General features: G+C 32.3%; 7 protein-coding genes, 1 long non-coding RNA gene and 2 other non-coding genes across 13 annotated transcripts in view; 2 read left to right on the top strand and 8 right to left on the bottom strand.

The window, feature by feature from the left end:
• Positions 1-1,404, bottom strand: part of LOC123881752 (probable aquaporin NIP-type) — a 1,550-nt gene extending 146 nt beyond the window's left edge. Inside the window, exons 1-5 of the mRNA XM_045930489.1 lie at positions 1,285-1,404; positions 860-1,081; positions 550-747; positions 150-211; positions 1-62 (exon numbers count right to left, since the gene is read on the bottom strand). The exon at positions 1-62 is cut by the window's left edge and continues 146 nt beyond it. Of these exons, the coding sequence (XP_045786445.1) occupies positions 1-62; positions 150-211; positions 550-747; positions 860-1,081; positions 1,285-1,404 (664 nt within the window). The remainder of the gene's footprint in view (positions 63-149; positions 212-549; positions 748-859; positions 1,082-1,284) is intronic.
• Positions 1,405-7,276: 5,872 nt separating this feature from the next.
• On the bottom strand, positions 7,277-10,384 carry LOC123924642. 3 transcript variants are annotated; one of them, XR_006814793.1, is made up of 3 exons: positions 10,050-10,384; positions 9,575-9,656; positions 7,277-9,457 (listed from the first exon to the last, which is right to left on the bottom strand). It is a non-coding gene; the product is annotated as an uncharacterized LOC123924642 (long non-coding RNA). The 3 variants fall into 3 exon arrangements; XR_006814794.1 differs by lacking the exon at positions 10,050-10,384 and adding an exon at positions 9,736-10,043; XR_006814795.1 differs by lacking the exon at positions 10,050-10,384 and adding an exon at positions 9,767-10,043.
• A 25,542-nt stretch (positions 10,385-35,926) lies between these two features.
• LOC123923338 (putative transcription factor bHLH086) lies at positions 35,927-38,776 on the bottom strand. Of its 2 annotated transcripts, none has more exons than XM_045976024.1 (5): positions 38,141-38,776; positions 37,529-37,636; positions 37,371-37,436; positions 37,142-37,207; positions 35,927-36,793 (listed from the first exon to the last, which is right to left on the bottom strand). In XM_045976024.1, the coding sequence occupies exons 1-5, from the start codon at positions 38,726-38,728 to the stop codon at positions 36,692-36,694; spliced, it is 930 nt and encodes a 309-aa protein (XP_045831980.1). In that variant the 5' UTR covers positions 38,729-38,776; the 3' UTR covers positions 35,927-36,691. The 2 variants fall into 2 exon arrangements, 1 of the variants encoding a protein (XP_045831980.1); XR_006814348.1 differs by having other exon boundaries at positions 36,751-36,793; positions 37,142-37,223.
• A 5,333-nt stretch (positions 38,777-44,109) lies between these two features.
• LOC123881871 (pentatricopeptide repeat-containing protein At1g12620-like) lies at positions 44,110-46,817 on the bottom strand. The gene is made up of 2 exons (XM_045930623.1): positions 45,072-46,817; positions 44,110-44,844 (listed from the first exon to the last, which is right to left on the bottom strand). Exon 1 carries the CDS (start codon positions 46,731-46,733, stop codon positions 45,084-45,086), a length of 1,650 nt encoding a protein of 549 aa, XP_045786579.1. The 5' UTR covers positions 46,734-46,817; the 3' UTR covers positions 44,110-44,844; positions 45,072-45,083.
• A 2,257-nt stretch (positions 46,818-49,074) lies between these two features.
• Positions 49,075-52,805, bottom strand: LOC123923699 (double-stranded RNA-binding protein 8-like). The gene is made up of 5 exons (XM_045976416.1): positions 52,407-52,805; positions 51,580-51,827; positions 50,495-50,705; positions 49,972-50,401; positions 49,075-49,445 (listed from the first exon to the last, which is right to left on the bottom strand). The coding sequence occupies exons 1-5, from the start codon at positions 52,486-52,488 to the stop codon at positions 49,397-49,399; spliced, it is 1,020 nt and encodes a 339-aa protein (XP_045832372.1). The 5' UTR covers positions 52,489-52,805; the 3' UTR covers positions 49,075-49,396.
• Positions 52,806-53,757: 952 nt separating this feature from the next.
• Positions 53,758-53,831, top strand: TRNAN-GUU. Its single transcript has one exon. It is a non-coding gene; the product is annotated as a tRNA-Asn (tRNA).
• Positions 53,832-53,903: 72 nt separating this feature from the next.
• Positions 53,904-53,985, bottom strand: TRNAS-AGA. The gene has a single exon. It is a non-coding gene; the product is annotated as a tRNA-Ser (tRNA).
• Positions 53,986-55,283: 1,298 nt separating this feature from the next.
• On the bottom strand, positions 55,284-56,007 carry LOC123924312 (polcalcin Nic t 1). Its single transcript, XM_045977156.1, has one exon. It carries the CDS (start codon positions 55,765-55,767, stop codon positions 55,513-55,515), a length of 255 nt encoding a protein of 84 aa, XP_045833112.1. The 5' UTR covers positions 55,768-56,007; the 3' UTR covers positions 55,284-55,512.
• A 1,318-nt stretch (positions 56,008-57,325) lies between these two features.
• On the bottom strand, positions 57,326-62,305 carry LOC123924311 (probable fructokinase-6, chloroplastic). Its single transcript, XM_045977155.1, has 7 exons — positions 61,883-62,305; positions 60,316-60,530; positions 59,169-59,381; positions 58,846-59,043; positions 58,575-58,712; positions 58,044-58,160; positions 57,326-57,609 (listed from the first exon to the last, which is right to left on the bottom strand). The coding sequence occupies exons 1-7, from the start codon at positions 62,022-62,024 to the stop codon at positions 57,475-57,477; spliced, it is 1,158 nt and encodes a 385-aa protein (XP_045833111.1). The 5' UTR covers positions 62,025-62,305; the 3' UTR covers positions 57,326-57,474.
• A 6,812-nt stretch (positions 62,306-69,117) lies between these two features.
• Positions 69,118-69,993, top strand: LOC123923980 (calcium-binding protein CML24-like). The gene has a single exon (XM_045976735.1). It carries the CDS (start codon positions 69,179-69,181, stop codon positions 69,596-69,598), a length of 420 nt encoding a protein of 139 aa, XP_045832691.1. The 5' UTR covers positions 69,118-69,178; the 3' UTR covers positions 69,599-69,993.
• Positions 69,994-71,942: the final 1,949 nt, after the last annotated feature.

Raw genomic sequence — 71,942 nt, 5'->3', positions numbered from 1 at the left:
CATGTACCACAAGTGCAGGACCAATACTTCTTGCTGGGTTCATAGAACCTCCAGATACAGGCCTGCAAAAAAATTAAATTTATTTTATTTATAATTTATAATTAGGCATAAAATTAAAATTTTAATTCCATTAACCAATAATTAATTACCCAGCAATGAACATATTTAACATTATAGTCATTCCAACTGCAACACCTGCCAAGTCATTCACCTGCAATCAAGTTAAGCAAATTCCTATTAGAATTTTATATTAAAAAATGTTTAGTTAAAATCGAATTTGAATCCTCATCAATTCTTTCATCCTCCATTCAAATCTTAACCGTTGGATTAATCTAACCGCTAAGATTGCTAACTTTTAACCGCAAAAGAATCCTGCACATTACATTTACTCGCGTGCACGAAGGCAGACACACCCGCGTGCACACATCACACACTTGTGATTGAATATTAAAATTAATGATATGAAGTGGCAAAATAAAATGTAACTATAAAATTATTTTACACTAATAGCGTATACCCCTTAATGTCTAGATATATATGAGTGCATACCGCTCTTTCGTCTGTGGAAACCGCTGAAATGACAAACATCAAGAGAAAACTGGTGATGATTTCAGCAACTAAAGATTGACCATTTGATCCTACAGGCACCGTTCCAAAATAAGTTTTGGTCGAGATATCAAACATCATAGATAATGTGCCACTTGCAAGTGTCGCCCCGAGCAACTGAGCGAAAATGTACAACGGAGCCTATATATAAGAAAACATCCAAGGTAGTGAGTGAGAATGTTTCATGTAAAACACACTAAAATTTTACACCGTAGATGTATACAAATTAAATCTTTCACGAAAATGAAACTACCTCTTTAATTGAGATTCGGCGAAAGAGGGTCCAAGTAATGGTAACAACTGGATTGAAATGGCCGCCGGAGATATGACCAACAGAGTAACACATGACCATTACAATTAGTCCCCATGTTATACAAACCCCTGGAAATGTGACAGAACCATAGATCTTGTTCACTGCTACAGCACCACACCCAGCAAATACTACAAAATATGTTCCAATGATTTCTGCAATCACCTAGTGACAACAAGAGAAAATAAATTAATCATTACAACATGTGTCACATTTTATTTTACTCATAAATTCTTCTTTTTTTTACCATCAGTATCCGTTTCACTAGACCGTCTAATCTAATTTAGGGATTGATGTGTAAAGGGATTGATGTGTAATGTGATTAATAATTGAAGTTTATGAGAAAAGTGACCATATGTGACAATTACCTTTTGTATTAATGTTATAGTTTGATTTGATGAACAACAAAGTTGCATGATGTTAGGGTTGCCTTCTTCCACACTTGAAGTTTCATCATCTTGGATGATTTCACGTTTGTTGTTAGCCATTGATGCTAATTTCTCAAGTTACTAGCAGTTCCAAGAATTTGGTGAATTGTAATATTAGGAAGTTATAAAATGTAGAGTGGTAGATTTTGGTTAGGGTCAGTTTTTAAATAACTTCCAAGTCATTTTTATTTTTTTTATATGTACAAAATAAATAACGGATACATTGATTAAGTCAAGATACCTAGAAAAATCTCCTCCACGTAATAACAAATATCACCACCACATCAAGAAAAGGCTCCTTATTCCAAAAAAATAATAGAAAAATCTCTGTTTTATTTACAGAAAAAAAATGATGTTATTTTATTTTTGTCAAGAAATGTTTTTATATAATACGTGTAAGAATGTTTTACACATTTAACACACATGCATCTAAAATCCAGTGATGTGTTGTTAAAGAATGACAATTTCAAGTGTAATGGAAGTTTACTCCATTACTTTCTAAAATAATTTTGTACAAAAATGTGTTATAATTATTACATAAAAAATTAGAACAATAAAATATAATAATTTGAAATATGACTTTTTGTGTTTTTCTTGAAATAAGTTTTATAATTAGAAGATGTAAAAATAATTTTTATTGATTATTGATTTTGAGGAAAAGAAGAAAAAGTAAATTAAAGGCAATTTGAATTAATTTTCATGAGAATAAGTAAAAATAAAGGGTCTTGTTAACATGTGCATATAAGACACTGTTGGAGTAAGCCCTAAAAGCCAATCTATTTTGATAGAATCGTCTTTTGTATGATGACTTGATTTATATATTTAATATATATAATAAGGCATTTCTTTATTATGTTTGTTTCAAACTAATAAAGTCCCTAGAATAACTAGTCTAATAAATGGAACATTAAGTGTGACTTAATAGTGAGACTCCATTAAACATAAAGACATTATTCTTAAAGTATCCATAGTCAAGTTTTCCTGTGATGTGGGATAACAGTAAAAGCTAGAGACTATTATTTGAGTAGACTGATGACTTCATCTCACAAGTCATGGATATGAGATATCAAGTCTTCACATAAATATAAATATTAGGAGTAATATTTATATTGGATTGACCCGCCATGAGAATACTGCATAGTATGTTATGAAAAGTGTCATAAGTTATTCTCATAGTGATAATGGTGTATACCACCCTTCGACCTGAAACCACTATGGACCCTAGATGTGGAGTAGAGTACTTAGTTGCCGTTCAAACATTGTCCGTAATAGGATGACTATAAAGTCGGTTGATGGGTACTCTACAAATCATGCTGAGGGAGATGAGTGACCTAGATGGAATTTGCCCCTCCTACATAACAGGAGCAATATCTGTAGGCCTCTTGATGGAATATGACTGATAAAATGCGTGGCCACGCCGAACTAAGTCAATATGAGATATTGAGCTTATTCGTTGTTCAGTATATTCTGGGATCAAGAAATAAGATATTGAACCATACAAGGGTGACACGATCTATGCCTTGTGTTCAATATAGATATAAGGGCAAAGGGGTAATTATACACACGATCGTTATCACGGAAAGGTTTCGTCAGATCACATGACATTCTCGTCACTTGGGTAGCAGTGATGTGTTGCTAGACACCGCTCATTGTTTATAATATTAAATATGTGATTTAATATTATTGCCAACGTTACGAGAACCTATAGGGTCACACACAAAGGACAGATAGATGAGAGAAATAAATAAGTAAGACTTATTTATAAAATAATAAGTAGGACTTATTAGTAATTAAATAATTAAGTATGACTTATTATTTAATTTATGAAAAATAGAGAAATGCGGTCCACTGTAAGGTACGGTGCAGTGCTTGGCTTGATGACCACACAAGTGGTTCTATAAATAGAACCCTTGTGATGAAGTTTTAAGAGTTTAACCTAATTCACAAAGTGAAACCTAGCCGCCGCTCTCTAAACCCTATTCTCTCTGAATCTCTAGTGGAATTGGCTAGCACCGGTCATCGGAGAAGTTCTGTTCGTGTGGACTGAGTAGATGCATCGCTTCTTTGCTTTGCTCGTGATCATAAACAGTTTCTACCTCAAAGGTTCTGCACTTCAAGAGGTAAACACATAAATTTGTGGTTTTGTGTTCTTTGATTTGTGATTAATGGTTTAATCAAGATCCGTTCATCGGGATTGTTCCGCTAAGAGGATTAATTATTTTGAAAAACCCCTCTTAAATCCCTTCAGTGGTGTCAGAGCTTCGGTTCAGATTAAATCATTATATTCAAATTAATACCGATATTTATACAATAATATAAATGTGATTTATATGCCTTTGTATGCTATCGGTCTTGGCTGTGATGATTCCGTGATTTTCTATTATCGATCGATGTTTGTTTTCTTTTAAAATTATATCTGAATGTGGATCTTAAAGGAATAAAACATGCAACTTGTTTTGTTATATATTTAATATCAAGAGACTTTTCATATATGATATGATCATAGTCGACGTCATATTATGCTTGTTCATGCTAATTTGCCAATTTGCTTTGAATTTGATTCAAACAAATTTTATAACGAAACAGTATTATTTTATTTATTTATTTGATTGTTGATTCAATTAATTGATATTGAATAGTCATATAAACTGCATTCCGTACCTAAGTTATTATGAATATTGTTTTTGAATGCCCAGTACCTTAATTTAATTGGTTTCAATTTTGAATATGATTCAAAGGTAATATCGATTACGTAAATTTGAAACCAATCGCTCATAATTTGTTATGACAGGCTTTTAACGGTTAAGAGTTAATTTGGTACTTCTAAAGCGATCTTGAGTCAAAGAGTTTGATTCTGTTTTAAAAATAATTATTTAATTCAAAAGTATTTTGGTTAAATAAATTGTTATATATATATTTAATAATTGGAGAATTGTTATTTAAAAGAAACATTATGCAGATCATTATCACATGAGATGTGATTTTTGATTAAATATAATTGATTGATAATATATTAACTTTCCAAGAAAGAATAGTTCAAATTTGGAAGTGCCGTTTTTCTTTCCTTTTCGAAAAATTTGGAACTGCCATATATGTATCAATAAATTATATTAGGCATGTTTTGAAATAGCAAATCAAATTCAAAATTAATAGGTTTCATTGTTTTTAATGACCGGAATCCTATTTTGGTCTTGGAAACCAATTTTGACCAATTATAGTAATTTCTTTGAATTAATAGTTAATTCAAATAATTAAAGTGTTATTTAATAATTATTGTTAAATAATTTTGTGATGCGCTAATTATTTATTTAATTTTAATTAGTTATTAGAGGTGTATAGTTATGGCCATAGCGTGTTTGATTTTATTTTGTTTGGTTTAAATACGACCTGCGTGTCGTGGTTATTATTTTTTTAAATATGACCTGCGTGTCGTGACAATTTATTTACTTTATTTATTTATTTTAAATAATTGTAATTGCTCGTGATGACGGGAGACAAAGCCAAACAAAGGATGCCGATGGAGAAACTTGAGAAGTTTGCTCGAGGGTCAAAGAATTGTAATAAATTAGTTTATTTAATTCTTTCATTTTAGGAGGCCATAACTATACTACCTTAGTTTATTTTATGTATGTGATGCATGTGATGAATGTTTTAATTATATATGTCTTGAATATTTTATATAATTGTTAAACATATATTTACATGAGTGTCATGTAAGTTGAAACACGTTTTATATGAGATACAAAATACGGTGAGATTAAATTTAATTAAAATCCCTTAAAAGAAATATTAAGTTGAAAGCTTTCCAACATTTAGCACTCATCAAGACTAATATCGAATTATGTGGGTTCGCCAAAGCGAGGTGCATTTTCTATACTAGTAAGGTGCGATAGGATAATTGTAATATCCTTGGGTTAACTTAACTAAACTAAATATAATACGATTATAAAAGTTTAGAAGCAAGAGTTGGGAACAATCTATATGATGGATTAGAATAAGGAGTTATTCACCCAACTAAGTAATATTCGAGAATTGTATAGGATACAATTGGAAGGAGTTCCTACCTAAATAGCTATGTTTTGGGTGATCAGCCAAAGCTGACTCAAGACATGGTGAAATACGGATCTCGACCCACTAGAAAATCATCCAACAGGATTTTCTGAATTAAATGTGAAGGGTCATTTGGTTTGAGTAAAATAGTGGGAGCATATTTAATTAAAGACCTAGTTAAATATGTTTTAATCATGATACAAATATTCTTATTTTCGTAGTTAGATATATTTGGCATATATTTTATATTTTACTGTAAAATGTCCTTACGAAGGATAAATAGTTCAGAAAGGAGTTTCTGAATTGGTACATGTATTGAGAATTGTTCTCTCAAATACGAAAAAAAAAAAAAAAACTACTAATGATTTTGAAAGAGTTAAAGTTGAAGAAAGAAGTAAGACTTCTTCATAGACCTTGTTATAGAAAGTTAAATTATCCACTTTTTATCTTAGGTATATGATACCAGTTGTTAATTTCATATTTGTTGAAATATGAAGTTGTTTTAAAGAAGTGAAAATTTGACCATAGATAAAGTCAACCTACGTTTAGAATGAAATAGTTTCATTGATCGTAGAAGTTGAGTTTGACATGGAACCAAATAATTGTTATTATGTTTCATTTAATAATAGAAACATTGGACCTAAACCTTGTATTGACAAGAAAAAGGACTGCCTGTTTGAATAATAGACAAGTGTTGTTTCATTATCCAAATAATGTTTTCTATTCTATTGTTCTAATTGAGTAATGGAATTGAGTTCCATCAACTTGATAACCTTATCTATAACAATGATGAATAAGGATCAAATAAGATTTGAACCTTGTAAATTAGTGGCAATTAATATTGTTTAGTACTAATAGGTGAGACACACATTTCCATACTCCATGGATAGGAATTTTTGGACTCATTTGATTTATATCATTTGAAGGATGTGAGTTCCACTTTTGAAAATAGTTCGGTATGTCAATTACCAACTAAGGTAAAGTGACATTTGATCTATTTGAAATATATACATATGAGATGTATATGAACCACTAAACTAATTATTTGCTAGATATAATTTTATTTCTTTTACTTCATTTACGTTACTAATTAGCTTAGTAGATGTGAATATGTGTGGTTGGCACAAAGTATGATTCTTTGAATTTGTTCAAAGAATTTATGAAGTAAATGAATAATTTTGAAAAAGTATTAAGACCATACAAATAAGTCGTAATGGTAAATACTTAGATAAGGAGTATAGTAATAACTATTTATATTACATCATGTTTGACATGATTACAAATAAGATAGTTCGTTTATCTCCGACGACTCTTTCGAAAAATTATTTTAATTAGAGTTATTCTTTACCCACAAAAGTTCCAATAAAAGAAATCATAAAGACACCATATTTGATATAGAGGTAAAATTACCTAGTTTGACTTTATGGTAGTTTGGGATTCACTAGTGGAAAAAACACTTTTTAAATCGGTTCCTGGAGGCTTTTTAAATCGGTTCAACAACCGATTTAAAATCGATCGATTTAGTAAGTTTTTTTGTTTTAAATCAGTTGTCAATCCGATTTAAAAAAAGTTTTTAAATCGGGTAGCACGATTTATTTAGTTTTATTTAAATCGGTTAGACCAATTTAAAAAAATTCAAAAAATCTGTTACCTTTTTAAATCGGGTGTACCCGATTTAAAATATCAAATTTAAATCGGTTTAACCGACTCAGTAACTTATTTTAAGTCAGTTCAACCGATTTAAAAGCATATACTATTTCTTTCTTTTTTAATCCCAGATTCTCCTACAATATTGCGCGCCCGCACACACACACACACACACACATATATATATATATATATATATATATATATATATATATACACACCACCAAATTATAAATAAATCGAAACTTCATCACTACCTTCAATAAAAAATATCATAAAACCAAATATCATACCACCAAATTGTACTTAAATTAAGTTACAAAATATTCATGAAATACTATTCCGAAAGTACCATCGGATCTAAATATCTCCTACTAAAACTAAACAATCTTATGCTCCAAACAAAAGCACAAACAAGCCTAAGCAAAGCTACACAATCTTAGACTACTACCAAAACACGCCTAACCAAATTAAATCTAAACAATCTTAGGCTACTTCATATAAATTCAAGAATCAAATTTGCTAAACTTTCTTGAACATTCGAAACTTCGTCCTCGTGAAATGGTGTTGAATCTCCAAATACCTAAATAAATATTAAATAATATTAGAATATTGTATCATCATTAAAGAACACAATTAACTAGCCCATACATTGCACGTGTCAAAGTACAGACTATACCAAGTGAAAACACATAATTTAAAGAACAAGTGAAACCAAATGATTTCTATTCTATTACCAAACTGCAAGTAATACAAATTAAAAGCACATAGTTCTAATAACAAGTGAAAGCATGTGATTTTTATTCTAATACCATGTGAATGGTATGCACAAAATTAATCTATTAGCATGTGAACTAACAAACAGATTTTGGTGAATTATGCTTAGTAGATTGTGTATTAACCAAACTGATTTTGTTGGTTAAATCTATTAGCATCCTTAGTAGATTGGTGTATTAACCAATACAAATTATGCTGGTTTTTTCTAGTAAAGGTTTTAATTATGAACACATTAAAAACTAATCCATTAATTTCACATTGCAGTTCTGTTCACATAGATCTGTTTCAATTTCATAATTTTAATCAAATCGATAAAGCAGCATTAGTTGGTATAATTTGATAATAAACTTCTACATGCATCAACTCTATTCAAGGGATTCAAATCTAAATTAAATACCAAAGGTAATCAGTCCAGTTACTCCTGCAGAGGAAAATAATAAATAATAAAGTAATGGCTTTAACTCCACTCCTCTACCAACCAAATATCCCATGAAGTACATCAATTGAATCCTCAGTAAGTTTATGCTGTCACCTGCAACCTATTCTCATTTAAACAAAAGAAGAAAAGTTGTTGCATAAGCATGCCTATAATACACCACAAACCAAACAAAAGATAAACGATAAGAAAAATTAGGAAGTTTTCATAGGACCACTGTACCTTTCCACCACCCTTCATCAAAATCAAACACACAGTTCAACATTGTAGGGAAAAAAAGAGGTAAAAAGGACAATTACTAATTTAGAAGGTTTGGTCACATACTATAATATTTACAATTGATGCTTAAGAGTCAGGGATATGCAATTCCACATAATCAACAAAGTCACCTAAAATGTGTACACAAGAATGCAACGTGTACCATTTCTTCCAATTCAACTAAGTCACTTTCAAATTAGATCTTTATCTACTATTTGATTTAATCTTCCCTCTAGATGTAGCTTCTTAACGTTAATTTAAAGTGATTCAAGTTATCACATATGCTTAACTAAAACCTCTAACATTAAAATCAACACAAGAAAAAGAACATAACTTACTTACCCTATAGCCCATGGAGGTATAGAGGAATTGGAAGTACTAGCCAGCCAATTTTATAGCAGTTAATGGACATTGACAGATGAAAGGTTTTGCAGAATCCTTAGAAAAAGTGGACTAAAACAATTGTCCTATATACTCATGTACTTTCAAGTTCTTCATAAATCGTAAATAAACAATAGCATTATAACTGAGTAGTGTCTGATTGTGTGTCAATGACAAAGATGTCATAGAAGAGGTTGAAGGTATGGATCAAAAGCAAAGAATTGAAACCAACCTAAGGTATAAAATAACAAGAATTATGCACTGATTACCATTTAACATTAGAACATAAAAGATTCATTCTTAACCAATATTCCATATCTCAAATAAAAAATAGTAGTTTTCTGATGCTAGTTCAATCAAAATATGTGAGCAAAAGAATTATAATAAAAGTTAAAAACCAGTACTTTGAGCTAAAATACTACCACTCCGAAGTAATGAATCGGGAGGAATGAGAGAAACACCTGATACGAGGCTAGTAATCCGACTCATCTGCAGCTGCCGTACCCCAAAACCAGAAAATTCTACTACAGAACAGCAACCCACAAACCAAAACAAAACACAAACCTGCACCAGTTCAACAAACTTGAACTACAACATCAGCTAAACCCAAAATAGGTCTAAGCAAACCTTAAAACACTGTAAATTATCGAAAAATCCAGTTCCAATTCAGCAGAAAATTACCTTATCATACAACTTAAAGGATATAACTATTGTTAATGGTTAAAACCTCATTCATTTGTTGTCCCCTTTATTTGTTCAGTAGCTACAAAACAACATAAACAAAACAATAAGAATTGTCAAATAAGTATCCACCCGAATCAACAAAAATTGGATAAAATCACCTCTCAAGTTTCATTTTTTCTTCACACATACAATCTTAAGATTGAATCATTTGATTAGAGAGCAATCAACAATAAATCTGAACTAAGCATTAGACATATTTTCAAATTAGCATCAGTTTAACATGAATTAGAGGTTCTCTGAATGAACTTCAACTGTCAAATTAACAAGAAAGAAAGGGGAAATAAACCATAGATCCGAACACAACAGAAGCAATTATAGGTTTCAAGGATGAAAATCGACTTTAGATCTTAGGAAAAAACAAAAGAAAATAGCATAACACAATTTCGTAGGGTTCGAGGATAAAATAGCGAACCTGAAAAGTGAGATGCCACAACGGAAGAGAAGGCTGTAAGAAGATAACGGTGAGGGACGATATAGAGATTGTGTGTGGTGACTGGTTCTCACTTGTGATGTGAAAAACGAACGCCGGGGCTGTTGCAAAAAGGGAAAAAGGTCATGAATGGTAAGAGGCTATAGGGGAAAATAGAGTCTTGATGCCTAATCAAGGAGGAGAAGATGGAGGCTTATGGTGGCGGAGATGAAGAGGGAGGCGCTGTAGAGCATCGTGAGGAGGGAGTGTGAAGGAAAAGAGGCACGCTAGGGTTTCAAATTTCAATACAGTTTTTTTCTTTTATTATATTAAAAAAATATTATAAATTAATAACTAAAGTTTAAATCGTTTAGGCCGATTTAAATTGACTACATCAATTGAGAATTGGTCCCTTATTTACAAAACTGCCACCGCGTTTTGTGTTTAAATCGGCTTTTCTGTACCTGATTTAAAATCCCTGATTTAAAATGTGTATTTTCCACTAGTGATTGTAAGGTTTATAACATAAACATAATTCCAACTTGGATTAATGTGTATTTGTGGAGGGATTCTAAAGAAACTTAGAAATACTAATTCTACAACACTCTCTAGGACAAAAGTTGTTTTGTTACTAGAATTAAAATATTCCTTTAGAAGGAATGTGTCTCTAGAAGAAATAGTGGGAGTGATGTAGAACTTGAGTAAATTCGAGTACCACAAAACACATATTTTGAGAATGGAACATGAATCGGTTCAACAAGAGTTGTTGGATCAACAGTTCGAGTAGCACAAGACCTATATAAGTCGGATATGTCATATCACACAGTTGAGAGTCACGGTTTTACCATGACTCGACAATGTGGTATATGATGCTCATGGAAGATGCGAATGTGACTTATAAAGAGTCCATGTACACAAAACATATATGGATATTGTTTTGTCATCCAATTGAGTAAGACTCATAGGATAAATATGAGTCTTGTTGTAAAGACTCACATGGATGGTATTGTGAATACATTTAAGGTGTGATTGAATATGAAAGGTTTCATACAAATCATGATGCAATTATGATGAAACCTTTATTTCAATCATAGTGCTTAAACTCATTTGATTCCACTTGCAATTATTGTATGTTTTACAACGAGTTCTGGCAGATGGATAACGAGGTTGCATTCCTTAATTGGAATGACCTTACATATGTATTTGACATATGGATAGGGTTTCGTTAATCTAAAGGATGCTAGAAAAGTATATAAATTACAAAATTCATTTGTGAATTTGTTCAAATTTCTCAAAGTTGAATTATCAGTTTTATTGATCAAGTTTTATGAAAACGAAGATTAATAAAGGAAATCTTGTACACACAAGAAAGTCAGTGGGAGTATTTAAATTAATCTGGTATTGTATGTGGATGACGTACTGATCATCAAGACAATTTTCATACACTATACATGTAAGACATGATTAGGTAAATGTTTCTTGATGAAATACTTAGGCGAGACTTCCTAAAAGTTAGGAATCAAGATCTATAGAGATGGATTGTTGACATATCTCAACCTTAGCCTATGTACAAATTTGATGAAGTGTACAGACACCTCATGTGCTTAATTTTATTGAAATTATTGCATACGTCACATGATGTATTTTTTGTCTCAAAGAGAATATTCAACCTCATTGGATGAGAAAGGGATGCATGAGAAGTATCCAAATGCTTTGGCAATTGGACTGATCATGTATATCATGATATGTACTAGACCAGATGTACTATATGTTATTAGCATAAACAATATGTACCAATTATTTCTAGTGATTGTCATTAGATCACCATCAAGAATATCCATGGATATCTTAAAATCACTAAGGATGGCTTCTTGATCGGATCTGGAAATGATCATTGTAAATGAGTTACAATGATATTGATTGTCCAAAACCGAAGAACAGTATACCCAGATTGTAGTCTGGAATAAACTTTATGCTCGGATGTCAAATCTGTAAGCTTACAAGCTTCAGAAGATTGATATATCTATTACGAAGGTCAAATATATGATTTGAATCGTTTGTCTCATAAGATGAGGCAGAAAATTGTTTTCCTTACGTTGCAGATTCTCTTGACCTCATTAAAGATGGTAATGGTTTAATCTTGCAAGCAACGGAAAACCAGATCTCACCAACGATTCAAATACAAGTTTTGACACTTTACTTCCTTTTGATAGAAGATCAAAAGTGTAAATTGGAAGATGTATCGGGTACCAACATAGGAAAGAGTTCTTTATCCACTAATAGAAAATCTTGCATAGAAGATGCTTGATGATGACACTAGTCAATAGATGTTGAGTTAATATCTGATTGGTTTTAGTGCTAGTGGGAGATTGTTGGAGTAAGCCCTAAAAGCCAATCTATTTTGATAGAATCGTCTTTTGTATGATGACTTTGATTTATATATTTAATATATATAATAAGGCATTTCTTTATTATGTTTGTTTCAAACTAATAAAGTCCCTAGAATAACTAGTCTAATAAATGGAACATTAAGTGTGACTTAATAGTGAGACACCATTAAACATAAAGACATTATTCTTAAAGTATTCATAGTCAAGTTTTCCTGTGAAGTGGGATAACAGTAAAACATAGAGACTATTATTTGAGTAGACTGATGACTTCATCTCACAAGTCATGGATATGAGATATCAAGTCTTCACATAAATATAAATATTAGGAGTAATATTTATATTAGATTGACCCGCCATGAGAATACTGCATAGTATGTTATGAAAAGTGTCATAAGTTATTCTCATAGTGATAATGTTGTATACCACCCTTCGACCTGAAACCACTATGGACCCTAGATGTGGAGTAGAGTACTTAGTTGCCGTTCAAACATTGTCCGTAACAGGATGACTATAAAGTCGGTTGATGGGTACTCTACAAATCATGCTGAGGGAGATGAGTGACCTAGATGGAATTTGCCCCTCCTACATAACAGGAGCAATATCTGTAGGCCTCTTGATGGAATATGACTGATAAAATGCGTGGCCACGCCGAACTAAGTCAATATGAGATATTGAGCTTATTCGTTGTTCAGTATATTCTGGGATCAAGAAATAAGATATTGAACCATACAAGGGTGACACGATCTATGCCTTGTGTTCAATATAGATATAAGGGCAAAGGGGTAATTATACACACGATCGTTATCACGGAAAGGTTTCGTCAGATCACATGACATTCTCGTCACTTGGGTAGCAGTGATGTGTTGCTAGACACCGCTCATTGTTTATAATATTAATTATGTGATTTAATATTATTGCCAACGTTACGAGAACCTATAGGGTCACACACAAAGGACAGATAGATGAGAGAAATAAATAAGTAAGACTTATTTATAAAATAATAAGTAGGACTTATTAGTAATTAAATAATTAAGTATGACTTATTATTTAATTTATGAAAAATAGAGAAATGCGGTCCACTGTAAGGTACGGTGCAGTGCTTGGCTTGATGACCACACAAGTGGTTCTATAAATAGAACCCTTGTGATGAAGTTTTAAGAGTTTAACCTAATTCACAAAGTGAAACCTAGCCGCCGCTCTCTAAACCCTATTCTCTCTGAATCTCTGGTGGAATTGGCTAGCACCGGTCATCGGAGAAGTTCTGTTCGTGTGGACTGAGTAGATGCATCGCTTCTTTGCTTTGCTCGTGATCAGAAACAGTTTCTACCTCAAAGGTTCTGCACTTCAAGAGGTAAACACATAAACTTGTGGTTTTGTGTTCTTTGATTTGTGATTAATGGTTTAATCAAGATCCGTTCATCGGGATTGTTCCGCTAAGAGGATTAATTATTTTGAAAAACCCCTCTTAAATCCCTTCAGGCACATGATAAGGTATCTTAATATAGAAATTTAACATTTAATGATACAAGACATTTAATGCTTGAAAAGTTAAAATGCACAAATTTTAAAGCATAATTTCTATTTTTATTACCTTAACATTGTTGAGGCAAAATCCATTTTAGTGTTTTAATGACAACAAACCTTATGGAATAAATGTTAAGTTTTATGAATGGTGATCTACTGATGTTTGCACTTGAGTTTTTGTTGAAAGATAGGTAATGACAAAAGTGGACAAGCTAGAAGCCACTCACATCAACAAGTGCATTTTATATACTCAAACAATGAAAGAATCGGAGTAGCATCAGATGATCATAACAATAGCATCACAAGCTTCATGAAGATTTTTAAAGGATGTTGTTTGAATTATAAGAGGTTTCATTTGAAGATTCAAACAAGAAAGCAAGTTTCATGGTTAATAGTCTTCCTCATCACCACAAGGTTCACAATGAGTATTAAAGATTCAAGGAAGAATATGAAGATCATAATTGATGGAAATACTTGCATCACGAGCTACAGAAGAACATATTTGATGTTATCATGTCAAAGCTCACATTGAGTTTTGTTACATGCTTTGAGGATTTACTACTACAATTAACATCAATTGAAAATGATGCCATATGTTGAAGATCTTCAAAACCTACTCAAAGTTTCATCTTAGCTTCTCAAGACAAGAATGATCTAAGAATGATTTTCCATGAATTTACAAAGGAGTTTATGCACCACAAGGCATAAAAGTTTCAATCATTGTCTAAGCTAGAAAATGATAATCCTCATGATGAGTACTCCCACGCCTCCACTAAAAGCATCTCAAAGTACTCAATGAACAAGCAACAATGTGTGCAAAACATCAAGAGGAATTGTGGAAAGTTTTGCAGCAACATGAAGATCCCTATTTAAGAAAATCTTAAGATACTGTTTCAAGAATGATCTGAGAACATTCTTAACAAACAGACTGCACTTTTGAATATAAGCACATTTTGGATTAAGTGCTTTCTGATTTTTTAAGTCAACTTTGGACAAAACAAATAAGGACTTTACAAAGGAAATATGGATCAAATCTCTACAGAAGATAATCTCTTTTGGGATCAACAACATTTGGTGGAATTTTAAGTATATGCTTTCCTAGTCATAATTCATGCAAAGGATTATGAGTTTAGTTTGATCTTTCATGATCTTTTATGGTATTGATCAACCAATTGAAATATCTGATCATATATCATAGGCCAATCAGATTGCAACAACACTCTTTGAACTATGAGTTGTATTGTACTTGAGAAGAAACATTCTTCAATGCAAGTGTCAAAACAAGTACACTTTTGTCCTACATGCTTTGATACTTTTCCAGCTGGTTTATTCCCAAGCTAAACCTATTTCTGAAGTGTCCTTATGCCTACTGAATAGCTGCACATCACAAAGGAAATAGAGATGAAGCTTCATCACATTTGCTGATACAGTCAAGACTGGTTCAAGACTGATTCAAGAACGTTCCTGCACACAGTTTTGCAAAACCATCTCCAACTGTCATGAGTCCTTTTACTGAGGTTCCAAACGGCTATATCTGACCTCTGACGTTGGAAGGATGCAGGAAACAACTCATTTGTACTTGCTTACAGCTCACACATATTTGGCTCTTGTGGATCAAAGCAAAATGAAGTTCAAGACTGTTCCAAGACTGAACAGAGAACCTGTCAAATATGCAGAAGTTGTCTGCTGCTTGTGGAGCACTGAGTAACAGCTCTTTTTTGCCCTCTAACTGATATACTTGAAGGCCAAGCTTCAACCTCAAGCAAGCATCTATAAAAGGCAAGCAAATCCAAGAGAAAGAGCAAGAGTTCAAGCTACAAATCATCAATTACTTGTTTTTTCTACAAGTCCTAAAGCTCTTCTTTCATCACTCAAACTCAAGCTCTTCATTCACATCATACTTCTGAGTTTATTGAGTGTTTCTATTTGCTTCTCAAACAACCTTTGAGTTTCTACAAGCAAATTTCTCAAGAGACCACTTTTCAACATAACCCACTTTTAAGTGGTTATATCTTTGTCTCTCAATTTTACCACTCACACTCCAGCTCTCTAACAACCTATTGGATCACAATATTACTGAGTGTATTGAGTGTATTTTGTATAAGCTTCTCAAACTAGTTTTGAGTTTTTGTATAAGCTTAGATCCAGAACAACTTCCTTTGTAAAAGAAGATGGCTCAAGTCAATACGTAACTATTGATTGAGTGACACCTCTTTAAGGCTGAGGTAGATCAAGCTTGTAGGGCTTGGAGGTTTGGATCTTGGTTTAGATCAAAGAAGATTTGTATTTGAGATCGGTAGTATCCAAAAATCATAGTGAAAACTCACAGGCGTGGGGACTGGACTAGCCCAACATTTGGGTGAACCAGTATAATTTTTGTGTGTGAATCTCTCTTACCTTTAACTCTTTATTTACTGTAAACACACATCACACATACCACTTTATTTACATTTAATTTGAACTCTCACGCAGTGAAGAACATTCTCAGAACAATCTATTTTATCATTCACTAACGTTCATCCAAGTATACACTTGAGATCAATTTTGTAGAGTGCAGGATTAATTTTAAAAGGGTCACAATTCAAACCCCCCCTTTCTTGTGACTATTTCTTCCACTTCAATTGGCATCAGAGCTCTGGCTCTAAGGTTTGAGCACTTAACAGTGTTAGAGAAAAAGATTCAGGAAGAAGTGATGTCAAAACCTGCAAATCAAAGTGCATGCCATAAATGCAAAAAGAAGGGACATTCCAAAACTAAATGTCCTCATAACAAGAAACTGCAAAGAAAGCTCACTTCCATAAAGAAATCAACGATAGCAACCAAAGGTGATGTTGATGAATCAAAAATAGAAGAAAAAGTCAACACATATCCAACAGTAAATGAAGAGGTAACATCTTCTGAAACTTGTCCTTTATGTAAAGAAATGGAAGTTGGATTTGATAATCTCCTAAATGACGCAAACACTTTATCTCAGAAGTATATAATTATAGAAAATCAGTTACTTGAGATAAAGAAAGAAAATGAGAAATTACAAATCTTGAATGATAAATATTTTAAAATTATTCAAGAATTGCAATACTCTCATCTTAATATGTTTGAGCAACAAAAGATTCTCCATGATAAACAAACCACTAATCATCTTTTAGAATGTTCTAAAATTCATGAAAAGGATGTTGTTTTAAAAGAAAATATTTCAGATTTGGAAAAAGACTTAACAAGCTCTGTAATATCTACAAAGAATTTTCAAAACATTAAGGAATCACAAGTTATAATCTTTGACAAAACTAGTTTAGATTGTAGAACTTTTCAAAAACAAAAGTCATTTGAGGATTGTTTTGTTCCTCATAAAGATCAAAGAATACAAAGATACAAATGCTCATATTGTTCTAAATATGGTCATATTGAATCCTTTTGTTTTAAGAAAAAATTCAAAAGAAAAGAACATTCTCATCAGAAACAAGAACAGTCTCAGAATGTTCTGAAAATGCATTTTTATTCCAAATCTTCCTATAAGAGATCAACTTATTATCATAAGAAGAAATCTTATAAGAGGAACAACACTAACCTCCAAGGACCCAAATCACTATGGGTACCAAAATCATTATTAACTTGTGTTGCAGGAATGTCTTTAAGCAATCAAGAAAAAGCCTTGAGGCTTGGGAAATTGATGCTCAAGGAATATGATTTTGGAAAGACAATATTTTCTCACATTTTAAAAAGGAGGAATGATGAATTTGCAACCTTTGAATTCATTGACAAAAATCAAACCAAAGGTACATGTATCATGAGTAAAATGATTTTGCTTAACATATAACTTCTTTAAATTTTCAAAATTGGAATTGAGGTTATTTCATAATCATCCTCATGGTCATGATTTTTATTTTAAAATCTTTATGTTTAATACTTAAGTGAATTCTAAACCAAATCATGTTTTAAAGTCTTTTGGAAAAGAAATGTTTTTGGCATAAAAGTGCTTATCAAGTAAGTATGAAAACTAATGCATATTTGCCCAAATTTTGTCTAGTAAGATATTTTTCAAAAAACTGATTTTAAAAAGGATAAAGTTTGTGAAACTTGCATGTATTGTGTCAAGAGCAGTCTTCATTTAAAAAAAAGATACAATTTCAACCAAAAAAACCTCTTGAATTACTACTTACTAGTTTGCTCTTGTCAAAACTACAAGTATTATATGACTTTGTAATACTTGATGATTTATTCCAAGATCCATCTGAAATTTATTCTTAAAAACATGAGAATGATTTCTTTAAAGACTTTTATGTTCTTTGAAAAATGGTTTAAACTTTAAAAGCTCAAAAGTTATTTTATGTAAGTAGTGATCATGGGGAGATTATGAAAAACTATATATCAAAACATTCTTTGAAGAAAATGATATTTCACTTAATTTTCTTGATTTAGAATTTCAGCAAAAACAGAATTTTGTTATAAAGAAAAATTCATTAGATGAAATATTTTTAATCAAGTGTTGAAAAATATTTTTGAAAGAAACCATAGACATTGCATATGTTTTTGCATCATGTTTCTACTTGAGTAAAATTTCATCCCATGTGAAAATATAGAAATTTAATCATATCATGCATTTATAATTTTGATGTCATTACTATGCTTGACATAGTAAAGAAAACATTGAGAAAATTGTTTTAAAATATAAAAAGCATATTTTGTTTACTCTCTACACTAAAGATTATAGAATATGCAATCTCAAAACTCATATTTGAAAAAAAAAACATGCATATTATCAAATAATAAGAGAAACATTGATAATAGTGTTGATGATGAATGACAACAAAATATCATAAGAACATATCTCTCAATTATAAGAACTTTTTCCATTGGAATGAGCAATTGTATTGGTACACCACTTTGAAATTGTGAATAAATGATTTAATCATAGAGACGTTCAATGCATATGGTACTTAAATGGAAAAATCTCTCTCATCAACTCTCAAGATGGAATACAAGGTGTTTCACAACATGTTCCAACATTTTGTATTTCCAAGAAAAGGAAGCAAAGAAAAGAAGAGACTGAAAAATTTATTCTTCCTTATGGATGATCTTCACCAAGATTTTTCATACCTACAAATTTGATCTTAAGGAAAAGATCTTCAACACTTTAATATAAATAACATTCATTACATGAGATAATTGATGTTGAAGCCAAACCTAGAAACAAAAGCTCTTTCAAAACATTTGTTAAAACTGAGATTTTTCAAGGAGTACAATCTGAGAACGTTCTTGCTGTTATGGTAACAATTGCCAAAGGAAAAGGACCTCTTGTTGGGCGTGCTGAATCTTAGTCTAAGTCTATTCCCTTTGTGGACCTTAATGCATGCATCACTGCATTTTGACTCAAGTAAAGACATTGGTGTTGATCTCACTCCATCACAAAGCTTCTACAAGAGTTCTTGGAGATTTTTCAACCATACCTCATCCTTTTGACCACTCTTTATTTTTCCCATCTGAGAATCACTATCAAAGATCTTTTGATTCAATTTTTAGCTCTGAATTCCTAAACCAAAAATTGCTCAAAATACCAAGCCCAAAAACCCAGAATATTTGTTTCCATATTCTCTACAACCGCTGCACCAGTTTGAAATGAAGCAAACATTAGGCCTAAGCGTTCTAAGATGGGACTTTGAAAAAGAAAGCAACTTGGATGAGTTACTTTATATTGTGCTGGATCCATTAGATTAATCTCAGAACGTTCTTCCTGCCAAGTCAACAAGTGAAAAGGCAAAGAAGATACTTGAGAGATGATGACTTTACTCAACATTGGAGAATGCTCTAAAAGATTAAACTTTTTGTCCTCAACCGTCAACCAAGTGTTTTATATTTACAATGGTGAGCATGTGGTGAAATTTCAAACAATTAAAGATGCTCTCATCATTGAATCTCAACTGAGGAAATCCATTATATAAGGTACACAAAATTCTAGATCTTATAACATTTGCATTATATTAAGCTTGAATACATTTATGCAATGTTATTATGTGATTGATTTGATGATCCTGAAATCTAGAATTCAGTGTGAAATTTTCTCTATGCAAGTATATGACTTTAAAAGCTTAAATTGCATATCATTACTTGTTAATGACTATTATGTGCATATGCTTAATTCATATCTTTAATGCACTCTTTGTTCTTACACTTTTTCATGATTTTTGTTCATACAAAGGAAAATAATCTCTTTCAAAATATCATGCTAAGTGTTAAATGAATGAACATTGTTGCTATGCAAAATCATCTTTCTACACCTTTGTAAGTAATACATTTTCAAAAATGCTATACTCATATTGCTATCAAAGTTTTTGTTAAGGATTATTTTATCAAGTTAGATTTTCTCTGTATGTCTTAGTCACATTTTTCAATGATCAATTTTATTTTGACATACCAAAAGATAATTTTATTTTAAATTAACACTTGTCTTAATTTATTTTCATGATCTCGTGATAAATATTTTAAAAGTTCATGATCACATTGTTGATAAATATTTTTAAAATACCTTGTTCAAAAAAAAAATATTTTTAAAATACAAGTTATGTTACGTGGTTAATGAAAAATTATCCTTAATGATCAATGAATAATTTTTGGAGTTAGTCTCTTAATTATCCTTCATGATAGACCAAAACTTTTAGAACAAGAAAAATGACATAAAACTCATAATTTTGATAAACAATTATATATGTCATATTTGTTCTTACATAAGTTCGACTTATAGTATACTTTTTTTATGAAAAAAAAAACATTTTTTCTACAAGTCTTTTATATGTGCACCGCTCTCAATATAAAACTTTGGATGAATCCAATTTTGTTGCACATCTTGATTAAGCCTATAATTTGTTTAATTGATAATTAAGTATAACTTTTTGAACATGGCTTCTCAAAAATTGAGATTTTGTTATGGCTTATGTAAAAGATCATCCTTCAAAGGTTTTAAATGAATATCCATTTTTTGTTGGATTTATTATTTGAAGGATTTTAACAAGAGAACATATGATTGGTCTTCATGAGAATAATTTGTGTGTCTACTCTCCATAAAATTAGAATTTGGTCTAAGAATAATAGTTATTGCACATTGTCTAAGAATTTGGTCTAAGAATAATATTTGACTTCTTATTAACATATAAAAGTATTTTTTTTTCTACACTTATGTGTTATGATAGAAATGTGATCAGATGTTTTTACACAAGATGCTATTGAATATTTTGCTATAAAAAGGAAACATCTTCATCATAGAAGTATTTGGAAAAGAGAGAAATTTATTTTTGACATATTGTCAATTTACTCTGATTTCAAAGTTTTTCATATGCGCAATTTTCTCTCTAATTTCAAAGTTTTTGGACAATTTTAAATTATATTTTATTGTTAAAATGACCACAACATAGTCTTGTCCATCATTTCTTTTGGAATGATCATGTTTTAAAAGAAAAAAAGTTACCTCTACCCAAATTATTTTGAAACTTTTAGAGAATATTCATCTCATAAGATTTAGGGGGAGTTTTTCTAAATTTTGAGAATATTTGTTTCTTTAGAACTTGCAATATCTTCGAGGTCAAAATCCTTTTTTAAATTAAGAATGTAAAACATTATCTTTTAAAATCAAATATGTTTACATGTGATTTAATCATTATTTATGTTGTGATTGCAATATTTGATTGAAATGATTATTGATGATCATACATGTTATGTGCTTTAATGTTTAAATGCAAACTTGATAAGTTTGATATATGAATGAACTTCTCAACTTCATGCTCTATGTATGCAATGTTTCTTACATTTGAATCCTATCATTGCACTTCATATTTAAAATTACTCCCAATAATTTTTGATAGATGACAAAAGGGGGAGAGATATATATGATGGATGAAACTAATTAATGAAGAATGTTATGAATTAACCTCTTGCATGTATTTAGGGGGAGTTTAATTAGAATGATAAGAATTAAACCCTTGCATGTGTTTAGGGGGAGCTTAATTGCATATCTACGAACATTCTTGCATTTGTTATTATTTCCATCCATAAAACATAAGATTTATTCAAAAGGTTTGTCATCATCAAAAAGGGGGAGATTGTTGAGGCAAAATCCATTTTAGTGTTTTAATGACAACAAACCTTATGGAATAAATGTTAAGTTTTATGAATGGTGATCTACTGATGTTTGCACTTGAGTTTTTGTTGAAAGATAGGTAATGACAAAAGTGGACAAGCTAGAAGCCACTCACATCAACAAGTGCATTTTATATACTCAAACAATGAAAGAATCGGAGTAGCATCAGATGATCATAACAATAGCATCACAAGCTTCATGAAGATTTTTAAAGGATGTTGTTTGAATTATAAGAGGTTTCATTTGAAGATTCAAACAAGAAAGCAAGTTTCATGGTTAATAGTCTTCCTCATCACCACAAGGTTCACAATGAGTATTAAAGATTCAAGGAAGAATATGAAGATCATAATTGATGGAAATACTTGCATCAAGAGCTACAGAAGAACATATTTGATGTTATCATGTCAAAGCTCACATTGAGTTTTGTTACATGCTTTGAGGATTTACTACTACAATTAACATCAATTGGAAATGATGCCATATGTTGAAGATCTTCAAAACCTACTCAAAGTTTCATCTTAGCTTCTCAAGACAAGAATGATCTAAGAATGATTTTCCATGAATTTACAAAGGAGTTTATGCACCACAAGGCATAAAAGTTTCAATCATTGTCTAAGCTAGAAAATGATAATCCTCATGATGAGTACTCCCACGCCTCCACTAAAAGCATCTCCAAGTACTCAATGAACAAGCAACAATGTGTGCAAAACATCAAGAGGAATTGTGGAAAGTTTTGCAGCAACATGAAGATCCCTATTTAAGAAAATCTTAAGATACTGTTTCAAGAATGATCTGAGAACATTCTTAACAGACAGACTGCACTTTTGAATATAAGCACATTTTGGATTAAGTGCTTTCTGATTTTTTAAGTCAACTTTGGACAAAACAAATACGGACTTTACAAAGGAAATATGGATCAAATCTCTACAGAAGATAATCTCTTTTGGGATCAACAACATTTGGTGGAATTTTAAGTATATGCTTTCCTAGTCATAATTCATGCAAAGGATTATGAGTTTGATCTTTCATGATCTTTTATGGTATTGATCAACCAATTGAAATATCTGATCATATATCATAGGCCAATCAGATTGCAACAACACTCTTTGAACTATGAGTTGTATTGTACTTGAGAAGAAACATTCTTCAATGCAAGTGTCAAAACAAGTACACTTTTGTCCTACATGCTTTGATACTTTTCCAGCTGGTTTATTCCCAAGCTAAACCTATTTCTGAAGTGTCCTTATGCCTACTGAATAGCTGCACATCACAAAGGAAATAGAGATGAAGCTTCATCACATTTGCTGATACAGTCAAAACTGGTTCAAGACTGATTCAAGAACGTTCCTGCACACAGTTTTGCAAAACCATCTCCAACTGTCATGAGTCCTTTTACTGAGGTTCCAAACGGCTATATCTGACCTCTGACGTTGGAAGGATGCAGGAAACAACTCATTTGTACTTGCTTACAGCTCACACATATTTGGCTCTTGTGGATCAAAGCAAAATGAAGTTCAAGACTGTTCCAAGACTGAACAGAGAACCTGTCAAATATGCAGAAGTTGTCTGCTGCTTGTGGAGCACTGAGTAACAGCTCTTTTTTGCCCTCTAACTGATATACTTGAAGGCCAAGCTTCAACCTCAAGCAAGCATCTATAAAAGGCAAGCAAATCCAAGAGAAAGAGCAAGAGTTCAAGCTACAAATCATCAATTACTTGTTTTTTCTACAAGTCCTAAAGCTCTTCTTTCATCACTCAAACTCAAGCTCTTCATTCACATCATACTTCTGAGTTTATTGAGTGTTTCTATTTGCTTCTCAAACAACCTTTGAGTTTCTACAAGCAAATTTCTCAAGAGACCACTTTTCAACATAACCCACTTTTAAGTGGTTATATCTTTGTCTCTCAATTTTACCACTCACACTCCAGCTCTCTAACAACCTATTGGATCACAATATTACTGAGTGTATTGAGTGTATTTTGTATAAGCTTCTCAAACTAGTTTTGAGTTTTTGTATAAGCTTAGATCCAGAACAACTTCCTTTGTAAAAGAAGATGGCTCAAGTCAATACGTAACTATTGATTGAGTGACACCTCTTTAAGGCTGAGGTAGATCAAGCTTGTAGGGCTTGGAGGTTTGGATCTTGGTTTAGATCAAGTCAATACTGTAACATCCCAAATTTTTGGGACGTTAATTAACCAAATTTTAACCAAAACGATGAACCATTTTTTTAAAAGAATAAAATGAACTCATAATGCTAAATATTTAGTATTATTTAGTATTATAATAATAGATTTCTCCAAATTAATAATTTAGAGTAATGTAATTTCAAAAGATTGAATTTCTCTTTAACTCAAAATAAATTTCTAAACCAAGACTATTGGCCTTTTACTACCCAAACACTCAATCTATATATAGATGGTCATAACTCCAGATGCTTGTGAGAATCTCTCTCGACAAGACTAGCACCGATGTCCACGAATTTCGGAGCCTCAACTACATGTCACCATGTTTTTGCTGCGCAACTCTGATCTACTGATTTAGTAACCTGGCCAAATTTATACATGAGGGTCGCTCCAAAACATAGGAAAACATCAATTAAGCATGCATATATACATATGGAAAACTCATAAATTACCAACAATAAAATAAGTAGTTATTAATCACTTACCACACAACACCATAGTTACATTCTCCAATGTTTCACCAAATCCTAAAGGTTAGTCTACATGTCATTCTAATGCACCTTATATGATCCGGATATCTCCGCTCCGCAGAGTAATTTGTCCCACCATTGGACAGTGTCCCACCGTTGGACACAATACCCCACCGTTGGGTATTATGGTTCGGTACCCCACCGTTGGGTATTATTCCAAACCACACCAAAAAGGAAATGAACCCCCTATCACCGCTAAGTTAGTCACACCAAAAAAATTACTCCGCCGAGCAATTAATCAAAACAGTCTTGTTCTAACACCGGTTTAGAGACAAGACCTCTCCAATGATAACCCCAATCACCAACCAAAGACACCGTTGTTAACCCAAGTCACCAAATCAGAAGACATAATAAATCACGTTAACAACAAGGAAATAAACTATGCATCACAAGAATTCATATATCATTTACGCACACCATAAAGATCACATAAGCATATGTATAATTAAAATAAACAAGCAACGGAGGACCCTCTAACCTTAATAGCAGCAACTCCTAATCAACACATGCTCCACTATAAGCTCACACTTGGTGACAAAACCTATTTGCTAATTCTTAGTTGACCTTCCGCTCGTCCTCCTTTCGCCATTAAGTCTCTAATTTTATAGTTTCACCGTCTCTAAATTTTCTCTCTATTTTCTAAGCGTAATAGAACCAATAAGGGAAAGAATAATACAAGGGAGAGAGAACCGATGGTTACTTAAATAGGTGATAATCCTCCCACTAACTTTTTCCTAAATAAATGGTATTATACTACATAGTGGAAAGTGGTATTGTGATCATGTAAATAGGGGAAAAGAAGTTACAAATTATTTTCAAAACATAAAATCTTATTTTCTTCAGCCGTGTACCTATATATGTTTCATGTCTACCCATACTATATCAATTTTTAATATTAAAAATTAAACAAGAAGTAATATGTTTGTGTGGTTTCTATCTTCACGTTGGAGTACAGATATAGGGATTGATTCTTAGTTTTTGTTAGCTAAATATACTACTTACTAGTAAATCCTTAACCCATTATATATGCTCCACATATTATTTTTTTACTATCGATACATGTAATTTATTTTTCCTTCTAATTAAAACAAATACATTAGACCATATTATAAAATAATATTCTAACCCAATAAATTATAAAATATAATAATTTAATTTCGACAACGATAAAATATTTCAAAATAAAATCCGTGTAAAATATCGGGGTCTTACATTCTACCCTCCTAAAATAGTTTCGTCCTCGAAACTGCAGGGTCTTACAGCTTGGAGGTTTGGATCTTGGTTTAGATCAAAGAAGATTTGTATTTGAGATCGGTAGTATCCAAAAATCATAGTGAAAACTCACAGGCGTGGGGACTGGACTAGCCCAACATTTGGGTGAACCAGTATAATTTTTGTGTGTGAATCTCTCTTACCTTTAACTCTTTATTTACTGTAAACACACATCACACATACCACTTTATTTACATTTAATTTGAACTCTCACGCAGTGAAGAACATTCTCAGAACAATCTATTTTATCATTCACTAACGTTCATCCAAGTATACACTTGAGATCAATTTTGTAGAGTGCAGGATTAATTTTAAAAGGGTCACAATTCAAACCCTCCCTTTCTTGTGACTATTTCTTCCACTTCAAACATGTGTCATATATGCACATGTTAACATTCTCCAAAAATAAATTTTAAAAATGATAAAAGTTAGTTATTTTTGCTTATAATGTGTGACAAAAAAATCCTTATTATAAATCTATATCTATATAATATAAGAAATTTGATTATTCTGGTAAACTCTCAATTGTCCTTACTTAAGATGCTGACATGTGTCCAAAGTAAGGACAATTGATGTCCAAAAATAACTAAACTGAAAGTACACATGTAACCAAGGCAGTCATATTTCATCTTGTGAGTGCAAATGTTACTTTATTGAAAGACATAGTTGCATTTTAACCAAGCCACAAGCCACTTGGTTACTTTTGAAATCAAATGCATGTGACAATGTCCTTTATTTTGCAAGTTGTTATGAGTTGGTAAGAGTTATCTTTTGGAGGCAAACTATGATATTCAAATTTCAAATTAATGGAACATATTTTTATATTACTCAATCTCTCATCCAACATCATCACTTACTTCTTATTTTCTCTTCTCTCATCTTTTACACGCGGTAAATTCTAACTAATATATAAATTTTAACTATCATATACGGGATAAATTATCACTGATAAAAAATTCAAAATAATTATCATATGTGAGACAAGTTCTTACTAATAAAAATTTCAAAAAAAATTATTTTACACGGGATAAATTCTAACTGATATATAAATTTTAACTATCATATACGGGATAAATTATCACCGATAAAAAAATCATTATAATTACCATATGTGAGACAAGTTGTAATTAATAAAAAAAACCTATTTTACACGGGAAAATTCTAACTGATATATAAATACGTTCTATGTAATTGTTTCTTTCAATTTAAATATTTATAATTGCAACCAATTTTGATTACCAAATTATAACTTAAAAAAAGATCATCGTAACGTTACGACCCGTGCGATAGCACGGGTCTTTTACTAGTTGGGATTTAAAGAGTATATGTTTTAGGTTTTTTCTAAACTACACCTTTATAATTTGGAGGTATTTATCCAATCAACCAATAAAAAAAATTATATTAAAAGTACAAGTTAGTTGTGGGTACCATATATATATATATATATATATATATATATATATATATATATATATATATATATGGGGTTTTCTAACTTAGACCCTAGTTAGGTCTAAGTTAGCAAGGTGCACCTTTTCAATTGGACCAAAATACCCATTCTTTTTAATTAATTAACCAAAATACCCATTAATAGACGCAGATCCAGTGTCGCGCGCGTACCGAAGGACCATGGTTACAGACCGTTGATTTCCATCAGACAGCCAAGATCTGATCTCATCCAGACTGTCTGATCAAGCAGACAGCCCAGATCATCCTGATCCATCAGATTCCAGCGCCTGCGCCACACTGGATTACAACCTGGAGAGAGAAAAATTTGCTTTTTAAAAGTAGGACACGTGTCACACAATGGTTGGCTGGGCGTGATTTTTGTTCATTTAATACTTTGAACTCAATTATTTCGTTGTAAATTAATTTTTTATTTTTTTATTTTTATACCAAAATTCATAATTTTTTTTTGTCTACAAATAGAGACTTGGTTCGTTTGATTTGGACACCGAAAAAAAAACGCAATTTTTCACTACCTTAATCTCATTTTTTGTCTACTAAATACGTTACTTGTGTGTTGTAATTTAACACGCACCACTCAACCAACTCACCGAAACCATTATACCAGGAAAATAGTAGATAATATTCTGGAACTTTTGGTATATTTTATGAAATTTTTGGAGACCTGAAACTATTTTTAGTTAATTAAATGAGATAAAACGGTAATTAAAAACTAATGTTTGCTTCTGAAACCATTTTACTGGTAGAATGGTTGCACATAGTTATATTCTGAAACCATTTTACTGGTAGAATGGTTTCAATGAGTAATTTATTAATTGTGTTTGCTTCTGAAACCATTTATCTGGTACAATGGTTTCAGAGAGTTGTAATCTGAAACCATTTTGCTGGTAGAATGGTTTCAGTAAGTTGATTATTAGTTATTTGCTTCTGAAACCATTTAGCTTGTAGAATGGTTGCACATAGTTGTATTCTGAAACCATTTTACTGGTAGAATGGTTTCAGTGAGTAATTTATTAATTGTGTTTGCTTCTGAAACCATTTATCTGGTACAATGGTTTCAGAGAGTTGTAATCTGAAACCATTTTGCTGGTAGAATGGTTTCAGTGAGTTGATGTAAGGTAGTGAAAAATGAGATTAAGGTAGTGAAAAATTGGGTTTTTTTTTCTGTGTCCAAATCAAACGAACCAAGTCTCTATTTGTAGAGAAAAAAAAATTATGAATTTTGGTATAAAAAAAAATAAATAAAAAATTAATTTACAACGAAATAATTGAGTTCAAAGTATTAAATGAAAAAAAATCACGCCAAGCAATCAGACAGCGACACGTGTCCTGCTATTAAAAGTAGATTCTTCTCTCTCCAGGGTGTAATCCAGTGTGGTGCACGCGCTGGAATCTGATGGATTCGGATGATCTGGGCTGTCTGATTGATCAGACAGTCTTGATGAGATCAGATCTTGGCTGTCTGATGGAAATCAACAGCCTGTAACCATGGTACTGCGGTACGCGCGCGACACTGGATCCGCGTCCATTGATGGTAATTTGGTTAATTAATTAAAAAGAATGGGTATTTTGGTCCAACTGAAAAGGTGCACCTTGCTAACTTAGACCCAACTGGGTCTAAGTTAGCAGCCCCCATATATATATATATATACTAACAATTTGCTTCCAAAATTTATGTCCTGACAAAGAGAAAAACTAACTTAACATTATAATACACTAACAATTTACTTATAAAAAAAATACTATGTATTATCTTCCTCTCTTTTTAATTTTCACTCTGAAACATAATATCACAAACTATATTCTCAAGAGCATCACCTTCAATTTCACATGTTGTTTCAACATTAGAATCTCTTAGTAGCTGCAAAAGTGTACATGCTTTTCTCCTACACTTTGTTGTTCCTTGAATAGTAAGTTCAAGAAGTTCTAGAATAACACCTTCTCTTAAAATTGGTTCCTTATAGGGCTACTAATTTGTGATAAGTCAGTTCATTACAACTAATTTATTGAATGAATACAAATTAACGTGTAATGAACCGACTTATCAATACATGCAATTAGAGCTGTCAAAGGGGTCGGCCCGGTCCAGCCCGACCCGGCCCGAGGGGGCCCGTTCATATAAAGGGCCTGGCCCAGCCTGGCCCGTTAACTTCGTGGCCCAGCCCGCCTAGCCCGGCCCAATAAGTAAAAGCCTATATGGCCCGATGGACCGGCCCACTAATTTTCAGTTTTTTTTTTTGAAAAAAAAAAACAGATTCTAGTACTAAATTTATTTTATATCTAAATATCCCTATATTTTCTCACATAATCTCCCAAACAATAATATCATCCTCTTTATCCTCATCAAACAAACAAACAAATCTCTAACAAATAATCTCATCATAATCCAAAAAGTTTTTTGTCATATTATTATTATTATTATTATTATTAGCGGCCAGTGTCAGTTTGTGTGATCCACATTTTCTATTTTGCCTTATGTTTTGGTGAGTTTGTTAATAAAAGATTTTTACAGCTAAAAAAAAAGACGCGTCTTATGTTATGGTGAGTTTGTTAATAAAAGTTTTTTGCTGCCCAAAAAAAAAAATTAAGGGTATTGTTGTTATTATGAAAAGTTCACACCAAATTTTTTTGTATCGTCTTTATACATAGGTATTGATTTCCACCTCGTATCTCAGTATTTTATATCTACTTCTAATATAATCAAATTAATTACTACCAAAGTTACTAATTTATTCTTAGTAGTTTTAACTATATTCCAAGTTTTATATCCTTCATTGTAATTTCACAACAAAAAAATATAGAAAGAATATAAGATAAATACAATAAAAACATGATATGCTTAGAAATATGAATAAAACAGATTATAGATAGGAACAAAACACAAATAATAACAATAAAACGATAATTTGTTTTAAAAAAAATAATAAAACGACAAAACTAATAAAAAAGATTATATATAATTTATGCGTAAAAATAGGATCAAAATATAACAATAAAAAAATTATAGAATTTTTTAAAATATTTTTTAAATTTTTTAAGGGGCCGGCCCAGAAGCCCGTGGGCCGGCCCATGACGGCCCATGAAAAAGCCTGGCCCGATAAGGTCTGGCCCGATAAGGCCCGGCCCGCTAAAGTCTGGCCCGATAAGGTCTGGCCTGATAGGCCTAATAGGCCGGCCCAATAGCCCGACCCATTTTGACAGCTCTACATGCAATTATCATAAGTTGTAATGAAAAATGAGATTAGAAGTGGACCTCTATTATATGGTATTTATTTTAGTATTTTTTTTGGTGTTCTACTTATATACAGTGTATTAGTTTTTTTTTTTTACGGGCCTCTATTTATCTTTTGTAGAGACCTGGTTATTAATATTAATATATTTGCCGTTAAAAAAAAACTCATTTTTAAATCTTTATTTCATTTTCCTCATGAACCGTTCATTTAAACATAAATAAGATTAAACAAATTAATTTTTTTTACTAATTTAATTAGTTAAACTATTTTTTTTACTTCATTAATTAAACTATTTTGTTGATACTTAATTAATTAATTAAAACCAATAATTAATTGGTCCAAGTGGTAAGAGTTTTAATCCTCTTAAGCACATGGTCAGAGGCTTTGATTGTTGCGACTCATACATAGGAATAGTTTTTTTTTCTTCTTTTTTTCTACAAAAAAGAATCATTATGCGCAAGCGTTAGGGAATGCTAGACGTTTGGTAATTTCTCCCCCTAAGATATTCCATTGAAACGGCTAATCCTACGCATACTATAATGTACTTCTGATTTTACAAATTGTATGGAAAAAAATCGGTCGGAGAGGAGAATCCATCTTGTGTGCCTAACAGGTAATTCCCCCGCAGAGATTATAGGCATTGCTAACAGCGGTGAAAATTTCGTATCAATATCATCGTAATTAAAAAATAATAATTAATTAAATTTTTTAACACGTTAAAGCCACTAAATTTAATCCAATGATAAGAAATTTGAATAATATACTACTGTTCCGAGTTCGATCATTAGCTCCATTAACGCGTTGGATTAAGAATTCATTCGGAATGCATGGTGTTGTCACCTAATTTTATGGGCTTGTGCATGTGATATACCTTAGTCCATGTGAGCCTTATTAAAAGTAACACGTGCTTAATGGTCCCCCTCTTCATTCCAAAGCAAATTAAAAATTATAATTATTGATAAAAATAACAACTTAAATATATAATTTATCGTAACAGATAATAAATTATATATAAGAGGATCTCCATAAGATGTCAAACTTCCAATTATTTACTTGACATAGCAAACAATAAAGCAAGTGTACGGATATAAACATGTGCACGCATAAAATTGGATTAAGTCTAAAGGCTTGATCTTAAAATGTAAGTTATATCATTAAGACATGCATATATGTAAAGTAGCTAATCATGCATCCAAATATGGTTAAGTTGAATATTTATATGCATTATTGTCAAAAAGAATATTTATCTGCATTGTCATATTTCATGCATTTGTTGAGTCAAATATACATGAAGATCCGGATGAATACATTCGATCACTAGGTTCGGCTAATATAGAAGCAAACGACTATATGGGAAGATATTTTGAATCTAGTTTTAGGATTGTATAATTGATATATATTAATTATATGCTTTAATGATGGATATAATGCTCCCTAACAAAAATAAAAAGGTCATTATCGATCTTTAGTTGATTCAATGGTGATTGACATCGGACTTAGTATGAAGAACCACAATTTAATTTCTCGCAACTGCGATTGGAAGTGAACTGAAATCAGTTAATGTCAGAACTGACCCTCCGAATCAGATTAGGTGTTTCAGTAAACCAAATACGAGTAGTAAAAACAAAACAAAAAAGTCACTTTGTTAAATTAGTTTTTAGCAATATAAAGGGGCATGCATGTAATATGAAAAAATATGACATGTTAAACTAGTTTTTAGCTATATAAAGGGGCATGCATGATTATAGAGTGATTTACAAATCACAGCCTGAGATTGAAATGTTAAAGAAAAAAAGGGAAAAATAATTTAGGTAAGATTTTTAGCGTCGAAATTAATGGACTCTAATTGAAAAAATAGCTTCTAAATTTGTAGATGCTATGCTACTAAAATTTTAAATTTAAAAATATTTACTCAAGACTCGTCCACTATACTATACAATAGTGGTGTTTCAAAATAAATTACAAAAAGAACATTTGTGTTCGAATTTATGAACACTAAATAGACGCGGAAATGCTTTGACAAAATCACAATATTTTTTAATAAGAAAGTAGTGATTCGATTACAGGCATCCATATCCGTATTGGGAACATAGTAGTACCTAACCTTTTGGTTGGGGTCAAGGATCCATTTTTTTTTAAGCGAAGAAAAATATATTAAAATATATATAAAGAAAAATAGTACAAAATATTAAGGAAAAAAATTATGGGAAAAAATTGTAGGAAAGTAGTTAAAACCCCTTTCTGTACTAGTGAAACAATTAAGGGAAAAAAATCTAATCCAACAACGACACAAAACACTGTAAGAGTCGGCTAAAGGATAATACAAAATATTAAACAACCTACACAAAAGTGGTAAAAGACACAACCATAGACAAATTTCTATTAGATTAATCCAAATGATAGACTACCGAATACATATCAAGCATAACCCAACGAGTCCAACACGAGACCCAAAATCAAATTGCAAAAAAAGGATGAGTAAAAAGTCGCAAGCATCAAACTAGAGACAAATCACCTCTTAAAAAACGATGAGTGAATTTGACCACCAATAAAATAACAGAAATACCAACCGACAATTCGCTGCATCAACAAATAACAAGTCATTTCTAGTCGATTGAAGCAAGGGTATATATATGCAATGTGTTGTAGGAAAACAAAGTGTGTTGATTTTGATGGGTCCAAAACATAAAAAAAAATGTTTGTATTTATTTTCACTTCAATATGCAATGAAAATCTAGAAAATTTTGGTGAAATAAAAATGTCATAAATAAATTAAGGATAACATTATATTTTTATAAAAATGTTGGCGTAGAACAAAGGCATTGGGGTATTAAAAAAATAGTCAAATGGAGGGTTTGAGTCTTCTACAATCTAGAGATATGTTTGGCTCATTCAGTCATTCTTGGGGTTCGAATGTTTGTAACTTTGTTTATCTTTCAATAACTTTTATTTTACCATAGAACATAGAATATGTACCAACTTAACAAACAAAAAGAAAAATGTACCAACTTGTTACTTCTTAATTAATTTGAGTAGTGAACAAGGTAGAATGTTTCTTAAAATAAAAAACAAGGTAGAATGTTTTCCGGTAGAAGGGCTTTAATTGATGTAAATTGATTGACAAACTAAACAAAAGCGTTATACATACTACCTCCATTTAGGGATGACAAAAATATTTGTACCCTTTAGATATCTGCGGATAAAATCTGCCATGAACATGAGACCGATAACTTAATGGATAGCGGATAAAATAAACGGATATATTTCAATTACCCGCATTTAATGGATACGGATGCAGGTTTAATACTATTTGTGTTTGCGGATATCCATACCTACTATAAATTAGTAAAATTACTTAAATATCCCTATTTTTTTCTTACAGATTAAATATCCCCATTAAAATCAATTTGTTTGGTACAAATTTGGCCAGTTTTTTTCATCTAGTAGTTAGAAATTTCATTTTAAAAGTAAATAAGTGGAGTATCCTAGGTTGAAACTCTGACTCTTGCATAATATATTCGATGTCCCTATCAACTGAGCTAAGTTCACGGGAATATTAGGCCATTTTCTTTAACCAAACTAGTCATGACATTATATTTTTTTTTTAAAAAAAATTAATATAAACATTTCTTTATGAGCAATAACATATATAAAGAGGATATAAAGTTTTGAAGTATTTTTTTCTTTGAATTTTATTCTTCATTTAAGCTATTTTTTATATAAATAATAATAATAATAATAATAATAATAATAATAATAATAAAATATTTTAAATATATTTTCTTGTACAACAAATTTATTGTTTTTTACTCAATCAAATAACTAAAATTACTTACATGAAAAAAATTATAATTTTCATTGAAAAATTCTATAGTGCTTGTCGGCACGCTAGTATAGATTCATAATAACATTAATAAATTCTTCATCATTTTTTTCAAACATTTTTCATTTTTTTTAAACGGTTATTATTAATAATTTGAATTGTTATGTTTTCTTAGTTTTTATATTCAAAACCTGATTTCCTTATTACTTCACTCCATTGTTAAACCACTAAGCCATAATTAATTCCCATAATTTGTAATGTTATTTTTTTTTCTTTTATAATTTTCAATTATTATCTTATTTAAGTTAGGAAGCATGTTGAGTCAAGAAAAGTTAGGAAGCATGTTAAGATGTATCCTATATGGCGCTGGCATGCAAAAGGCTCCTAGGTCTCCCACCATGCACAAGGCTCCTTATGCATTGGATTAAAAGTAGTACATGATATTATGGTGTACTGTCAGCACTATATTATTATTTTTTTAATATTTTTTTTACTTTTTTAATCAGCAATAATTTTTTTTTTACTTTTTAGTTTTCGGGAGAAGAGTCTTTATGAGACTGTTTGGCAAGACCAATAAAAAAAAACTAATTTATAGTTCACGTCTTATATCTTATAAGTTAAAAGACATGTTGTTTGGTAATAGTCTTTTTACCATGAGCTTATAACTTATTTAAATAATATTTTCTATATGCAATTTTAAATAACTTTTGATCTTATAGGTTATCACGTTTTTTTTTCTCCATTTTTACCCTTATTACTTTATCTAAAATCCAATTTTATCCTTGATAGTTATTATTTTTTATAATTGAATATGACATACTTCTACCTGCCAGACATTCTGTGTTTTTTATTGTTTTCCTTGTACTTTATTTTTTTTACGAAACGTTATATTTTATTTGGCAAATAATATTGTTGATTACAAAAAGTTAAAAAAAAAATTAAAAAAATAATATAGTACTAACAGTACACCATAATATCATGTACTACTTTTAATTCAATGCATAAGAAGCCTTGTGCATGGTGAGAGACCTAGAAGCCTTGTGCATGCTAGCCAGCGCCATATATATCCATCAAGATGTTTAATCCACCATGACTAATTATTTATTAGCCAGGTCACTCTGCCTCATATATTCTTCACATAAAAAAAGTCAAAAGAACACTATATAATATATTATTTAATTGTTTTATCAAAAAAATTAATATTTAATTATTATATCTTAACTATTTTCCCTTATCCCATGTCAATAATAAATCCAACATAATCTCATATATTATCTTAATATATAATTGTTAAAGGAATAGTCAGACGTTTATCATAATTTCATAAACACTTCTAACCAAGGTTTTAAATTGCGGACCGCATCACCTGATGCGGCCGCAATATTGCGGATGCGGTAGGCACTGCAACCGCATCGGACCGCAATTGCGGTGTGAACTAAAATCACACGTGATGCCGCAACGCAACCGCAACGCAACAGCATTTCACCGCAACACAACGGAGTTTTGACTGCAACGGCCGCAACGGTTCAATCCAATATTCCTTTTCGTAAAAATTCAGAGAATCTCACCTTTATTTTTTCCTTTATGTCCTTTCATTTTAGAGTTTTTGTCTTCTTATGTCTCGATGACTTAAAAATGAATTAAAATTTATATAGAATTATAAGTAAAAGATATATAAGGAATTACAATAATTATAGTATTTTTTCTGTGTTTGTGCGGATAAAAAATTATTTCACGTCGCAACGGCCGCAATTGCATCGCAGTGTCCGCATTAGCTGCAATCGCAATACCTGCAACCGCAACCGCATCCACGACCGCAACCGCAATTTAAAACCTTGCTTCTAACACCACTTAGTAGTACAAAGAAAAGTACAACTTAGACACAGATATACTTGGTGAATAGTACACATACACTACTAAAACACAAGATGTTCAATTTTTTTTTTTTTTTTGTTACATATTAATTTAGAAGTTAACAAATCAGAAAATGTTATGTATTCTGAATAACTAAAATTCCCTTTTGGGTTGTTTTGTATGCAAAGTTGTGCTTGAATTATGATGACATTTATTTTCTTGGATCGAAAATCTACATTTTTCATCTTGGAGATGAAAGAATTGCATCAATTGCTTGCTTTACTTGACCAATGTCAGGAGCTTTTCCACCATTAACAGGCCAAAATTCATCAGCTGCCAACACCTATACCATGAATCAAACAAAAATGTCACAAGTCAAAACCAAGGTTTCAATTCTTCAAAGCAATGAACTTAATTTGAGGAAACTCAACATTTGAGCATACATAAAAGAACTACACATAACAAAAAAAATTGTAGACAGAGATGCCCATTCATGTTGTTGGTACATCGTTGGTCCTCCCATCTTAGACGGTTCAAAAATATGCCTATTTTTATTTTATTTCAAAATATGAGTTTGATTTTGGATTGTCCGATCTTGATCAAATGATATTGTGTGAATATGGAAATCACTGATGGAAGAGGATCCGGATCCAAAGTAAAATGGAAATTAATGTATGTGCTCAAGTCTCACCTTGACTTGTAACTGAAGAAACTTCACATAACTAATTGCTTTTTCCAACATGGTAACCAAATCAACCTACAAAATCCACCATCTAAATTAAACATAATTCTAATTAGTAAAAACTTATAAAGATTTTGTCTTGGATTAAGAAGTTCAACTCTGTATAATATGATTATCTTCCCAGTCAAAGAAGTGCAAAAAAAGTAACTTAATATTGAAGACTAATTTGAAAATCTACCTTGGAACCGTTTGGTACAAGTTCTTGTAGGATCTTGAGCCTCTCACTTATTCTCTCTCTTCTATTCTGAAATACAAACATTCTATCAACACTAAATATTTTTTAAGTTTTGCTTATATTGCAATCAAAACATAATATAACTTGTATTTGAAGCAAACCTTGGCAGCAACACTTTGAGGATCCTTAGAAGGATTTGACTTAGGTTTTTCTTTTTTACTTGCATTTGTGCATGGTTTCTTGGCATTGGCAGATTGCATATTCTCTCCCTGTAAACACAAATCTCATTTCAGTTTACAATTCCGATTTCAGAAAGTTTTCAAAGGACTATTTCGAAAAAAGTTCTAATAATTTAAAAAAACAATTAAATAAAAGGTCTGCAACCGCAACCAGGACAGATAACATCAAGGTTTTTGATGTCTCTCTGTCTCTGTGACTACAATACGACGGTTGTATCAGGCTTACCTGACCGCAATTGAGGTTGTATCAGCCTCAATTGATCGTGATCGTGCAAGTCTCAAACGACTAGTTTTAAACATGGTTATAATAATTTGAAAATATAAAAATAAAAGGTTTGCAACCACGATCTAGACAACAACATCAAAGTTCTTGATGTCTCATCGAATATTGTATTAGTCTCATTTCACGGCAATTCAATACAACTACGACATAATATATAACCTCAATTCGAAACCTTGTTAAAAAAAAAAAAAAAAACCCTCAATTCAAAACATCATAAAAAGAAGATTTTTGTTTAAATGAGGATGCAATACCATTGATGGGCGCTTCTTCAACACCGATTCATGTGTTTCCGACTCTTTAAGGCTATCATCATCATCACAATGGACATTTGGTTCAGAGTATAACCACCCACATGAACTTTCACCATTTTGCTTCTCTTTTGTACTATTGAATATGGATCCATAGGATCCACTAGAAGTTTCAAAGTTATTGAAATTAGGACTAACATGATTCCATTGTTGCAAATTATTCTCATTGGAAACCATATTCCAGCTCTGCTGAAAACTAAGCAAAGATTCACTACTTTGCATGAGATTATTGTAGTACTCATCATTGCCTTTGAAATTAATCAAAGACTCTTCTTCATCAAGTTCATAACTTGTGTTGTTATAAACATACCCTTTTTTGCTACCACCACAAATGGTAGTAGAATTTGTTGTAGCTGAAGCTGAATCATTGCTTAATCCATTAGTGCTTTGTGAACCATCTTCATCTTCAATCATAGATTTTTTATGAGACATTATAGAGTTAATCTCTATAGTAGTTTCATCAAAAACACAAGATTGAAACTTGTTGCTTAGGATTGAACTATGTATAATGTTGTTGTTGGCTAGTGCCATTAAAGAGGGTGAGGAAACAAATGCAATAAAAAACAAAATAATTAAGGTTTGTTTAGGAAGAGTAGACAATGAACACGACAACTAGTGAAGGATGACAATTTATAGATGTCTAAATTTTCAAACCAACTACTCATTTTTTATGGGAGATTGGTGTAATGATTAATAATTGAACTGAAACCATAATTATGGGGGAACAATAAATCAAAACTTTAATACTAAAATATATTTATGTGGTGTGGTCCCTTTTGACTATTAGGTGTTTTATATTCATAATTGTAAAACAAAATGCATAAAAGGTGTCGCGCTATATATTGAGTTTGGTATTTAGAGAATTTGGTTAGCGATTCTTATTAAGAAGTTTCATTTCGGACGTTTCACATCGGATATGAGATAGTAAAGTGACTCTCACCTTACAAATTGGTTTTGTAAGATTGAGTTAGGCTCAACTCTCAATTATAAGATTAGAGTCTCTTCAAAATCTGTACGTTAAACCACATGATATATATCACAATAGATGTGAGATAGCCTAACTGGTTTTATAGGTTGATTTAGGCCCAACACTCAATGTTAAGATAGTATCAGAACATCTTCAAAATCCGTATGTTGAATCACCTGCTATCAGGTTTTCGCTATTGGTCCACCCACTATTTATATTCACGCACCAAGCCCAATAATATTGGGCGTGAGGGATGTCTTAAGAAGTCTCACATCAGATCGTTGTTGAATTAATGGATAATACCATATTATTATTTTTATGGTGGATCTACTTTTTAAAAAATCAACTTCTAAGATGAAAAATATGAAAATATTTATAAATTTTTTAAAATTTTATCTTTGAAAATGCGGGACTTGTTTTTCCCTAATAAAATAAGTATATGGTAGCATTGTCCTGTTAGCACAACTTAGTTGATTTGCAATGATCCGAGTTCAAATCAGAGATTTCACACGCATTTAAAAAAGTATATGGTAGCATTGTCCTGTTAGCATTAACAAGGTTTCTATATCGGAGAGTAATTGGACGTAGTAGTTAATAATCCATCAGGAGTATGTGAGTTCGAACTCAAACAATTCTTAACCCAAATTGGTTTGGCTGAAGGATATGTAGTTTATGAAGTACAAATATTCATCAAATTAGTCGTGTTTCTATATCGGACATGTGTCAGTGTCTTTACACTGATACATATGATTTTATTGAATTGTCATTTTCTTAAATTCTCCCTCCAGTCTTATATATAAAAAAAAATCTAATTTTTAGATTCATTGTAAAGTTGATGTATTTAAACTATAATGTTGTCTAGATACATCAACTTTACAATGAATCTTAAAAATAACTTTTTTCCTTATATATAAGATCAGAGGGAGTAATTATTAGCGTCGATATGTCAGTATTCATATCGGATTCGGCGTACGTGTCTATGTTCGTACTTCTTAGGGAATTAAAAGTAAGCGTGTCTACAAATTTCTATAATTTTTTAGTTTGATTCATGTTAATATTAGTATTGTTTTTGCTGGCAAAAGAGAATGGATTAAATGATATAAAAATAAAAAGAAAACAGCAAAAATGAGCGTGAGGAACGGCGTATCCTTAGCCAAACCCACGTCTCTAACTCTGTCTCTCTGATTCTCATATGAGTTAGGGTGTCACTCAGTTTGATGCATGGAGCTATTTATGGTAGCTTCTCACATGTTTCCTAAGTGTTATCTAAGCACGTGGACTCAAATTCTGTTTATATATACTATATTTGTATTAACATTCTGTGCAGCTGTCGCTTCTCTGTATTACTTATTCAACTATGTCTATAATTAAATACTAATTAATTTGCATGAAGAGTTCTTATTATAATTTCTGAGTTTTTTTTTACTATGTATTATGTACGATTAATGTCAAATGAGTAGGCTAAGTAACGTGGGAAAATATAAACCATATCTGATATCATAAGGATATTGTTGGAGGAAAGCCCAACTAAATAAATCAATATGGTGTTGTACCACTACAAGAATTCCTTGCAATTCCGACGAACATTTCCTACCATAACTGATATACCAAGCAGTGCATATAAAAGGTAAACGGATAACAAGTTGCGTTGTTGATCCTTCTTGAATAGTAAAATCAATCCTAAAGTGAAAGAAAGAAAAGAAGATTTGATTGAAAGGTTTTGTAAGAAGATCCACTGGACCACCTAATCTGATTCGGGAATCAGTTCTGACATCAAGTGGTTTCAGCACCCTTCTAATCGTAGTTACGGGGAATCGAACTGAGGTCCTCCCTACAAAGTTCAGCGTCAATCACCACTGAACCAAGTAGAAAACAATGCTTTAATTGTGACATGAATGAAGTAATAATATACACATATACTATACTTTAATTAATTAGCTAGTGAAAAAAGAGTTACATAATTATGTGAATTCATCTCTAGCTAGAGCAACTGAATCAATAATATGATTTTTGAAATAAGTTTAAATAATGAATTATGAATTCCTATATAATGACAAAGTCAACATTCTCTCTAACAGATTCCATCATATGTAATGAATTATTAATTCCTATATTCTACTCATTTTTCCCAATCCTAGATCAAATGTTCTATTTTAGATTATCTTTATTTTTTTATGAAGAACAAATTCTGGTTGCTCATGAAAGACAGTTAAGTGTATCTTTTACACACACAAAGAAGATATCAACATATGATTAGTTTTACAGACAAGCAAATTTGAGGCTAATTAAGAGGGGAAAATTAAACCAGATCTGACACCGAAAATAATCAATTTCTTTCTTCTTGTCTCATGTGCAGAAATTGACATTGTTTATTGAATGAAAATAAACTCGCTCGAAGAATTGGTCTAAATAATAAGGATTTTGAGCCCTTTAAACAAGTAGTCAAGAGTTCGATTCATAGCTCCTACGTATAAAAAAAATTCAGTTGTGTCCCACAGATTTTCCTACGGAAATTAGTCATCACTAACTATAGTAAAAACATTGTATCTAATATCTATATTATAGTAACCAAAAAATTTATACAATACTACCCATTGTTAGTTGGTTCAGTAGTGATTGATGTTGGGCTTGGTAGGGAGGGCTGAAACCACTAGATGTCAGAACTGACCCCCGCACCAGATTAGACGGTCCAGTGGACCGGATATTAGTCGTAAAATAAAAATAAAAATTCAATCTCTGACATTTTTATATTAAGAACAAAGTAGTCCCTTATACTTTACAATAGAGAAACCGAGAGTATCTACAATGAAGTTCATTATCTTTTTTGTGATTAAGTCGATTCTACGTGTACAAGTTACGTATTTATAATTTTTTTAATAGTTTTTTTTTTTGAAGAAGCTAAATTAGCCCATCCAAATTGGTGCAAGAGAGAATCGAATCTCAGACCTCAAGAGGAGCACACTCACAGGTCTCAAGCCAATACCGTGCACCAACCCAAATGGGTTTAATTTTTTTTTTTATATAGTATTTACTAAGCATTCAATCTCTCCAATCTGCACCTCTTAAAAAGTTCTATTAGGTGCCGATGCTTATTTTAACTCTACATCTCACTAATAACTCTACATCGTTATAAATGTGTCACACATAAATATATAGATACCGGTGCCTATTTTAGAAGCAGTATCTATTAGGTAATACTCATTTGTGTTTTGCTCCAATTGAGGTATCTATTAGCTAACGGTACCTCAAAAATAATCACCCACCATTGGAGATGTGCTAATTTATCACCAATATGAGAGATCAATTTGAATTTTATTTTTGTTAGGTATCCCGGAAAAATTTTATGATGAATCAAAATGATTCTTCACTCTAAATAAAAATATAAAGAAGATATGCTAATCTTTTTTAAGTAAAAAAGAAAATAAAAAAAAAAGAAAAAAAAAAGACTAATATTTTTGTATTTATTTTATTTTTTCATAAAAGAGGCCAAATTGTTTTTATTTTTTGGTCTTAGATGAAGTGGTAAATTCACTGAAATTAAACTCACATAATTATGAGATTTCGGTTCGAACCCAGGTCACGACGTCCGGCTTAACAATTTCGGCATTTTTTGCCGGTTGAGCTAGAACTTACGGGATAAAGAGGCCAAATTTTATTAACCTAGAGGCTGAAATTAGAAGCTCTAGCATCAAACATTACAATAGAGAATAAATGCGAAAAAGCATGATAAAAAAAACCGGTAATAATAAACGATGTCGACTAACCGCTTTGAGCAACATACAAAATTTAACACAATATGTACTTCGAACCAATCCGAGTAGTTATTAGATAGATCATCAAGCTGCACAATCATACAGTGAATTTTCATCAATTAAAATGTTCAAATCGCAGGTATTGATTACACAGAGGAAATTGTGATGCATACTAGTTCAATGGTAGCACTGAGACGAGGAAAAGAACTAATTAGCATTGAGACAAGGAAAATAACTAAAGCTTTAAATACAACGTAAGGACGTCTTATACACAGTTCGGTTCACCCAAAAAAATACAGTTTTGTTCGGAAAAAAATTGTATGAGAACAGTTCGGTTCGGTTCGAAATTAAGAACCGGTTCGCCGAACCATTAATCTGATTCAGTTCGGTTCGGAGGAAGACTATAGCATTTCGGTTCAGTTTTCTGTCTTAACTGAACCCTGGATAGTCCTAAGTCTAACGCCCACTTTTAAAATTATTTTCAGACCTTATATTATCTAATGCAGACTCTTAACACACTCCACTCGTGCTCAGGAATGAACATCTAGAGCGTAATGAGTGGTCCGATAGAGCGCAACAAACCAGATTAAACACAATATATACCTCGAACCAATCAGGTAGGTACTAAATAGATCATCAAGCTCTACCTGCACAATCATACAAGTGAATCATTATCAATTAAAATGTTCAAATCGCAAGTGTTGACTAGTGGGAGGAAAATGTGATGCATCTAGTTCAATGGTAGCATTGAGAAAAGGAAAAGAACTAATTGGCATTACAACTATAACAGAGTAAGCTGATACTCCAGAACCATGGCAATTGTTGAAATTTAAAAAGAAAAGGAATGAGCTTAGATTAAGATTGTGAAAAATATTTACACTGTCAACACATATCCATTAAATCCTAATGACGATACGAATGCAAATACAGAGAGAACTGTAATAAAAATCACACAAACAGTGAACTAACAAAAATCATAAATGACAAAAAATCACAATTTCAAATAACTTTGCAAATTAAATTATATAGATCAGTTAATTTAACATGTTCAACTTTAAGCCTCGGTGAAAGGAACCTTTATATCACTACCTAACATAAAAAGGTTGTTAATTCACTAGTAAAGTCTTCACTGCAAATTTCAAGCTCATGTAAGGTAATAGAAGTTGGTTCAATACAATGGAAACAAGAAAAGGTAGGATAAGAAAACAATATTCGCATAACCAATAAACCAACACAATAATAACTACAATTGCATGAGTTTGCTATTTATTTTATTTTTTCGCAACACTGAAAAGAATATATTTTATTAAAAAGCACAAGGTGTGCAAAAAATAAGAATGGAGTATAAAATACAAGAAACCGAAACCGGCCCCTAAAATGCTTCCAAGGGGATGGTCAATCCTAGTCGCCAAAAAATCAAATCCTGCCCCTAAAATGTTTGCCGCCTGCAGAAATTTGGAGTATCATCTCAGCATAACAGGCTGAAGCCAAATGCACTCTTACAACATGGCTGCGTTGTGAGTTCAACCATTCAGTCCACCGCCAAGCAAATACATCCCCTAATGATCTGCACAATAGCAATCAAGATACCATAATCCAAAACTAAAAATTCAGCAACCAATCTATCAATGTACCAACACTTGAGGAATTACTAAGTTCCAAACCAACTATCCAAGTTGCCTCCCCAAATACCCTTGCTACTGCCACTCTATGAAATTCAGCACCGACACTCAACTTTCCTCTATGAGATAACACCTTTGTAATCTGCTTTTCCTGCATAGGCAAGTGCAAGTCTGCCACTACTACAGTAAGGACGAGAAAACTACCTGCTGACATTGATACCTCTGAAGCTTATGATACTCGAGCTGGATACATTCTGATTACAACCAAGAGGCTGGTTGACAGTACATTGCAAAGATAAAGGATTACTGTGTCAAAAAAAGAATCAACCATTAACGAAAATATAACTATCAAAATGATCATAACAGCAACACATGTCTTTTGATTAATATCAAAGTGATAGCGAGGCCATTGAGTAGCCCACTTTTTCTTTTGAAAATATAACTATCAACAAAATAAATAAATAAATAAATCATAATAATTACATAATTGTCATCATCAAAATAACCAATTATATATTGAGAAATTATCTTACCTAAAGTTATTCTTACATTAGACCTCTAGAAATCATTTTCCGAAGAAGTTTCTCCGCCTTTTCATTCTCATCTTTATGAAAGAGAGCAAAAATAGTAGTTTGATAAGTTACAGCATTAGGAATGATACCATTATCCTCCATTTTTGACAACAAAGCCTCTACTTCATCAAACAAACCCTCTTTACAAAGTCCGTTGATCATAACATTATACGTTCGGATATCTAGACTATAACCCTTAATTAAAAGATCCTGAAAAACATCCCGTGCATTCTTAAGTTGTCCTCTTTTGCATAGTCCATCGATAAGTATAGTGTATGTGTATGTATCTGGTTGAATGCCATGATCTTTAAGTTTCTTCACCAATGCAATTGCGTTGTCAACATAATGGTTTTTACATAAAGCATGTAACAAGGAATTGTAAGTGATTACATCGGCAAATTGACCTCTGTCATGCATCTGATCAAGAAGTTTCCAAGCATGAGAGATTCTCCCTAATTTGCACAAACCATCAATAAGAGAAGTGTATGTTATTGTATCAGGAATAAGCTTCTTGGTTTGCATTTCTATGAAGAGTTTCATGGCTTCATCCATCATTTTAATCTTACACAACCCATTAATCATGACATTATAGCAATGAACATCAGGAATCACTCCTCTTTGAACCATAGTGTTGAATATAACTTTGGCTTTATTGACTTCATTAATTAGGCAATACCCATCCATTAACGAAGTATAAGTAACAACATCGGGTTGGACACATTGTTTAATCATCACAGCTAACACATTTTTAGCTGCTTTCACCTTCCCTTCCTTGCATAAATCATCGACAAATATATTAAAGATAAAAACATCAGCATTGATTTTTCTCAATACCATTTCATTTAAGAATCCAATTGCTTCTTTTAATTGACCAACTATACAAAAGCCATGGATTAGCGCAGTGTAAGTGAAAACATCAGGAGAAACTTTCTTTGCAATCATTTCAAAATATAAATCACGAGCATCTATTATAAGCTTATCTTTACACAGATTGTCAATAATCGTCGTGTACATTACCACATTAGGTTTGACCAATTTCCCTTCAATTCGTCTTAGAACTTGCAAGGCAGCTCTTGTTTCCCCTATTTTACACAGTCCATTGATCAAAATCCCGTAACTAACTTGATTGAGATGAAATCCACATGCAAGCACATGGTCGTGAAAATGCAGAGCTTCTTTCACCTTACCGTTAAAACAAAGACCTTTGATAAGAGTATTTAAGGTTATGACATTGGGCTGATAACCCAATTTGAGAATCTTGGCGAATATAGAAAAGGCAAAAGTTACATGACCAACGTGGCAGTAACAATTGATCAATATAGTCAAAGTAAAAATATTAGGCATAATTCCATTGAATTCCAATTGGTGTGAAAGAGAAATAGCAGTGTGATAATGGTTGTTATTTTTAACAAGGGAAATTAAAATCTTGTTAAATTGTACCATGGATGGGGTTGGATTCATACGGAGCATATAATGGAATGAGGAAACAGCATTATCAACATTATTATTATTATTATTACTAACAAGAAATGGAGAGTGAGAGTATAATCGCCTTAAGAAGGTAATAAGAAAAGTGGGATTAGAAGAAGAACGAAACCTGAACAATGAAAACAACGACGACATTTGAGCGATTGATGGCTGAAACTATAGCAAGACAGAGTTTTCACGCCACCAAATTAGGGTTTTTCGCCCCAATTCAATTTACATTTTTTAGACACCATATATATATATATATATATTAAAATATTGTTTTTCTTTTTTTCCAATTTGCAGGATATTGCATTATATGTAGGGGTTGGGATTCAAACTCCGGTCATATCACTTATCCATGTTAAGGGTAGAAAATTTTTAGTCACTAAACTACTTAACAAAAAAAAATTGTTTGTTTATTATTGGATTAAGTGGGTAAGAGTCTTGGTCCCCGCATGTGGTCGGAGGTTCGATTCGTAACTAATCTATCTGGAGAAAATTCGGTTGGGATGAGAGAACCCACCTTTATACTTCACAGGCTCTCCAGCTAAGATTAATGATCGCTAATGACGGTGAAAATTTCGAACCAAATATCATGAAAATAAAAAACTAAAGATAAGTAAAGAGAGTTTGGCAGTTGGCAGTAAAAAGATTCAATGGTGTCACTGTTTTGATAAGCCTCCTTGATGGACAACTCTTTAGTGTATACATATTATTAGGTATGTTTGCAGTTCGGTTTGAATCAGTTTTACAGCATATATTCATCTGATCTAAAGTTAAAATTACAAGCATATACTACATAAATGTTATTGGTCGGTCGAATACCGAGTTTTTTTTAATAATATTACATTAAGCACAATGTTGTGGTAACAATGAGAAGTATTCAAGAGATTTTAGATTCAGAATCTTCGACAGAATGGATCAGTTTGCCTGAAAAGAATCACTGCTGCTCTTCAATGTCTTGATATCAAACAGAAGTTCTTCTGAGTTCTGGTAAAGAGGCTTTTCCCTGAAGTGTTCTTGAAGGTCCATTGGAAACAGGTTCTTGAGAGGATCGCGAATCGAATCACAAACCTTTTCTTGCCAAAACAACTATTGCTTTTGACAAATGAGTCATTTCTCTAATGGAGGCAGACACATCATAGGGCTATCTCGTTCTTCTGATAACTTATTATCGCTACTCTTGCGGAAAATGCACACTGGACGTGCACATGAAACATTCTGCTGCATTAGTCTCTAACCATCAGATACCTCAACCATGAGAAGCAAGGTCTGAGGAACAACAAGTAACCATTTCTTGGCTTTTAAGCTAGAAGCATCATGCATAAAATTAAAAATTATATTTTTCAAATTTAGAAATTAGAATTGATGGGAAAAAATATGATTATCTTTCAGCTAGCTTCTCGAGTGGCTGGTTGGTTTGAAACAAGGCATTGCGAACAATTTATGCAATAAACATGAGAAACAGTTTTTTGCTTTTTTGAAAGGCTAAAATAAAATTAAACTTGTTTTTTTAATCGGCAAATTAAAAAATCTCACTCTCTCGGGACAAAATGTACCCGAGAGAAGACAATAAGGAGTACAAATTATGCACTAGCAAGCAAACCAGAAAACAAGGCACCTGCTACACAACACAGACAGGGCCTAAAACTAAAACAATTAAAACTAAACAACTAGAGGACACCCATACAACCTGCATACCTATTAAACTCATGATAACACTACAAAAGCTAAACCAAACAAATACAAGACCTATGCGCACACCTAAAGACTAAACCAAATAAACACATCAGTACCTAGATTTTCAAAATGATACTCCCTCCGGAAGATAAAAATGACCAGATACATTAATAATTGAATGAACCAAAATAGTAAAAATTTGCTTATTTACATAATTGAATGAACCAAAAGAGTAAAAATTTGCTTATTTACGAGACTGGAGGAGGGAGTACACTTTAGTAGCAGCAGAAAATGAAGAAAAACCACGGCAGGGGAATTGACACATCCACAGGTCTCCTTCTAAACCAACAGTCCACCCAAACCAAAAAGAGTTTGAACAGACCTTCTAAACCAACAGTCCACCCAAACCAAAAACAGTTTGAACAGGACCATAGACAGCCATGAATTGATTCACCGTATCTCCCTCAAAGCCTTGCACAGGTCACCAGACCATATAATTCCAAACCTTTGCTTTCTCGACTACTTGATCGACAGAATCCAGTTTATTATTAAATATCCGATCATTCCTTGACTTCCAAGTAGTCCACAAAATATTACAAGAGTTGTCAATTGGAAGCAGCCCCACTCATGCAAATAGCTAACTTGATAGCACATATGAGAAACAGTTGAAGCTATCATGATTTTGTTAAGGACTTGAATATTATTTTCTCTATAGAATCATAGCTTTTTTATAGAAAAACATGCATTTTCATATGGTAATATGGCAAAGATGAAAAACAGCTCCACTTTAAAAGCATTGAGCAGTAACACATAATATCAATAAAGTTGCCACAACTTGAACATAAACATGTTACAAAGTAATCTAATATTCAATAACCAAATATGTCAAATATGTTGCACAATCACCACTTAACAAGCAAAACTAGAAAGTCATTAACTAGTGCAAGAGGGTAAAATCTGTGCATTCTCAAAAGAAACTTGAAACTCAAATATTACCAAGTCTTATAGCCACTGAAAAACAAACTTAACACTACATTTTTAACAAATTATACAAAAAAAATCAGCCGCACAGCGGGGATGCTGAGATTGGTCTTGAGATTGTTTAACTCCTAAAAGATCATCACACTTCAACATTGTTACTGTGCCGCACAAGGTGCTCCTTGGTTATTAGGTAAACCATTCAACCTGCAAATTCAAACAACAAAACATCAATTAATCATAAGGCACATTCCGAAGGAAAAAACTCAAGTTCAGCATCCAAACAAACAAATACATGTCTTATGTCAGAACCTTAATACAATCACCAAAAAATGCGTTATGCATTCCCCGTCAATACATAATATTAACACAAACTTTGTTTTACAGTTTTACCCAGATACTAGCTTTTGTGCGCTAATACTCCAAACTGCTCTAATGAAAACATGAATTATCTCGAACAGATTAATTGATGAGCAACTTTTCTATGAAAGAAGTATCTAAAATGATACTTATTAAGTCAGCAGAAATTGAACAAAAAGCAAAAAGATTCATATGGGCAATTTGAGAACTTCAAACATTATGGACAGACATGGGAAATATGTAAGCTAAAAGCAAAATAGTTATGTTCTGTTTGCAGGATAGTTACAAAATCAAGACACTTATACAACAAAGGATGCAAAAGAAACACAGAATAATATTACAAAATGAGATATTGTAGAATATAGATACTTACTGAGCAGCGGCAGCGGCGATCCGTGCTCTCTTATTAGCCTTGTAATTGTTCCTTTTGCGTTTTTTTGCACTTATAACATTATCAATAGGAAGTGCAGCATCAGGTTGCTGAAACTCATTTGTTGACTCGGTGGCTTCCGGGGTTGGTTCATGTGTTGGCATCTCAGGTTGTTGAATTGTGGAAACATTTGGGCGAGGCTCAGGACGTACAACTGCAATCTGATTCATATTATCAGTAGCCGAAGGAACAATAATGTCCTTGTCTCTGTCATCCAACACATGAACATGCTCATGGGACTGTGCAGTATCCTTTACGGGCAAGACATTCAAATGATCAGATAGTCGCTCTGGGCTCCTGGGTATGGCTGAACCAAAGAGTTCAGCTTTTGCCCTGATCGTCCGAATAAGGATCATTCCCGACTCCGAGTTTCCTGAATTGAATATTTGTTTAGTAAATAAACTGCATACATACCATTAAATCTAATAATCTATATAAAATTGCAGTAAAGGAATCAAAATGATACCAATGAATGAAAGAATGGCGGAACGAGCTGCTAAATTCTCGGCATCCCTTTTCCTTCCAGCTGCCTCTCCAACATAACTGGTACCGTTGAAATCCACAGTACATACAAAATATGGAATGACACTTTTGTACTCCACAGTATTGTATGTAGGTCGTGTCATATGCAGCTTTGCAGCATACTCATTAAGTGTTGCCTTGCAAAATGTAACACTCTGAAATATAATGCACATAACAAGTCTCATAAAGATTCTTAAAAAAAATAGTATTGAATGATAATAAAAGACCGTGTCAAATTGAAACAAACAATAAATTTAAATTAAGCTGTCATTCAGAAGAGTGTTATTTCACAAGCCGAAGATATTGATAACAGTGATGGAAACTCCAGTACCATGGGCAACAAAATTTAATGCTTATAATGATACTTCTTTTCAATAAAACTATAAACTCTTGGTGTTTATAGTTTGGAGGAGAAAATGGTAGCACCATAATGTCATGTTTTTGTAGTTGTTATTTTTTTTAATGCATCAAAATTTTATCAAAACGGGAGTCCAGGCACAAGAAGTACACAGGAGCTACCACCCATAATCAGAGTACAAAAGCCAAGAGGCTAAAGCAAAAAGGAAGAGCTAGAGAACTGCAACAACAAAACAGCCTCAGAACAAAAACCAAAGCCTACGGCATAACAGAACTGAAACCAGAGCCTACGACAGAACAGAAAAAACAAGGCACCGCAGGCCGATTACTGGGCTAAACACGGAATAGGTTCTGCTCTCCACTCATATAAAAGACAAGGTGAGGCTTTCAATCGACTCAACTACCACCTTCAGGACATAATGCTTTGATTTTTTGTAGTTGTTGTAGTCCACAGTGGTGGATTATTTGGTTACTATGACATTATGAAAATTATATTAGGACGGATTAATTAATTTGTGTACCGTATCTTCGGTTGTCTTGTAACACAACACAGTTGAAGAGAAAACATTTGTTGCATACCATGATTGTCAACATACATTGACTCAATATCAATAGAATACTCACGTAATGAACTAAAATTGATAATTAACAACGATATTGTAAAAAACAAACCTTGGCCACTAGAGAGTATCCTTCCGGTATAATCTTGTTTGTAAGTTGCTCCAACGCAATCCTGGATACTTCTTGATCCGCATCTTTTCGACGAAAGAAAGTTTGCTCTGTGGTGAAAACGAATCCATCCACAAGCACGCTGGATCTATACTTCGGTGCATGGCTTTCTCCCTCATTGCGCGAATGAAATTCCGGCTCTTTCATCTTTGACTTCAGAGCAAACTCTATCAAACTACTTTTAAATCTGTCTGCAAAAAAAAAAAAAAAAACAACATAACAAAATCATTTCAACATATAAGATATACCACTATAACAAAAAAAATAAAAATCCACAAAACCTTATAATAACATCATTATACCACATCAGTTACCACTATAACATATATATTCACAAAATCATAGCTTCTTGTTAAGAATAATGATAGTTAGTTAGAGTTTCGATTAGTGAGTTAGTTTGTTAATTAGGTGGTTAGTTAGTTAGTTAATCATCTCTACTAGCTCTATATAAGAGCATCACATGTAGTATTCATTTTACCATCTTCTATCAAGATGATTCCTTATGAATTTTACTCTCATTCAAGATCTCATAGCTTTTATCACTCAATTTCTCCTAATTCTCAAAATCTAAACACTACTACAAAATTGAAAGAAAAAAAACTAAAAAATTAAAAATTGCAATTTCTTCTCTTAAGTAGAAAAAACCCCCAAAAGGATTTTTCGTCATTTTAGCTTAAATAAATATAATAACAGCATTTTCAGATGAAAAACAAAAAAAAAAAAAATCAAAATTGACAAAAAAAAAAAAAAAAACAAAATTGAGGACTTACTATTAGTAATTAGAGTTTGGGAGGAGGAAGGTTGAGATAAAACTGAAGCTGTATTTGGTTGTGGAGCAGAAGATGAAGCCATTGATGAGAAGGGAAAATGTAGAAAGGTTCAGTTTCTAGGGTTTTATGCGGAGAGGATTGAAGAAGGTAAAGGGTCACTCACTCAATCGAACACCAACTCTAGTTCAGTTTGCAATGAATGAATATATTTTCACTTTGGAATTAAAGCTAAAGCACATTTCCATTTCTACCCTTGCACAAAAGCTACATGCCTACAGGCTACATGGACCACCAAAATGCATATCTAAGCTAAAAATGGAATAAAGTTTTTTATTTAAGTTTTTTGAGAAAAAAGAAAATTACCAAAAACAAGACTTTTCAGTTTCACATAAGTTACCAAAAACAAGACTTCCTTATGCACAACAACAATATCAAATAAAAGTTGTTGGGCATTTGTTTCAAAAAATAAATAAAAGTTGTTGGGCATACATAATTTTAAAAATTTAAACATAAAATAATTAATTAATGTTAGATGATGTGACTAAATTATTTAATATTTAAAGTTATTAAGTTTGGTCTAGTGGTGAAGGATTTGAGCTGTATGTTATAGGTTATGGGTTCGATCCCAGCTTATTATAAACCAAAAAAAATATTATTTAATATTTATTTTTTATCTTTTATGGATGTGTGTCTAAAAGGATTTTATTTGGGGTTGTGACCAACGATTTAAAGTTTATATCATATAAATCATCTATATTTTTTTTGAAAAAAATTATGGATGATTTAGATGATATAAATTATAAATATAACGATCAATCTTATAAAATTCGTATTCGTTATAATATGATTCGTTATTTGTGCAAGGTGAATGGGTTAGTTAAGTGTCTCACCATATAATTGGCCTTATAATGAAGTTGATAAAATAGTGATTTACATTAAAATCAGTATAATTAAAATGCATAAATAGTCCTCGTGAAATGTTTGATTCAAAAAAAAAAATAGTCCTTGTGAAAATAGCTTGGTTTGTTAGGAACATGACACTATATGTATCAATATTATGGTGATAAAAAAAATTAATTAAAATATAAATGTTAAAAAACAAGAAGAAGCAAGTAGAAAACAACTATTGATTGAGAAAAATGTCATAAGAATAGTACATTTGCATTTCACAAGAATGTGACTTGAGAGACAATGAGTTAAACTTCTCTGGTACCATATTAATCATCCTCATCACTCACAACACATCAATTTTCACATTTTGAAAACGTACAGAAGTAGTTGTTGAAAAATGTATTTGCAATTATAAATCTATTATACTTTAAATGTAGTACTAAACATTAACTTAACATGTGCTGGAATAGCTCAGTTGGTTAGAGCTTGTGGCTGTTAACCACAAGGTCGGAGGTTCAACCCCTCCTTCTAGCGTTTTTAATTATTTTTGTTTCTATTTTGGTTTTCTATCGTTTTCAGATTTTTCAAAATTAAAAATGAAAAAAGCGTGGACGGCAGGATTCGAACCTGCGCGGGCAGAGCCCACATGATTTCTAGTCATGCCCGATAACCACTCCGGCACGTCCACTTTGATGTCATTAAAGTATAATTAAGCGTAATTATTTGTGTAAATTGTTTTGCAATTCCATTTTCTACTATTAGTCCATATACAAATGGGAAAGTTTGAAAAATTAGTTTCATTTCTGAATATTTATTTACGTTAAATTTGACTTATGAAATATGTATTAGAGGTGGGCATTGCTTTGGTTCAAGCTCAAACCGCTTAACCGGACCTACTTGCGGGTGAAAAGTATAGTCAAAGAGGAAGTTACAACCAAACCAACAAATTGAGAGTACTATCTTGATTACCAATCAACCAAAAGAAACATCATAATATGGTGTTACACAACCAAATTGTACATGCAATGACTCACCAAACAAACAAATTGTGAACACTATCTTGAGTCCGCAAACAGAATAAGCCTACCTTGTATGGAACAATAACAATGTGGAAGTGTTATGGAATTCTTTTTTGTGTACAATCTCAATTCTCAAGACCATTCTTGTTTGATCTTTAGCTCAAGTACAGTTTGAGATACTAAAATGAAAAGGATCGAATGGTTGAAGCATCGGCTACCAATGTCAAACTCACAAATAAAAAATCGAAGATATTTGATACAAATGACATTCTTGTGATATATAGTTAAAGGTGAAAAAGAGCATGTTTTCTCTAGAAGAATGAATTTTGTTTATCTCGGGAATATTCTTTTTTTTTTAATTGGCAAAATTTTATTGAGCTAACTCCATAACAAGAAGTACAAGAGAAGCAAGAGCAAATTAAAGCTAACAGAAAAATAAAAGGACACCCAAAGGAAATCCTAACAAACCAAGACAAATTGTATGAGTGGTTAATTGATACACTTAGTTAACAACAAACGTATGATGAGATTAAAACTAAAAACCTCTTTGGCTTTTGACAATGCAAAGATCGATCACTTGAGGACAATGATTATCTTGTTGGTCATTAAAACATTTTTTTGTCATGTTTCTCACTATGGTGTGCTAGGGATCATTAGATGTGAACATTTTGTTATATTTTTTTTCTCAATTTATAATATCATGGGTGGAAAACTCCATATTTTCCTGTTTATCTATCGATTTCGTTAAGTTAAAAAAAATCACACGATTAATAAATCAACACTATTATATATAAAAATTGGATGGTTCATGATTCGTTTGAGTATTAACTATTAAGTATGATATCGTGAAATCAAAACATGAATCGTTGAATCTTCATTCAATGATTAGATCATCTCTTACAATAGTTGCATACCTATGGTGTCTATATCAAGGGACTTGTTCTGTAATAACATACATTGATAAATCCTCAAACCAAATTAACATGTAAAAATTGAAAGCAATCACAATAGAAAATCATACATCTATTAAAATATTTCTAACTTGACAAATATCCAAGAGTGTAACATTATGAAATTAATGAACATATCAATGTCATAATGTATATAGAAATCATACACAAACATAATGACCTTTTTTCTTAAAAAAATTCTAATGAAATTAACCAACAAAGGTAGGTCGAAGGTGTGAAAAAAACTTAAAAAATCTTGGCGACATCTTTGACTAGACCACGGTTGGCCTTTGCAAATTCCGTGAACTCCTCATACGAAATGAATCCGTCTCCATCAGTATCAATCTCCTCCATCATTCTTGTCACTTCATCTACAGTCACTGATCCAAGTGTTTTTAGTGCTTCGCCAAGCTCTGCCGAAGAGATTTGGCCATCGCCATTGGCATCAAAGCGCTTGAAAATACGCTCTCGGTCAGCTACATCTTGTGGATCCTCAGCCATTGTAATAAACTATGCTTTGTGTATGAAAAATTAACAATGAATTCCTTTTGGTTTTTGATGTTGCACTGAAATTGGAGATTGGTCAAAACTAGAGATAATAACTTGGTTTTTAAAGGGCGAGGCATGCTTTAATTAATGTAAGGACATCCTTTAGTATCGGGAGTTATCTTATTTGGCAATAATAAGACTCACAAAAATAGCATAGTTCACATCTGATTTACTAAATTATTTATGGTTTGAAAATTTTCTAATGTTTTTTTTTAGGAATTGGAATGAAGGTAACCGATCTTTTAAAAGTTGAAACTTGAAAGTATTTAGACCATTGGCTTAATTTGCAATATTTTCATCTTTGCAGTTAAAAAAAGAAAAAGAAAAAACTAAAGTTGCACAAATAGATACTCCAGTCTCTTGTTCTGTTAGCATAATTCAATTGGTAGAACATTGCATGTAATATGCAGGGTTAAAGTTTGAACTTTGGTACTCTCACTTAATCGTTTTAAAAAGTTAAATTTTAGCCACTAGGCTACTTGACAAACAAAAAAAACTTGAGTCTTTTAACTATTTGGTCATGGGTTCGATTTCTAATCGGTGCCTATAGAAAAAATATTCATTGAGATTAGTCTCTATAGTTGCGCATGAATTTTGCTTACCAAAAAATCATGCAACTCAAGTAAAAATCATAATCAACAAAATGAACATTGTTTAATCAAAACGGATGAGGAAGAAGAAAGAACTATTATGCCAATCTTAGTTGTCCTGTAAGTAAAACTCCAAATAGTAGCTGCAGAGATAATTTTATACTTCTCACTCTTTATCTTTATCTCTCGCCAATGCCACTAACTTTGATTTTCTTTTACTTTTTTCGCTTGTATTTCTTTCGGTGTTGTTAGTTCTCCTATACAAAAAGTGCTCTTTATGTTTTGCTAGGTTCAGTTCGTTGTGTTTTTGTCGGAGGCAGGAAATCGAGGTCTATGGTCAAGGTGTTATTCTTGCTTTGGTAATGGTTGTGTTGCAGGCGTCTCATTTGCTCAGGGATGATCCTTTGCTGTGTCCTGAAGTCAGCTGCAGCCTGCAGCAATGTGTTTGTGCTTTGTCGTCTTGGTTGTATCTCAAAATGCCATGTCCGGTTGTTTAGAGTCGGAAACTTTTTTCGTTTCAGGCGCATGAGAGTAGAGTTAGTGGCATTGGCGAGAGATCCTAAGGCGTCTCAAGTTAGTCTTGATTGCTGCAAAATTCTGTCATGGTCAGTATTTTGTTCGCTTGGAGCAGATAGTGTTGGTCCAGGTTTGTCGAATGTATTGACAATCGAGAAGCGTAGCTAATTTATTCAGTTGAAATTGATTTTCATCTTATTCTTTCATCATTGGTTGCTCTGGTGTCAATTTGTCTTTCTGGTTTTATCTTAATTTAGTTTGATATAGTGTTTTGGTTGTGGAGACTTAGAACCATTGCATTAGTTAGAGTTACGTATTTTACATTCTAAAATGAATTGTTCACTTTAGAGAAGCTATAGAAGAAATGTTGATTGGTTTGTTAAAGTTCGATATGCAACCACGCAGACTGAAAATGATATATTATTGAAGCATATATATAACCTGATGTTGGATAAAGAATGACTCCATTATTAGAACACTTGGTTCTTATTTACTGCATCAGCTCAATAAGTTCCTAAATTTCACCAAAGACAAAAAGGATCGGGATGTGAAATTACGAAACCGGTTTAAGAATGGCGTTCAGAACAGTTTCTTTTGTCGGCAATGCTGGTATTGCACCTCTCTCTGTCACAGTCAATGCGCCACATGCGTTGGCAAACTTGAGAGATTCTCTCAATTGTTCCTCTTTCTGCAAGTTTAACGACATAAGATAGAATGAGAGAGAATTCCGCATAAACTCCACATCAGATATTTCTATAAGCTACTGTGGGATGCTTGTGAAAGTAAGCTGAAAACAGCTTATGAAAATTCATAAGCTCTTTCAAGTACTTATACAATTGGTTATGTTATAAGCTAAGTTTATATGATTTCTTCTAAACAACCCTTTAGTGCAAGCATGAAACAGAAACGGAAGAAAAACTGCGAGTAAGTTGTTTTCTTAAACATGCAATATATACTAAATTGGCATCATCAACTATAGACTATGTTAGTTTCATTTCTTCCCTCTCTTACATTAGGGTGACAAGCTTAAAAGTGATTTATTAAGGTGCGCCAAATTGAGAAAAAAATTCTCTGATAACTCATACAGTAACTGATCTACACACGACAAATTGATCTACTCACCTGAATTAATGAAAGATCCATAGCTAATTGTGATAGTATTCCGGCCACAAAAGCATCACCAGCACCAGTGGTGTCCACTGCATCCACCTTCATTCCCTCCACTCTACCACTAAAATCCTGCAAAGAAATAGATAGGAGTGATGTTATTGATGGTGGATAGTAGTTCGTAGCTGCAATCTTGAAATTCTTCGTAGCAATATGGAAGATGGAAATAGTTGCCACCATGTGAGAAAGCTGTCATATGGTACTGCCATGGTTGGCATGATTTGACAACACTAGATTGGAAAGGTTTCAAATCATGGTTGTCGATAATACATATAGCAGCATAATTGTTATTAGAATTTAAAACTATTCATTTTTCAGGACATGTTTTTTCTAGTCATTTCGTTTGTAATAAAATTCTAAATGTAGTAAAAAAAATGCAGATTTATTAATAACAAAAGAGATTAACCACTATTTCTAATCTTCCTGAAATTAGTTACTTTTGCTTATAGTTGACTCGAAATGGAGTAGCATTTTTGGAAGGCGTACCTTGGTGTAATACCTGCAACCTTCTGCACCTTCAGTAACAAGGAGTAGCTTGAGGTTTGGATGGAAAAGTTTTCGAACAACAGCATCATCGTATGGATTTTCACCATTTGTAAGGAAAGAAATCTCTTCTTCACTTATCTGAAAAAAATAATTATCAGATCGGTTTTGTCAGTGATCGTATTATCACACTATTTTACATACCCTTGTAATTCATATTCTAAAAAAATGGAACGAAAGAATATATATTCTGCCTAATTGATAAGAGAAGAACCTTAATGATATCTGCAGTCTCCCATATACTAAGAATTCCTTCTCTAGCACTATCTGCAGAAGGCCATAGTGGAAGCCTCAGGTTAGGGTCATAAGACAGAAATACACCAGCATCTTTTGCTGCTTTTGCCGCAGCTATGTGTGCTGATTTGCATGGTTCTGTTATAAGACTTATCGAACCATAGTGAAAGATCTTGGCCTGTCAGAAATAAATAACAGAACAATATTACAACAATATTTAATGAATTAGGTATACGAGTTAAAGTTGAAAACGTTGAAAGAAGAACATAGACTCAGCAAAAGTTTTGAAGTTTTAATTTTTACCTTTCTGATAAAATCCAAGTCTAGTTCATCTTCTTGAAGCAGCATATCAGCACTGGGATTACGATAAAACATGAACTCTCGTTCGCCATCACTCCTCAGTGTAACAAATGCTAAGGCAGTTCGTGCACCAGGGTCAAAACGCATCCCTTGGTTGTTTACATTATTTTCCTTGAGTATATCAGCAAGCATATATCCAAATTCATCCTCACCGACCTGTTCATGTTGCATGAAGCGTTGAACACTTGTTGATATTTAGTTTGGAAGAGAACTTTATCTATGACTTCCAATTCATGAAAAATAAAATACAGTAATTCCAAACACCATAAATTACATAGTTATAGGTGCAGTTGAAAGTTAGTTGTAATCAAATAATTATGCACATATTTATGATTATATAACATGGAATATCAGGTAATTCTTGACAGTAGAGATTCTCACCAAATCAGCAGGTAACCGTGTAAAAACCAAGGGGCGAATTGTTAAATGCAGTTTTTTTTTTTGACAAAATTGTTAAATGCAGTTAAGCAATGATAAAGTTGATAAAATTTAGATGATTATTGAAGAAATTATACATTTATACACAACCAAATTTCAGATTCACAAACAAACATGTTTCTTTTATATCTTGCCGACCTCTAGAACGAAGTTCATGCCTGCATGTTCAGTCATAGGTATCTAAAGAGACTCTTTTCTAGGTTCACATGAATATTCACATATAAACTGCCGAAGGTGACAAAACTCATGGCTGCATACCAGTTCACGGGATTCTTTCAAAGAAGTGAGCAAGTGTGGGTGATCACTTGTAATGAGAGTGTCACCTGCGAGTAAGTGTTCAAAATTCCTTAGAATTTGTAGGGTGATACAAACTTTGGCTTGATTTTCAGGTTTCTACAAAAGTTATTACTATTAACCGTGTTTGAGATTGTGAACATTTTGAGGGAACATTTCCGTAGATATAAGCAAGAGGTGTCAAAACCACAAAACTGCATGTGTATTGTATTATTTTCATGAGATGAGGGGTCAACTTCATGTCAAGCAAAGTCAATATTGGTTTTAAGCCTAAGTTTCACATTAAGTACAATGTTTGTTTTCCTTCCCCTGTCATGACGTACTATAGAATGAGCCTTGAGAAGTATCTATAAAATACCTTTCCTATAAAAGCCGAAGAACCTCCTAACCGGGATATGCCTACAGCAACATTAGCAGGAGCACCCCCTGGAGCCTTTTTAAATGCAGGTGCATCAGCCAAAGAAAGGCCACTAACAGTTGGGACGAAATCAATGAGCATTTCTCCAAAACAAACCACTAGAGGTGATTCCTTTGTTTCGGGGCTCCCATTAGCAGGTATTGCCTTTGTCTTTCCTATAACAAAGAAATGTTGAGATGTAAAAAAAAGTTCACAACTTGACATCTCAATAAAAGAAGCAAGCAATAGAATCATTTCAATCAAAAGTTCAATTGCACACATCTCAAATTTCAAATTGATGATAAAACTGCATCCTCCCCTTAGTTGCAACAAATGGATCCCAAGATTATAAAACAAAAGTTGCAAACAAAAATACGAAAAGTAGCAGCTCATCTTTTGTTAGGAGTCCTACATTGGAGAGTCTCACCTAATAGGTCTGTCTTTTAGGTTGGGCTCTACCTTTGGGCTTATACTCTTAACGCCGTCGTTTTCATTGATAGAGTTGACTTCTTAGAGAGGGCTATCCACGAAGGATCTGACAGATGAAGGGTTCTGACCAGATAAAGCTAAGTATCACCTGGTGAAGTGTCATTGAGTGAAAGTCATGGAGGCCGTCGACTCTCGAACTGTGGTGCATTGTTAGGAGTGCCATATTGGAAACATACCTAAAAGTGAGGCTTATAATTAACGGGGTTCTCTCGCTTATGGCCTATTTGGGTTGATTTATTTGAGTTTACCTACCGGCATAAGCTCTTTTGAGACTGCTATAGTATTTAATTATGACATCCATAAGTTGCTTTTAACTTATGCCCATAATCTCTCCAGAATAGGCTTATATAAACAACTTATAATTACATGAAAATTGTTTGACTTTATTTCATCTTTTGTTACAAAAATATTTTATGCATAAGCACTCATATAATAAGCGCTTATTTTATAAGCAATTAATCAAGTGGTGTATCCAAACAAATAGGCTAGTCTTTGTAAAGTTGAGTTAGTCACAACCCAAAATTCTAAGATGATATCAAAGTCACCTCCAAGATCCATTGGGCCATCTGCTATTAGGATTCCGTTACAGGGCCACCCATCTTTTATTTCCACGCATCAAGTCCAATTGTCTTGGGCGTGTCAATGAGTCCCACATTGGTTGAAAGATGGTCTGAAGATATGTTTATATGTGGGGGCGATCCTCACCTTTACGGACCGGTTTTATAAGGTTGAATTAAACTCAATCCAAAACTCTAACATCTTTCTATCGCTTTTATTGTGCCAAATTATCAACATTCTTAAGCTTTAGATTTCAAAATGATAGAATACCAATTTCCCTCACTCAATTTCTTACAGTTTCTCCATATACATGCAAGTGATGCATGCAACAACTACAAGCTCATTTCTCTATATTTTAAAGAATATAATCAAAAGTTATGACTTAAGCTATGGATAATAACTCTAAGTCTTAATCCATTAGCAACAAAATACAGATTCAAAACAAAAACCAAAAATTGATAAAAACCCAGAATTGATGTACCTTTAACATTCAACCGAACATTAGGAGGAGAAAAAGGGGAAGAAAAAACAGAAGCTTTAACAATGGGTTGACTGAATTTGACTGTAGCTGGAGGGTTAGAAGCCAAAGTTGTGAAGCAGAAAGAACCACAGTGAAGAGCCATGGAACAAGGAAGATCAATACACAGTATAAAGATTCAGAACAGTGTTGAATGTTGATTGATTAAAGTGTGAGAATTGAATTGGGTTTTGAGTTGTGAATTACTGTTGCGGATGAAGCAAAAGGTTTTAGCAGAATGTGTTTGTTAAAATGGTGTTTATTGTGTTGTGTCTTTGCTTGTTTCTTTCTCTGCTATCAAACAAAGTAACAAAGGACAGCATTTGCTATGTTAAAAGCTAAACTAAAACTGAACTGAGTTTAACTGAAATGAAATGATATAACAATGATTAAAAAATACTAGTCCGGATTAGTCTCATACACATTTGTTTCTCACATTATTCCTTTTGGTTAATTTTTTACAAAAAAACGTTAGTTTTAGTTGACTGAATTGTGGATCTCAATAAGTATAAGTGGTTCATAAAAAACCTTATTAATTTTTAAAATTTTAACCATTGGAATTTTTTGTTATATTTGGAGTTAAAATTTAACAGAAATGACCAATATGGCAAACATAAATATCTTGGGTTAATAGCTCTTTACCCCCTACAATTTTAGTGATTTTTGTGATATCCCCTGCAATTGTTTTTTGCTTTTACCCCTGCAATTCCAAGATTTTTTGTTTTTAGACCCTCACAGCACATGTAAGCATCTGACTGGACATTTAGATGACATGGCTCGTCTATGTCAAACTATTTTATTTTAAATTTTTTTAATGCTAGTTGGATATTCCCTTTTTTATTAAAACAAAAAAAATATTAAATTTCCTTTAAAAAAAAAACTGTAATACAAAATAAAATTGATATCTTTCTCCTTGTTCCATAGAAACCCAGAACAACTTGCTCCTCTATCTATCAACATTCCTCCTTAAGTAAAAACCCAGAAAATGAAAATTTATTCTTCATCTAACAACATAAAACATTAAAACGACAACTACCAGGAGCAAAGATAGTTGCAGCAAGAGGAACAATTGAATCATTCTTTTGAAGCAAATCCAAAACACCTGATTTGCAAAACTAAAAATCATAAAACACATACATTAATCAAACCCTAAAACACCAAAAACAACACAAATCGAAATTAACGAACAGATTCTGATGAAGATCCGCCGTCGTCGTCGATTTTGTTTTCGCCGTCGTCACAGTTGATTTCGTGGTATGGGTTTGGGTTAGTGGTATCGCATACCACTACTGCTAAAAAAGCCTGCTTTCAAACTCTATGATGTAGCATCACTTGTTGCACTTGCTCCTTTGTCACTGCCCTTGTTTTGTTTCTTTCCATACTCACATCTCGGTTTGAAGAAAAAGATTTTGTTATTGGCTTACCAAGAAAGCTTCTTGTAGGGTTGACTACACTCTTCACATCGGTCTCTATTTTGACGGTGAAAGGAACATCACAAATCGAAATTAAACCTAGAAAATGGTGGTGGTGGTGCGAACCCTTGCAAGAAACAGAGAGAATGCGTGCGAGAGAGGAGAAAGATGGAATGATCTGGGTTTCTATGGAACAAGGAGAAAATGAATGTTTTAATTTTATTTTGTATATTTCAAAAAAAAAAATTTTGACAAAATTTCAATAATTTTTTTATTTGTTAAAAAAAGGAAATTTAATATTTTGTTTGTTTTGATGAAAAATGAAATATCCAGCTAGCATTAAAAAAAATTAAAAATAAAAAAATTTGACATGTAGGCAAGACATGTCATCTAAATGTCCAGTCAAATGCTTACATGTGCGGTGAGGGTCTAAAAACAAAAAATATTTGAATTGCAGGGGGTAAAAGCAAAAAAAAAATTGCAGGGAGTAAAGAGCTATTAACCCATATATCTTTAAGGGACCAATCCGGATCTTTTTTTCTTTAAGGGACCAATCCGGTCTTTTTTCCTTTAAGGGACCATTGTGAAACCTAAAATATTTCTTTAGTGCAAGAAACAACTATACAGTATAAATTTTTGAATTTTGTGGAAACCAACTCGGTATAGTGGTTTTAGTATCCAATAAGATTCATTTGCAATTAATTAGTTAGAATTTATCACGTAGCCTTTTCCTCATTTTATAGTGTGAAGTGTATTAAACAATTTTGTGATGTTAACTTGCTAATTTACATCATTGAATATATGTAGGTTTAAATTAATATATCCCAATATATCAAATTTTTTAAGCAAATGGAATGCAGAAGGATTTGCAACTTAACACTCTAAACAGATTAGGTTAAAAAAGAAAATTACAAAAGGATGGGGACATAAAGATTAACCCAATAAAAGCAATAAACAACGGTCCAAAAAGATACTGACTACAAAACTCAATCCGAAGCAAATTAGTACACACCATGTGGACAATCTAACGAATCCGCATGTGGGAGCGAAACGGAATTGCAAACAAAGAGGTGTGTAGGTTGAGGAGTATCACTAGCATTCTCTCTCTCAAATACTAGTACCAGCATACCTTTATTCTTACTATTTTATTTTACTTTATACTTCATTTTGTTTCACGTGCACTCCGAACAATCTGAACCAAAAAATGGCCTAGCGGGTGAGTTGCTGCGAGTTCTCAGGTCGTTAGTCACACATTTTCAGTTTTAGACGTGTGTTGGAAAGGGTGGGTTCGGTTTTCTAAAATTAACCCAGTGGTAACCGAACCCGCCCAAATTACATAAACCGTAAGGTTTTCTTTTATTCAATATATAAAACATGATGAAGTGACTGGACATATCTCGGGAAACACAATCTCAAAACTTGTTCCAGATTGTTTCTTTGAAAAGTGAAAACAGAAAATCACTAGTTTTCTATCTCTCAAATATTAGTACCAACATACATTTATTGTTGTTACTATTTTATTTTACTTTATACTTCATTTTGTTTCACTGGCACTGATGTTCTCTTCAAACCACACAATTGAGTTTTTTTTAGATAATTCCTCATTAGTTTGTGAAGAGAGGTACAAAAAAAATAAATTAATTTTCACTTCTCATTACTGGAAACGAAAGTTGCAAGAGACAAATATCTCTCCGCTAATACATATAATAATAACTGAGTTTTTATTCTAGCAACACAAACTCAATATTTCTTCTTCCTCTCATCCTTTTTTTTTCTTCATTATCATCACTATCATCTTCTTTTCTTTCTTTTTTCTCAAATCTCAATTTACTTTATTTGTATTTTTGTTGTTTAAATCTTTTTTCTCCTTCGGTTTATGTAAATAAAATTTCATTGGTTCACCGCACAAGTTTTATTTTACAAACGAGATGCAAAATAAATGCCATTAAAAAAAAATTATTCAGCACAATTTATTTTTTTTGCAAACGAGATGCAACCTCAAATCTCTCAACACTTTACCCGAAAATCTTTCCTTTTCCGGTGACAAAAGAGATTGCACGACGAAGAGATCGTCGAAGAGAAGGTCAGAGAAGTTCCGACGAAAAAGAATGTTGGGTCGACAAGGATTGGTCAGAGAGAAGAGATTAAACTATAAAGGGGAATGTAGAACCGGTTTCACTCTTCCGGTCGATGATGTAGGTCGCCGGAAACAATATCCAGTTGGTGATTATGTACAAACAGTGTATCGATCTGAGTTTCTACAAAACCATATCTAGTCGGTGATTATTTGTAAAAAGAACAAACCAATCACTGGGGAAGGGTAGAACCGCCGCGCCGGAGAGTGGTGACCGGAAAATGAAGAAATAAATAAATTGCTAGAGAAGGAATGGAATGCTTCATCTTTCTCGTTGCCGCTAGTATGAGAGAGAAAAAGTAGCAAGTAAATGGAAGGATAGATATTAGAGACAAACCTATATTAATTTTTAACCTTTTTATATTTTAATTTGAATTAATAAATTGATTTTTCTCCTAACTTTAAAACTTATTTTTTAGCATCATATTTTCTCTCATAATACAATGAAAAAATTAATTCACACCATTTAAGTAAATTTGTTGAGAGGAATAAAAAAAATTATCTTGAAAATCGTACATTAAACACTTTGAAATTATCTTGAGAATTGTATATTAAAAACACTTTGAAATTTTAGAAAATACCGAGTAATTTATTCTAAATATAATTTATTATTTATTTCTCTTTTTGCCTTCTTACAAGTGCCCTAAGCTAGAGAAAGTACTCCCTCCGTCCCAAACTATAAGTAAAAATAAGTCAAATAAACTTGATATATTTGATAAAAAATCAGACGAAATATATTCAATTTTGTTGATTAACTTTTGCTTATATTTTTGAACAGTGATGTAGTTAAAAATAAAAAAGAGACATGGAAACTTATTTTTATGATAATAAAAGGAAATTGATATTTTAAATTCTAAATTAGTTGGACGATACTATAAGCATGATATTGTTTTTTTTTTTAACACAATAAGTGCATGATATTGTTAAATGAGTCAGGATCCGTTGACACCAACTAGTTTGACACCAAATGTTACACCTCTCAATAACGTTTTAACCGATATAAATTTTATAAAATCCACCGTTGGATTGAAAGTTTACATCATATAGATCATTTGTGTAAAATTTCAGATAAATCCAAAATCATTTGATATGCTATTGAGACACATAAAGATTAACGGCATTTAAAAAAATACAAAAACCGTTAATTTTGATGTATCTCAATAACATATCAAATGATTTTGGATTTATTTGAAATTTTACATAAATGATCTATATGATGTAAACTTTCAATCCAACGGTGGATTTTATAAAATTTATATCGGTTAAAACGTTATTGAGAGGTGTAACATTTGGTGTCAAACTAGTTGGTGTCAACGGATCCTGACTCTTGTTAAATAAAGTAAAAGTATACCGCATCAAAAAAAAAAAGTAAAAGTATATATTATTTGTTTGTATTTTCTCCCACTTTTAAGGAATTCATCTAGTTTGTTTTGGTTTTTTACCCAAGTACTTTTGTTTTTAGTAGTAATTTCGTTTTCTATAGGACTTTTTTAGACTCTCTCACCTCCAATAATTTCGTTTTTAGTAGTAATTTAGATTTTAGAATTATTATTATAATAATCCCATAATTTATTATGATATACTCCCTCCGTCCCATTTTAAATATCTTATTTTTGACATTAATTTATCCCAAAATGAATGATCTATACAACTTTCAAAGCAATTTTTTCCAATTTTATCCTTTATGTGACCCCTGTTTATGTGTGGCATACTCAACCAATTTTAATCATTACTACTAGTAATGAAAAATATAAGGGCAATTTAGTAATTGTACAACTCTCTCTCCTTTTTTTATATATTTTTCTTAAAGTATGTGAAATAATCAAATAAATCACGGGAAGAGTATCTACTAATATTATTAGTTTTCAAGGTAGCCAGCAACAAGTGCAAGATGTTGTAGGGTAGGGCCTCCAATCTATGGGGCTCAAAATTTTAATTACATGATATTAGGTCTATTAAGAATAATAAAAATAAAGCAAAAAAATTCAATTCTCAATTAATTTGTTAAATAAAAAGTGTTTTAAAAACCGGACCGGACCGGTCGAACCGGGAACCGGAGCCTGTCCGGTCTGGTTCATATGTTGGATCGGCCATGTTATTGAACCGGCGAGAACCGGAAAAAACCGGGAAAACCGATGAACCGGCGGTTTCCCTGAACCGCCGGTTTGTTTACACGCGTTATTTTTTCCGCCCAAAACGACGTTGTTTTGTTTTTTTTTCCGAGAAAATATCGTTTTATTATTATTAATATTTTAAAAAAAATAGAAAACATAAAAGATGAAAGTAATGAAACGCATCGTTCAGATCAGAAGAAGCAAAATTAGAAAGTTGAACCATACAATCCTATAGTTCTTTGCATCTTGAACCCTCTGAAATTGTGTTTTTGCACACCCTGAACTCAATAGATCCCATATGAGAACAGACATGGACAAAAATGAAAGAGAAAAATGCAATAGAATCTGAATAAGAAAGAAGAAGAAATGTGCAAGATATATGAACAAAGAGAAGGGAATGGCGGCTACTGTACAAAACATATACAACCTTGCAGAGTTGGTAGTTATACTTGATATATTTAGGGTTTCAAACATAACTCATAGTTTGGGCCTTTACCTCATGACTTTAATGACCCAAATTTTACTTGAGTTTTTCTCGTATAATATTAATATTATGATACATTTGGCAGCTAGATATAAGTTTGCCTTCCCTTTTTTGCTTCAACATAAAAATGGATAAATTCTTAAGATTTGAATGATGAATGATTTGAACAATTTATTTATAAGCTTATAAAAATTAATAAATGCTAATAAATTATAATAATTGATAGTTTCTATATTGAATAGATAAATATCAATTATAATAAATATTAAATTTTAATGTTCTTAAAAAATCATGATTTTTTTATAGACTGGGACATGTGGTTCAACTCAATTTAATACCTATATAGTTTTATTATAGGGAATGGTTCATTCCACCGTTTTAATTCGGTTTAATCCGGTTTATCACGCGGTTCGACCCGTGACCCAGTGGTTCGACCAATGAACCAGTGACCCAGTGCCCTCATCGGTTCGATGACCGGTCCGGTTTTTAAAACACTGAATAAAAGATGATTTTTATTTAAATTTTAAATTTTATTGAAATCCACTTTTAATATTCGAACAGTATCATTTTATTTATTTTATATTCTAAAATGAATTACTTAATTATACTTTTTTTTTCTTCAAAAAAATAAAATAATTATACTCTCTTTAAAAAGCCGGATCCCTGTACCAAAAAAAAAAAAAAAGAAGCCGGATCCATCCAAATCATTATCAAAATCAATTCTCACTATTCCATTAGTTGATCCAAACAATATTAAGTCCATCAATTCCGGTTTAGGCCGGTTCGGTTAATTACAAACTTCTCGTGCACTTTTCATCACGTGGGATATCGACACGTGTCCTAGTCTTTTAGTATTAAAAACGAAACGTCACGTCGCTATTCCTTTCCTTACCGTACACTCAAGTGCACTTAATCAAACCCTCTAACGCAATTCTTTATTGTTGCAACTAACAATTCCTATAACTACGCATTGCACCAGAAAACGCGTGAAAATTAAACGGCGCAATATAAATACCCTCGTTCCACTTCACTTTTCTCTTGGGAAAAAGAAGTTACACAAAATCCAAACCTAAAACCCTATCGTCTCTCTCTCAGTGAAAGCAAAGCAACTACGCCATGGATGATGAAGCACGCAAGATCTTCAGCAAATTCGATACAAACGGCGACGGAAAAATCTCTTCATCGGAGTTAAAGGAGATGCTTCTCACGCTCGGAACCAGAACCAATTCCGATGAAGTGAAACACATGATGGATGCAATTGATCAGAACGGTGACGGTTACATTGATCTAAAGGAATTCGCCGATTTTCACTTCACCGATGCAGGAAAAGATAACTCCGATGAGCTTCTTGATACTTTTAATCTCTTCGATCTTGATAAAAACGGTCTCATCTCTGCTGATGAATTGCACGCTATGTTGAAGAAACTCGGTGAGAATTGCTCGCTCAGTGATTGCAAGAATATGATAAGTAATGTTGATGTTGACGGTGATGGATACGTGAACTTCGAGGAGTTCAAGAAGATGATGGCTCGCTGATTCGAATCAACGATTCCGTTATATGCAGTACGTTTTCTTTTTTTTCAAACTGTTAGGGTTTAGCGATTAAGAAGATAATTCTAGGTGATAATTTCACGAAAAGTAGTTAATATCTTATGTACATTCTATGATTTTTACTACGCTATGTTTGATTTTAGGATTTTAGCTAAGTGACTGAAGTAGAAGTTGATGATTAGTTGATGATTAAATGTTCATAATCTGATTCTGATCGATTATAGTTCTAAATTGCAGTTCAACTTTTAATTGATTTTTTAACAAATTCGAAACTCTAATATCAGTTGCATTTGTTACGAATCTCAATATCAATATTGGCAGTATAATCTGGAATAGTTGAATTAACAATTGCAATTTAGAACTATATGTTACTATGCAGTTGAATTTTTAGTTCAATTCAATGATATCTGCATTATTCGTTTTTAATGTGATTTTATTATTCTAATATAATGTTTTTATGTCGTGCAATTGCAATTCTGGAAAAATATAAGATAATTTATAATATGACTTGATAAAGTCTAATATATGAATAACCGTATATAGTCATAGCTTATATGAGATTCTTGGAATAACGCGTTTTGGACTTTTCTGGTTAATCGATTATTTATTTTTCGGCCTTTATTAATCGTATATTATTATAATGAATGATTGGTTGTGATGTGGTTGGTGTTTTGTTCGTGTTCACGTAAAAGTACACAAGGTGGATTGATCATGTACAACGGAAAACGCGTGAACGGTTATTGATCATCACGTTATGATGTGAAGGGAGTGGGGGGATAGTGGTGTAGTGCTGAGCTCAACGCGGAGTTTGAAACTGAGTTGTTTGCGATGGAAAGTCAAGAGAAAAAAAAGTAATTAATTAATTGCATATTGAGTCTTTTTTTATTGTTTTAACTACGGGTAACATGGAACTGATTTGAGGTCAAATTGTATTTAAAATTCATGGTGTTGTTAACCCCAGTTCTTAGGAGAAGGAAGCTGGTTAATTTGGAACTCGTGGTTTTTCAAACATCTTTGTTTTTTTTTTTCTTTCTTTCTTCTTTCTTCAAACCAAACATCTTGGTTTGTTTATGAAAAATTTATTAATCACCTTAATTTGAGGGTCTTACTAGCATATTCTTAGGTTCAAGAGTGGAAAATATATATTGAAAAACTAATATTTTAACTTTAAAAAAGCTGAATGCATATTTTTATGCAAATATTTCTATATCAAGAGGACAAATTAGCATTCTCTTTAACTTAATTATTTAGTTTTTGAGAAAATGTTGAGTGGTTACAAGAGTTTGGTCACACACAAAATTGAAGAAAGATATAGAAAGAAAAAAAAATTTGAAAATAATTAAATAAAATGACCAAATCTTATTTAAAAATACTTAAATAGTTTTTTTTTTGAACCAAACAAACTTACTGCATTTCATTAATTATCAAAAATTCAATACATGAAAGAATAATCTCAAATTTATGGAAACTAGTCCAAGAATTGGCCGCCCCAGCTAAAGTGTGAGCAACCGAATTCACTTGTCTCATAATAAACTTAACTTCAAAGTTCATACATGATAGCATAACAAGAATAATTTCATTAACGATTGAAAGAAACTATGAGTTGCCTCGCCGTTTGGTACGAATAGCATCAACTAACACTTGAGTGTCACTTTCAAATTGGATGCTTTCAAAACCTCTACTCTTAGCTTCATTCATAGCTTGCAGTAATGCCCATGCTTCACCCTCCTCTGTTGATAAAGTTAGTTGCTGCCACTGAGTAATTCCAGCCATAAACTCACCAGAATTATTACGAAAACAAGCACCCATCGCGGTCCTACCTGCACCGATAAAAAATGCTGCATCTACATTGCACTTTAGCCATCCTATACGAGGCTTTTCCCACCGATTGGTGCTGACAAGTGGAACATCATGATCATCGTTACCTCGCAACTTATGGACTGCAAACCACTCGTTCCAATGATCAAACGCAGCCCGACCAATTTGGATTGGACTTCTAACATTATCATTTCAAACTTTATCATTCCGGTTATGCCATATACTCCATAACAGCGTAGCCACTCTACCTATAGTGGTGTAATCTTCATTCCGACACAAGGCAAACACTCTATCTGCCACACTACCTTGCTGACAAGCTGCGGAACCCAAGACAGATGACAGTCCAGCGGCTTGCCAACTGGATTGTGCAGAAATGCAGGTGAAAAAAGTGTCTACATCATCTTCTACCTCATCTTCACATAATGGACAATGAACATCACAATCAACATGACGTTCTAATAACTGACGCCTCGTTGGAATACATCCCCTACACAACTGCCAAAGAAGATGA

This window comes from Trifolium pratense, linkage group LG4, assembly GCF_020283565.1.
Source record: "Trifolium pratense cultivar HEN17-A07 linkage group LG4, ARS_RC_1.1, whole genome shotgun sequence".
NCBI lineage: Eukaryota > Viridiplantae > Streptophyta > Magnoliopsida > Fabales > Fabaceae > Trifolium > Trifolium pratense.
This window is presented reverse-complemented; position numbering and strand designations above follow the sequence as displayed.

Coding starts and splice junctions, on each gene's coding strand:
- LOC123923980 (XM_045976735.1), top strand. CDS start 69,179: ATGGATGATGAAGCACGCAAGATCTTCAGCAAATTCGATACAAACGGC.
- LOC123881871 (XM_045930623.1), bottom strand. CDS start 46,733: ATGTCGTCGTTGTTTTCATTGTTCAGGTTTCGTTCTTCTTCTAATCCC.
- LOC123924312 (XM_045977156.1), bottom strand. CDS start 55,767: ATGGCTGAGGATCCACAAGATGTAGCTGACCGAGAGCGTATTTTCAAG.
- LOC123923699 (XM_045976416.1), bottom strand. CDS start 52,488: ATGGCTTCATCTTCTGCTCCACAACCAAATACAGCTTCAGTTTTATCT. Junction 50,706..51,579: donor GATACTCTCTAGTGGCCAAG/GTTTGTTTTTTA, acceptor ATTATATTTCAG/AGTGTTACATTTTGCAAGGC. Junction 50,402..50,494: donor CGCCATTCTTTCATTCATTG/GTATCATTTTGA, acceptor TATTCAATTCAG/GAAACTCGGAGTCGGGAATG.
- LOC123924311 (XM_045977155.1), bottom strand. CDS start 62,024: ATGGCTCTTCACTGTGGTTCTTTCTGCTTCACAACTTTGGCTTCTAAC. Junction 60,531..61,882: donor TGTTCGGTTGAATGTTAAAG/GTACATCAATTC, acceptor TCTTTGTTATAG/GAAAGACAAAGGCAATACCT. Junction 58,713..58,845: donor AGACTGCAGATATCATTAAG/GTTCTTCTCTTA, acceptor TATTTTTTTCAG/ATAAGTGAAGAAGAGATTTC.
- LOC123923338 (XM_045976024.1), bottom strand. CDS start 38,728: ATGGCACTAGCCAACAACAACATTATACATAGTTCAATCCTAAGCAAC. Junction 37,437..37,528: donor CTCAAAGTGTTGCTGCCAAG/GTTTGCTTCAAA, acceptor TTTGTATTTCAG/AATAGAAGAGAGAGAATAAG. Junction 37,208..37,370: donor TTGTACCAAACGGTTCCAAG/GTAGATTTTCAA, acceptor TGGATTTTGTAG/GTTGATTTGGTTACCATGTT.